Below are 67223 nucleotides of genomic sequence, written 5' to 3'. Positions count from 1 at the left end.
AGATTGAGGTTGATGACGAGAGCATGACGAGATGAGTATAACGAGAGCATGGATAGATTGTATATGGATGATTTTGATGAGAGAAGGGAGAGAAAAGTGATCTAGTTTTCCTAGAGCTAAGATCAATACATGACGACGACAAATGTCGGCGACATTCGTCACAAAACTCATGAATAGCAAGTGAGGATAGTACAAGGGATTGACAAAGCGATGTTTGAAACATTTTTGCTCAGAGGTCATTATCTGAATTATTTAGATGATGTTGATTGCAAAACATGCCTATTTATACTGATGCAATCAAGGGATAATGATAAAATGCTCCAGTTCAGAGTGTAATGCTCGATATATAATCATGAATGTGATGCACTGTTGAGATGTATGATTGCAATGATGATGCATCACGAGGATGGAGGATTCCATGCACGATCGAAATGATGCATATGATACAATGCAATTACCATAATGTTGACCAAATGATGCATACACTATGATGCAAGGATGATGATACTTGCAATGTATGCATGTATGAAATGCATGAAGTATGATGCATACCCTCATAAGTTGATGATGCACGTGACTCGCACCCTACAACCGTTCTCTCGTAGCTAACACCTGGGTAGTCCTATATCCTTAAACGAGGATCAAAAGTTAGGACGCTAGTAAGGTTGCATAAGAAGAGATTGCAGTGGGGTTACGTCACATAGACCTAGTCACCAGTGCGCTCCTAATGGCTCAATCATGTGGCTGCAGCGCACATGAGGCCTTAGGTTCCGACACGGCATCATGGTCATGTGATTAAACACCACCACAAAAGAGGAATAGCAACCCTATAGTGCCAACAGTAGCAAGGAAGACTTAGGAAACCGAAGATAACCCGAAGTTGTATCAGAGGCACATCCGTTAGTTAGTCTACGGGTTTTCGATGATGATGCAACACCATGCACTGACCAAAGATGACATATGCTATGATGCATGACTTTTGCCGGAAGATTTGTATCCAGAAGTAATTATGGTCATACATCTTTTTAATTTATCCAAAATCATCTGAGCAAAAATCGAAGGTGCAACTTTCAGATGTTGTAACCAGAATGGACAACAAGATATGGTACAACATCGAGAGAGGACAGATGATTCACTAAATAATGGATCCAAGGGTTTGCTGACAACTATCAAGATTCAACCCTTAAGGAAAAGCAAGATCAAGGGTTTGATTTGGCTGTCAAGCTAAGATCGGCGATAGGGTTCAAACATAACCCAATCCACTTGATTCACAAAAGACTTCCTTAACTCTAAGATAACCTAGCAAATTACATTGGCTCCTACAACACAAAGTCAAAACAGGCATTCAAATACAAGCAACATATTTCAGTACATCAACGTATCAAACAAAGCAATCAGGTCAATCCAAGATATCATAATGTATGCACGTTCTACACGTCCTCACAAACAAAAATAACTGCCAAGTAATCTTGGTCTTACGTGGTTAAGTACGGTGGCATCATATAAATACGTCTCTCCCTATATATATACTAGTCGTTCTTACGTTCAAGCTTACGCAACGAGGTTAGCATACCTGCAGAAAATCACAATATATATATATATGTTGAACCTTTCATGCCAGCATGTCATGAAAGCGTCCCCAAACATTACTGTTCACTATAGAAACAGCATCTGTACAATTACCGCCGTACAGACAACGTTAACATACGTTATTGAGATAACGTATTCACGGGGGTACCGCAAAATGCGGGGGTATGATCTGCGATCGCCATACCCTGCGCCGAACCATATACTCCCAATGTAGTCAATCGAAATTGGTACATTGGCAGCATCTCAAGTAGGCCACTGCTTGAGAAACAGCGTTCGGTTCGCATCACCGACGGGAAGGCCAAGCTCCCTCAGTTGGCTGAGGATCCTTATCTTCTTACCTCACCATCGAAGCTGTCGTTACAAAATATAAGGTTGGGTTGTGCAGGAATTTAAGTTTTGACAGAAAAATAATGCTGGTAGTTAGGGTTATATATATATAATACAGCCACCTCTATTTTCCCTTAAACATCACTCTAGGGCTTTACGTACTATACATAATCCTTAACGAATCCAACGTGACTTTGCCAAACATTTTGTTGGTCAAACTTTTATACTGAAAGCATTTTTAAGGTAAAATGTATCTCCAGGGTAACCTTATAGCTCTGATACCAGCTGTGGCAGAACCAACCTGAATTATACCGGCTCAAGTACGTGAGTCCACTCCCGAGGGCTCCAACGTGCTTCAAACGGTATAATCTCTTGGCCTGTCGGGTAACGTCCCGATAAACCACCGATACACAGGATCAAATAAGATTACCTCACACGAAGGTGAGTCCAGAGATACAATCACCATCACGTTGTACATCATAGAGAATTACATTACAAGAGTTTCCAAAAAGAAGTATGAAGTTTCAAATTTAGAGAAAAGATTACAAACTGTAAAGCTAGGGTTAAAAGCAGCGGAAAACATATGCGAAGAATTACAACACGTCGTCAAGGTGGATGTCATGCTAAGCCCGGACATGACATCACTCGAGATCATCAGTATTGGTCGGGGACGGATCCCATTCCTCGGACCAATCTTCTGGAAAAGCACAGGGCCATGACAAGGAAAGAGTAGGGTCTTCAAAGGCTTTACCTGAAAAACATAAAGCTAGCAAGGCTGAGTATACTAATACTCAGTAAGGCTTACCCGGAATTGGGTATACTTTAGCCCATAACTAGACTTATGAAGGCTTGTAAAAGTTCTGGGTTTAGTTTCAGCTGAAAAGCAACTAAGAGTAAATCCTTATTTTCAACTTTTAGCTTTCAAGTTCTATGTGATTATCCATTCTAGATAAGCACTTATAACTAAGCAAGCAAGGTAGAGCTCTTTATCTCATCCATCAGTATTGCTTATCATATAGTTGCTCTTCTTACTCTGTGTGATAAAGGGATTAAGTAGTCTCAATCATCGTGAGAGGCGGACGATTCTGAATCGAATTTAACCTTGCAAGGTAAACAAATTTGGTACTACTTTTGGAAACTCTTGTAATGTAATTCTCTGTGATGTAAAATACGATGGTGATTGTATCTCTGGACTCACCTTCGTGTGAGGTAACCTTATTTGATCCTGTGTATCGATGGTTTATCGGGACGTTACCCGACAGGCCAAGGGATTTTACCGTTTGAAGCACGTTGGAGCCCTCGGGAGTGGACTCGCGTACTTGAGCCGGTATAATTCAGGTTGGTTCTGCCACAGCTATCACCACGAATCACCACGGAGACTACTCCTTCGGCCATCTTCCACCCACTACAATTCCCTGGCGAGCTTCTTTGTCATCCACGGAACCTCGTCACCGTCGAACACTTCCTATCACCGATCCTGTTTGCCACGGGAGTTCACTTTCAATCTGTTCTCCTCTACAAGCAAGGTTACCCCAAGGTTTGCCCTGATTCACTAATGCCGGCAACCCCATTGCCGAAATATCGTCGTTATCTTCCTATTCTCTGTTTTCCCTTACCAAGAACTTAATTGCTTTGATTTAGAAAGTTCTAGGGTGTTCTCTGTAAAATTTCCAAAACTTTCTTTATTTCAAATCAGTGAACATTTACAAGTTTTATGTTGTGCTCTTGATTTGGGAGTCTTGATTTGTAATCTAGGTTAAATATTAGGGAATGAGTGCTTTCTTTGTACCTTATGTGATATGCATGTGTCGTAGCTGAAAAGTAATCATAGGATGTATGTCTTAAGTAGAGATGTGTGACATTTAGTTAATCCTTTCACACGAGTGCTCGTATCCCTGCCATCAAGACTTTGTCCTTGTCGTGATTACCGTCTCCTTAAGGTCCTTTTCGTATAAGAATCCTTGTTAGTTCATGTATGTTTGCTGCTTAGCTAATACATCTCTGTAGCTATGCTTCAGTGTCGGCTATCAGTTCAGCCGCTAAACATACGTTTCCCTTGAGTCTAGGATATTTCTTTGTAACAACTGTCAACCGATGCATTTCTTTTGATATGTTTCTACCATCGGTTGGTTAGTTGATACGGTTGTTATCTTTCTAATATCGGCTACCGCTGATACCACTCTTTTGTTCTGTCCTACATCGGCTGCACATAGTCGATGTATCAGAGATGCACACACGATCTTAGAGTTCTTGCTATCGGCCGATTCAAGCCGATTCTAGTTGTTTTCCATATCGGTCAAATATGGCCGATCAATCCTTAGTTTTCCATCCTTATCCACACACTTCTATCAGCCGATTTATCGACTGAAAGATCGGCTATATACCTATCGGTCACATACCCTCAACCACACTCCAATCGGCTGTACGTCACTCAATAGTTGTGCTGACGTAATCGAGTCAATACAACCACACCTAGTTACCTAGAATAACACTTAAGCACATCTCAGTTAAGACACAACTGCTTTAGGAATCACCCCTCTGCTGAAGTAAGCGATGCTTTCATCGATCATCTAGGAACCCGATACACTCATCAATCGGCTAAACCCCTGTTGTTCCAATCGGCTCTGTTGTAATCTTCAACAAGTAGCCGATCCTAATTAGATGTCCTCTTAAAGCTCTATCTGAGTTTAATTCAGATCTTTCTGGTTGTTGTGTGAGTAGTATGTTAGATGAGTGCTAGATTGTAACTTTATTGTGAAGTAAGATAGTTTTATATATACACTTTGAATGTAATGTTGCATTGCATGTAGATACGACTACTTCTGCAAACGGTACCTACAAGATCTTCCACAAGTCTGCAGAAGATGTTTCTGAAGACCAAATGAACGTGACCAAGGGATTATCCAAAGCCCCAAACCAAAGTTCGGAAGATATTGACCTTTCTAACTTCAGCCCCACCAGTAAAGGCAAGCCACGGTGCATAACCCAGTAATTAAATTACTACATTATGCAATCTTATACTTATATATTATATCCTGCATTAAGTCTAGGAGTTGAAATGGAACCCTAGATGCATTGATACTAGGAACCAATGTTTTGAAACTGAGTCCATATCGGCTAGATGCTCTGCTAAATAGGACCGGTAAAAGTCGAGTGATTTTCTGTCACTCGCGCGATATAGGAGTTGCTTGTTTACAGTTCTGCAACCACTATAAGGATGATGGACAGGGTCGTGTGTTGTATCATGACCTGAAGGTTTACCCTGTCTGTTTTGTTAAAAGTGGTTAAGGCCGAACCATGTGGTAGTGGTGGCTAAGCGTTTGAAAGTACTAACCACATACCACGAAATATGGTAAGCGGTAAGCCTAGTAAACAATCGGCCCGACAAGTGGACATACTGACCACCACATGTATTTGGTTCTTTTGGTTACTTGATTCGACGTGTGGGAATACGTGTTGCAAGGGCAACCAGGAGTACGGGTTTTGTAGTCGCGCTACAGACGTACGTCCTACACACATTGGGTGTGCGTATGGTTCTTCAGTCGCTTGTGGTGGCCCTGTCCACGATCCGGAATGAAAGGCAAACGGTTGCTTCGGAACGATCTTTGGATGTTCCAGGCGTGTGTGTTAGGTTTACCTTGTAAGGTTGAATTTCGATTCAGGAATCGTCCGCCTCTCACGATGAATGAGACTACTTATCCCTTTTACCACATAGAGTAAGAAGTGCAACTAATGATGGAATAATCTTGATGGATGATAATCTCTACCTTGCTTGCTTAGTGTAGGTGCTAACCTAGAATGGATAATCAACTAGAATGTGAAAGCTAAAATTTGAAAATAGTTCATACTCTTTGTTGCTTTTCAGCTGAAAATAAACCCAGAACCCTTGAAATGCCTTCATGAGTCTAGTTATGGGCTAAAGTATACCCAATCCCGGGTAAACCTTGCTGAGTATTAGCATACTCAGCCTTGCTAGCTTTATATTTTTCAGGTAATATCTTTGAAGACCCTACTCTTCCCTTGCCTTGGCCCTGTGCTTTTCCAGAAGGTTGGTCCGTGGAATGGGATCCGTCCCCGACCAACATTGATGATACCGAGTGATGTCGTGCTTGGGCTTAGCATGACATCCGTCTTGACGACGTGCTGTAATCATCGCGTATGTTTTTCCGCTGCCAAAAACCATAACTTTAATAATTTGTAGTAATTTCTCTAAGTTTGGAACTTCTTACTACTTTTGGGAAACTCTTGTATTGTAATTTCCTGTGGTGTAAAATATGATGGTGGCTGTATCTCTGGACTCACTTTCGTGTGAGGTAACCTTATTTGATCCTGTATCGGTGGTTTATCGGGACGTTACCCGACAGGCCAAGGGATTATACCGTTTGAAGTACGTTGGAGTCCTCGGGAGTGGACTCGCGTACTTGAGCCAATATAATTCAGGTTGGTTCTGCCACAGGAACCTTGTCGCCTTTCCCCTGGCAGCCGAGGCAGCGCAGCACCCCAATCCCACAACCTTTGCTCACTTTGCATCATCAGTGTTGCCCATTGTCAGTGCGCAACACAACATACCCTCGTTCCTGCTCATCTACCGTAGCTGGGGACGTCAACCACCTCCCCACTGTGCTACTGCCGGGGTTGCCATATGAACCTCCTCAGCCATCACTTACGCTAAGACCACATGTCATTGATTGGATCACATCTCAGAAGCAACAGTTCAAGGACACAGGAAAGCAAGTGCTTGATGTTGTGAACATGGCATCGCAACACTATGCATTACAAACAGGCGAGCAGCTCATTCTTCATTCTGTATGTGGCGTAAGTCTATTAAACGACCAAGGACTGGATAATTGTTATTACCACATCAATTTCCTGGCAAATCGCAAGGACTCTGGTTCTGCAGTAGGCGCCCCCTGTGCTCTTATTCACTGAGGCAATTGTTCTTGCTCACGATGAGATTGATGTCCACCTGTGCGTGCTAGTTTATCCGCTCACTGATATTGGTATGTAACCCTCTCTCCTCACTCTGTCTTTTATGGTACTTTTTGTACAGCAAGCGAACGAAATCACCTTACAAGTATGCAACATGCCATCTCAAGTTTAATTAAGGTTACTTCCAATAGGAGTTTCATTTTCATTAATAGGGTGATACATCAGCAATTTGGATGACATTGCAAAATGTTAAAGAAGGGAGAGATGGTAGGAGTTTGATCTAGATGAAACCTCTTCTACACTATTTCCATGTAACAATGTGTCTTATAAGTAAATGCAATGAGCACATGCGTAACACCAAAATTGAAACTATGCATAGTAGGGGGGTGTTTCAACCATAAATCAATTGTTATTTGTTGACATGGCATTATTGGAAATATCAAAATAAAACTTGCCATTAGGATTGGCCTTACTGTTACTGTATCAGCACCACCATCATATAATTCCGGCCAACAAGTTTAGGTGAATAGAGGGACATCCATCCATCAATTCTGTGGCATTCTTTGCTGCAATTGCTATGAATTCCTCTGCTTCTTAAATTGGTTGCTTCCTGTACAAAAAAATGATGTCTGGAAACTCGGATGCTGTCCTTTTACTTTGCTGAGCACCCAAAAACTTTCTGATCTGTGTATCCACTTACCAGTTATCATAGTTGTCCATATGTACATAAGCTCAATGGGCTTCTGCTTCTATATCACATTGTTAGTTTGTTACTATGAACCAGCTACTTCAAAATTTCAGATGTTCTGCTGGGCACCTGAAAGTTCTGTAGTCTGAGTATCCACCTACCTACCAGTCAACATATTGATGTCTTCCATAGTTCCACCAACTTCACGTCCTGTCATTTTCCGGTGACAAGTAATTCCCTAGAATCCCATACCATCCTGTACCTCATTTTGATGACACCAAATTGCAAGCTCACATAATGCATTTCCCTTTTTTTTATTGGTCCCCTACCTGAAATCCTCATCATAATTAGGTGTTTACTGAGGTTTGGATTGCTTTGATTCCATTTTAGGTTGAGCCGTATGATTTGTTTTATTAGAGTTTATATCCCCACCATAGGTGAATATGCTTCTTTTACCCCGTTTGAATTCTGGATTCACTTCCTCAGTTCCACAGCACTACTATAAATCATGTGTATTGCTACAGAGAAAACTACCTAACCTTGCTTCACCATGCACATATTGAATTCCAAATTGATTTGTCTTGTTTGATCACTTGCACATATCGATGATATGCTTTGTCCTCACCGTGTGCACTGAGATTGAAGGATGCTTTGCTGCATCCTCCTGCTTTAGCCCATGTCTGAAAACTTGTAACTGACCTTGAAAATTTTGCTTTTGGTAAAACATAGGTTGCTGCTTTGCTTGTGAGAAGAACAAAAAGAAGATTGTACACCCTACATATGATGAATATTGTGGTTGCCGGGACTTTGAAGAGGATGAAGTTGACTCTAGCAGTAATTTTCCAAAGCCCCTGGAAGTGGACTACATCTTTTCTGATGCTGACAGGGACAAAGCTGTCGCAAATTACTTGGACAATCAAATTGGCTGCGGTGGCATAGGTTATCCTGATGGTTAGGGCTTTGGGAGTCACGGGGGTCATATTCAGATGTAGGATCAGTGAGGCTGACAGTAAGATGTGAGTTTGCATAGGGGATTCCATTTGTATGAAATCAAGCCACAGGAAGTTTGGATTGTCTTGTGTAACTAAGCGAATCTGCTGGCAGTCTTGAAACTATGAACATTATTCCAATCATGGTTCTGCTTGAGTCTGCACTTTGATACAAATGGTGCAAGTGCTTGCTTGGAATAGCATATGCTGCACTTTGCAAGTTCAACCACCAAACTGGGATACACTATGAGCTTCATACCATATATGGTGAAAGCCTTTTGGATGATGAGGACTACAATGAATATTTCCACATCAATTTCATTGCGCAGCCAAAGGAGGATCATAGTTCTAGTTCTGGTGTAGGATCAGGACATCGTTTGTTTTTCTTTGCTGAAGCACCTCGTCCTCCACGCAAGGACTTTAGGGAAGAGGATGTCTCCATCTGCTGCCCGGTTGAACCTTCACCAGGGGATATAGGTACTGTAAATCGCCATACTCTTTTCACTTTATATTTTCTTGTAAACTTAAGGACCATATATAGTTGCCTGTTTGATCTGTAGCCTTCTTAGAAACTGCTCAAAATAGGCACTGCCCAAGACATTTATCATGTCAAAACATTTCCAGTTTTTATTTATGATGAAGCATGTATGTATTTCGTTGTCTGTATGCCTGTTCAATAAGTTATCATAAGTAAGTACTCTTTGTGGCTAATCCTTCTTGTGCCCGCACAATGCAGATAACTGCCACGCTTGCCTCATGGATCAAGAGAAAAATCAATCACCCTGCAGTGGAGCCTGTATATCACACCCATGTTCTTCGCTTTGGTGAGCTGTGCTACGAGATTGGTGCAGTTGATCATGAATGGGATTTCCGGCCAGCTCTGGGTGTCGACTTTTTATGTTTTGATTCTGACAGGGACTATGGTCTCCTGGAATATGTGCACAATCTTTTTGCTCGCATCGATGCCTACTCATCCAGTCTGAATGACGCTGAAAAATGATGCAGATAACTTGTTTGATAGTCGTGACCTGCCTGGGGTAACTCCTATCCTATCTGGCAGAATGTTTTTCACCAATGGCGAACTCCCTGGTGCAGTTCTTTCAAGTGTGGCTTTTTTCCAGTTTGGCCCTTTGAGAAAATATTTCCACAAATACACCCCTAGGGATAGGGAAACTTATTCTTCGTTTTGGTGATCTCGACTTGGATTGCCGGCCAAACCTACTTTTTTGATCCTGACAGGGACAATGGCCTTGTGGAACGCCTGCAAAATCTGTTTGCTCGCATAGACGCCTACTATACTGTTGTATAATTTCAAAAGGTATATATGCATGCCTATAAAAGCGGAGCAGGACATATAAGAAGGTCTATTCCGGGATACGTGTTGGCCAAGAAGTACATTGCATTGTTCAATGCATTCTGTTTTCTGAAAATTTTAAGTTAAATTCGGCGACAGCCAGCCAGTGTAGAAGAGAAATTTTGCGTTCTTTCGGAGCCATCAGGGCTTATCATATCGCTTAGCCTACTTCTATGTTCAGGGGAAACTTGGAAAGAAAAGTAAGCTGAACCCGCGTGGCACAGTCAGTTCAGTTAATCGATTCCCTTGCAGAATTATGTTTATGCATAATCCACTTGCTAGCGCCACCAGGTGCAAACAGAACATACAAGGAAACATATATGTTCAAAATATTACCCATGTCACATTGTACAACCAAGCACAGCTAACATCAAACTTTATTCTCTCAAGTTCTGCTCACAATGTAGTGTATCCTCTAGAAAGAAGCTCCCACTCTGTCGCGGGGGATGAGACGCAACTCCGAACCATGTTTCAGAAACACATTGCCTGAGCGGAAAAAACAACGGTTCATGTCAGAAATTGGGACTAGTAAACAAAACTGTGAAGACACATAAATGCATTTGACAGAGAGCAGAAATTCAAAATGTAGAACGTTCAGCCAAATAACAGAGGGGCCCATCCATAGAAACAGTGCAGCATAGCAGTACATTTGTGCTAAGCATGTCCCATTTTGTGTGCAGAGCAAGTCATGGCATTTTTCAAAGGCATGTTCAAGTGCTTATATATTATCTAAGAATTGCACTAGATGAAAAGCGACAATCTACCCCTTCCTAAGCACAACTCAACCTGATGAAAGTAGAGGCTAGAGCCTACACAGGGGGAGGTAGTAACACTCCCAAACACCCCATTGGAAACTTCAGTTGCCAACTTTTGCGTCAGCGCAATTTAAATGGTGCACCATACAACTAAATGTTTGTACTGATGTTATCTAATTCAGAATGTTAAACCAATCAGCTGATGCAAATTCTTCTATGCAGCATATTTATGCCTAAAAGGTATTGCACCGATGACTTTCTTCAAGGTATTATGCCAGAAAAAAACATAGCATAAGTAAAGGTATGCAAGCATCTGGAAAGGTACCTGCACTTTGCTGGGGATTGATGCCAACTCCATCTGCAAAGGAGAAAATGCAACATTATTTCAACATAAGGTAAGAATGTTATGTATGACAAGCAAGAAAAATCATTTGCGGATCATCACATGTTATATGCAAATAAGCAGAGAACTTAAAGATCATCACATGTCACAAGCTTGATGATTAATAAATAACAAAAGCTGCATTAAGAAGCATTACGTTACAAGGCCACTGATCACCAAAAGGTAACAACACATACAGAAAACTGAAAGCTATCCACACCATTCTATAGATAAACAACCTAGGAAAGAGAAGTACATTCTTTTCTGGTATTACCAGAATAAAATCAACACATCAAGATGGGGGAACCCCAAGAATTACCATTCTGTGTTTTCAATTATACTCTCAAGTAAGATTTCAACGGCACTACGACAGCACTGAAAATCTTATAATAATGACCTTAACAGGAACCAGATGGTGTCTAGACGCAACAGCTTGAAAGGTACAAATTACCTTTCCTAATGAGGAACTCATTGGAAGAATCCGAATACAGACTGCCATTGCTTAGGACTAAACCCAAAATGTCAAAACAAAAAAAAAATTTAAAACCACTTCAGTAGCATCATCCATCCGTAGCGCAGTAACGAATTTTGTTTCTGAGCAACATGGAATTGGACATCTCCCAAGCATGTCATCCACTGAAAGCATCAAATCTCGGTATACTAAATTTTGCTTGCCACAGCTCCCAAATAAATGAGTCATCTACCTAAAGTCTGGACCTAGCCAAACATCTAACCCTAGGCATTCAAATTCTTTTTTAGCGAACATGCCTGAGCACGTATTTCATTAAGAGGCTAGGCATCCAAATTCAATGGTTCATGCTGCATGTTCAATTCATACAGACCCTGAAATGAAAATCCCATGGTCGCACGAACCTAAAATTTCATATCTACATACTACATGGCAGTTTCCAATGTCAAGGTCACATGGTGATCGAAACTGCTGCTACGCAATGATCCCGACTGAACAAAACGCCTACTCGATCCCTTCAAATTACCATCATGGTCGAGTAGATCCTCTCTAGGCAATCTAAGTCGTGTAAGAGCAGCGAAATCAGATCACGACCCAAGAGAATTGCCATGAGGTGCGATGGCCTACCGTTGGTGATGATGGCGCTGGTCTGGGGCGGGACCTTGAACTCCTCTGCAGCGAACTTGAGCACCGCGGTGAAGGGCGCCGCCTCGGGCACGCTGAACCTGCGGGAATTCAGAACGGGCGGGTCGGATCGCCCCGGATCAGGACCAGGACCAGCAGGGGAGGGATCGAGGTCGAGGGAGAGATCGGATCCGTGGGAGCGAGAGCTGGTTACTCACACTTTGAAGGGGAGCTTGGGGTCGGAGGTGAGGATGATCTTGAAGGACACCTTCCCTCCTCCGCCCGCCGCGCCGCCGCCCGCCGCCGCCATGGGTTGCCGAGAAGAGAAGCCTCGCGGCCCGCGTGAGAGGACTAGGAGATGGGTTCTGCTCGGTAGGCAGGCCTGCGCTCCGAGTAGCGACGCGAGCCCTTCTCCCTCCTTTAATTTGCAAGACCAGAGACAGAGAGCAGCGGATTCGCGTGCGTCAGCAGGCAAGCAGAGGGGGGGTTGCGTTTTTCTCAGGCGAGCACGTTTGCCGCGCGTTCCGTTCCTGCACATCTCTTTTCTTTTTCCTTTCTCCCCCTTCCACAATGAATCTCTTTTCTTCTTTTTCCTACTGATGAATATCATCATCTGTGTAACTGTGTTCTATCCAAGTCCCAGGGAATCTGATTATGCAATGCATTTTCACGAATAATGTTCAGCATGTGGTAGGTTCTCAATCAGAAGCCTCTGATCCCGACAAAATACAGCATACTACATATACAATGCCCAAAGTTGGATTCAACACAGAATTGCTCAGTAATTAACAAGGATTACAAAGTTACAACCCCAAAATTTCTGCAGCAAGGAGCAACAGGCTACCTTGCTCCCCAAGGGCACCCGACACTATATGCTAGTCTGGCAACGGCAGGTGCACAAAAAAAGGGGAAAGAAAGAAAGAAACTGAACCAAAAAAAAATCTTATAAAGAATAACAGAAGCTGCATAACTCTCTTTGGTGTAGATGCAGGAACATGCGAGTGCTCTACCATTACGTTACAGAGCGTCCCAGGAAAAGCACATTGCAGACTCGTTTGCTCGAACTAGCAAAAATTCTCTGAAGCATCATGTTTTCTTCCTTCACATTGTTGGAATCTCCCCTTCCTCCAAGTCATCCCACAGTAACCCAGACATTGCTTCCACCGATTTGTCTCCGGTCATCATTTCAAAATCACAGCTTAAGAAATCGTCAACATCCATATCCCCAAACAGTTCTGGGTAGTTATCCATCATTTCTTGCTCAAAGGCCAAGTCGGGTACCTCCGGGAACAGCCCTCCAATGTTGTCATCAAAGTCCAGTGGATAAACTTTCATGCAAGATTTCCTTTTCAGAGCTTCAGGAGTTGAGCTTGGTGTCCTCCTGCTCTGTTGACTATGCTCATGCTGAGGACCAATCGCACCATCAGGGGCAAGGATGTTGATGGAAGATGTCACTAAAGTATCTGTCTTGATGTCAATCTTAGATAGAGTTGCACCTTCTGCCTCCATAAGGCTGCCAGGATATGAAGTTCCATGCTCCTTGAGATCAATAATGTTCCCCTTTGACGACAACTCAATTTCCCTTGCCTTCTCCATGCCTAGAGGACAGACTTCCATTAGGGATTTAGTTTCTGTACCCCCAGAGCTTCCATTTGATGGCATCTTCCTATATTGATTCAGTTCTTTCTGCTGACCATGTAATGCTTGACTGCTGGGATATGAGAGCACCGAAGAATCAACATTGATATCCCTCCTTGATTCACCTGTAACCTCTGCTGCAGCAAGTTTACTGGCACTCGAAGGTCCGCAGTCCTTGAGATCTATAATCTCCGTCTCAGGTGAAAACTCACCTTCCTCTATTTCCTCCTCATGAAACTTGTTGCCTTCTACAGGTGGATCATCAGTTGTGCTGCCAGTGGTTTTCCCATCTTTAACAAGCTTGTTCGCCACTTTCTCGACTTCGAAGTCACAACTGTCTGATGGAAGAAATACTTTAATAGTTGGATACTCAACAACAAGTACACCCCTCAATTGTGGTCGCAACGGTTCTTCTATATTGAGTAGACGGAATGGTGACTCTGATTCCTATAGCAAGTTAAGATAAAGCATTATTTGATGAAATAAAGTAGAGCAAAGGTCAATAGGTATTTTACACACATGATGACTTGATTTACAATACCTTGGCAGACTTTTGAATGAACAGTTTCAGATCACGAAGTTCTGTATTGCGATATTGTGTAAGCTGATCCTTCCAAGGGCCAGGACTAAGATGTTTTTCCAATAGAGAGAGTAAGGTTGTGTGCTCGTCTATTCTGAAAAATAAGGCACAAAATGAGAACCCAAAGAAAGGGGGTGATAGCATACCCAACACCACCAGGCTTCTGCAGTCACCATACATATTTCCATTTCACACACCAAAAAGAAAAAACTCTTGCGATAGTATGGATAAATAATTTTGAACCAAGTAATGACAGAATAATATGTTATCAAAAAATGATAGAAAAATAACATGTGTAACAGTAGGGAGTTTGAGAATGATAAAAAAAGAACATCTTGAAAATTTGTTAAAAAAAAGCAATGATTGAGATATTGCCATATTGAAACAGTTCAAAATTTGTAAGCAAGCAGACCAGGAAGAAGAAGACTTACTCGTGGTCAGTTAGGACAACATCTGCTGAATTGAATTTCCATTCAAGTGTCCAGTATATGCAATCCTTTCTGCAAAGGCGGGATTCAGATGTAAATCTATGAAAAGAATTGAAAAAAAATTGTACTACTGGCATTGTTGTTAACGAGGATATAAGTTGTCTGTAGAGGGCAGAATACATTTAAAGAGTTTTTTTCCTTGTAACCAGTGAACCCGATTGATTGTGAATGTGTGCGCTAGTTATGGATTGATCAAGGGCATATGCTAAGCAGTAACAGTGAAACATAGCATTTATTCTTGAGAAAACACTAATACAGATTAATTTCCAGTGGTAACTGCACAACACCATTATTCAAGGAAGTCTCGTTACATCTTTTATCTATCTGGCAAGCACCCAAATATTGGAACAATGCATAGCTGAACTGAATCAAAACCCTTATAAACCAAAAGAAAGCAAGAATCATAGCAGCAATGCATCATACTGATGACAAGGAATTTTGAACATACAGGCCAAGCAATGCAACACAACGCAAAGATGGAGCCAGTAGAGGGGGGAAATGTTTATTAGAGCAGCAGAGCCAAAGCACCTGTGGTTGTGTCGGGAACGGTTCTGCTCCCTCCTGGCCATGCCCCTGGGGAGGAAGTAGAGCCTGATACCCCTGCGCTGCGCGGCCTTGCGGAGGAAAAACAGCCAGCTGGGCAGCTGGGCGCCGCCTTGTCCCCCGAAGTTGCGGCCGAAGCCGCCGATGAGCCTGTGCGCCGACTCCCTGGCCTGCTTGGTCTCCTCCAGAAAGTTGTAATCTTTACAAGCACAGGGCAGCAATTCAATCAGCGGTCGGCATCGATTGATGATCAGAGGGGCGAAGGAAGCAAAGGAGAAGGTGAGGGATTTGGGGTCGGCTTACCGGAGATGAGCTGGTTGTCGTCGAATTGGCCGAGGGGGACGGGGTCGGTGCGGGCGCGCTTGCCGGTGCAGGCGGTGCGGCGCTTGTGCACCTGGACGCAGGGGAGGCTGCAGGTGAGGCGGGCGCAGCCGGGGCACCGGTACTTCCACGGCTGCTCCCCGCACTCCTCGCACGGGGACCCCTTCTTCCCGGGGCCGCCGCCGCTGGAGGACGCGTTCTCCGCGGGTGGCGGATCCTCCCGATTTTCCTCCATTCCGGAGATGACTCGAGGCTCGAGGGGGGCGGCGCGTGCCACTGCCAACGGTGCTGCGTGCGGCGCGGCGGGGAGGTGCTAGGGTTTAACGGACGAGAGGTTTATCAGCGACGAGACCCGCGCGGCGCCGCCTCCCGAGAGCCAGAGCTAGCTAGCCTAGGGGAAGGATTTGACCGTTTTGTTGTGACGCATACATACCACACGAGGGTCGCGGCGGCGGCGCCGGCGCCGGCGGAAACGTTTGCGATGCGACGACGGCGCGGCGAGGAAAACCACCGGTTCACGAATTGGATGTCAAATCTATCCAGTTTGACAAACTTCAGCCATGACCGTGAGCGTTCGGGTCCTCGAAGTCTGCAGAGCATGTTCGCCTTTCGATGAGACAGGTTAATTGCAATGAGCATTTTATAATAACCTTCATATAATTGTTTCAACGCGAACCAGCACATCTGGCAACAGAGATCAGGCATAACACCAACAGTAGAGCAACTACGGAGCACACTCACTGTTCAAGCTTTTGAAAATTCAGCTTCGCAGGAAATCAACACAGAATTTCAATTCCGAATCAAACGAGAGCAAGAGAGGGCGATCATACATAGATCCAACCGAAACAGGAAGCGACAGAGACAGAATGATGACAACTTGCTCATAACATTCTTGGCCTACCAACAGCCTCCTCCATTTCAAGAATTTCATCTAACAAAAACGAAAAATCACAGAACCATGTCTCACAGAACCACTGCTACAACTTGGTAAACAAAATCTCATTGTCCCCATAATTCAAAGATCAACAGAGAAGCCTCCCCTCGCACGCTGCATCTGTAAACTTTTCATCAAATCAATGTGCTGGCTAACTGAAGTATCACTCCATGGAAGAGGCCCCAGCACCAAAAGCACCGCCGCCGCCGCCACGGCCAAAGCCAGGTCTGCTACCCTGAACAAACAAAAACAAGCATGGCGTCAATTAAGCAATAAGTACTGAATATGATTGCAGTTCATAGAACACAGGCCAATCTACATGGCATGAAACTTAAACGCTGCATATAGTAAGCAACTAAAAAAACACTGCAGACTCATCGAATAAGGTCAAAGATCATTACTTCTACTTACCAAACCACACTACAGAAACTTCTGCAGGCAGTTTAAAGTTTGTAGTAAATCAGCATAAGACATGAACAACGCATGGAAATAACAGAGGGACTTAAGCAATACGATATAACCTAATGCATTCAAGTACAAGTACTACAAAATTGAGCTTATAGCTATCCTGAAATGAGATGGATAACGTAAACACAGACAGCAATGTGAACAGCTGCTTCACAATCATAGGTGCAATCCTGATCTCTATACAAGTCTTACCCTAAAAGATGGCTGGAACTCCGCAGGTGCCCCACCCTTATCACCACTAAAATCACCTGGAGCACCACGCGGACCTCCTCGGTAACCATCCCTGTCTCCAAACCTAGGCCTGTCACCCTCAAAACGTGGGGGACCCCTGCCAAATGAACAGAATATGTCAGTAACCATGGCATCACAGTGAGATTCTATTGACAATCTAGATACAAACGATGATGTACAAGAGTGCAAGGACTCAGGAACCATTCATGAATATTAACCATTGCACAAATACTCACAAAAAACAAAGTCTGTCCAAAGACATCAACCTCATCTCCAATACAATAATGAGTTCAATTTGCATTATCTAAATTCTGGATGTCAGAATGCTTAAGTAGAAACAGCTCAACTCTAGTGTCATTTAAGTAAAAAGGTTAATAGCCCCCACTCCTCAGGACAGTACAATAACTAATCATCTAAGTAAATACCTAAAGCCAGAGATACATACATGCCACATATTTCCTCGTAACGAACATAACAGATATTGTCTAGCGATCACAAATTTACCTGGGGCGGTCACCCGGTGGGCCAGAGCCGAAGGGACGAGACGGGGGCTTGGAGGACTTCTTGAGGGTATTAGGCACAACCTCTGATGGCAGGTTGAGGAAGGTGCGGAGGTGCTCAATGCCATCGTTGGTCAGGTACCAGTAGTAATACTGCCAGGAGAAGGTCTCCCTCACATACTCCTTTGACTTGAAGCTCTGCATGAGCTTAATGACCTCCAAGTTGGGGACATCAAGCTTCGGGTGCTTGGCCAGGTTGTAGTCCTTCTTGGCATACAAGACCCCCTCTGCACCACAGACAGGTTCAAAAGAGTTACATATACCCTCAGCCTAACAAGGATATTCATCCATTCTACATACACATTGACATTGTATTGATCCTGAAAATTAAAAATGTCAGAATTGCAGTACACATAACTAACAGGCACACTCTTAAAAAATCCTAGGACTGGTTGCATGTTCACTGGTTGCATTGGGAACATGCAAATACATTTTGAATCACTCGTTGGATATGAAAAAAAAAATCCATGCCCTCTGCAGGAGACCTATATAGAGTACAGAGCAAACAAACATTTCAAAGTTATGCTGCAATGACGAGATCCCTTTAGCATCTAAAGGCTGCAACAACTCTACTGACGAGTACTACATTGACACTTGGGAACCTATCGGGCTAAATATACCAACAACAGGCATCTAATCACAAATGACGATCTGTACAAAACCAATTCTTTGGCGCGCATAGGGATACAATAGAAAGGAGCTCACCGTGGAAGAGGTACTTGCAGATCTCGCGGCGGTTCTTCTTGGAGATGATCTGCGAGGGAGGGAGAAAAGCACATCATCGCGTTAGAAGACGCCAGTGGAACAAATGCATTGGCAAACCCACGGATGTAGATTCGTTAAGAGCGGCTCACCATGGTGAATGACTAGGCCGGAGACGGCAGCGGATGAGTGAGGGAGACGACGGCGGCGCCGGCTTGGGGGTGTCTAGGGGGCGGGAGAGAGGTGGCGCGCTGCGGGGAGAGAAAACCCTAGCTGTGTGGCGAGTCGATATATAGAGGGAGGCGGATCTGGGCCGCGTAGTGGGTCTGCCTTTTTCAATTTCCTCCTCGTTCTGGGCCTTGCCTTGTTTCGTTTTATTTTGTCTTCGAAGCAAAAAAAAAAAAGGGCCCATATTCTGATGTCCGGGTCCACTAAGAATTTTTTTTCATTTAAGAAAAGCGGAAGATTGGAGCCAGGAAAATAAGAAAGATGGAGAGCCTTTGTTGGTCGAAAGAGAGAGCCGCACATGCTATCGCGGAGTTGGCTCGTATGTGTCCTCGGGAGATCGAGCTCGCATGGAACGGTCTTCCCAGTTGTATTGAAAGTATTGTGGCCAGCGACGTTGCTGAGCCGGTAAGTTAAGGAGAGACCATAAACATTATTCGCCCTAGCTAGTGTGAGTGAGATTGGTATGATGGATCCTCAGATACCCGTAAACAAGCTACTCGCAGGAAAAATGAAGTTGGACTTCTACCGCCGTTCCTCTGTGATCCTACTAGGATCCTTGTAGCCGACTAGTATCCCGCCCATGAAAGTATACAAATGAGGGTAGAGGTATCTAGATCGGCAGAGGAGATAACTGGCAACTCAACGCTTAAGCGCAGGATGCAATATACAATACCTCAAACAAAGGTAGGGTATTACGCTACACTGACAGTCCGAATCTTGTCTTCGCTTTTACATTTAAATTTCAGATTCGACGATCTCTTACCAAACAATCTCGTATTTTAAGTTTAGACTGACGGTAAAAATACTACCGACAGACTTTATTTCCCCGATGCTGATGAGTTTTGGGTCTATGATATGATCACGGGATGATAGGATTCACGTACAAAAGTAAGCGATGACCATCGAGATGCATGCTGCGGAAAAGGCGATTCAACTCTGTATCTGCTTGTTTGCTTCCAACTTTGCTACGAATGAAAAAGGAGGAAAGATATGGTAGCAGGACACTTGGACAAGGCAACCAATAGACAGACTTAGATGGATCGGCATGCTTTTTAGTCATAGGGACCAAACTAATGGAGTGCTCCTACTCCACAAAGAAAGAAGCTAATTGCCACTTGCCAGCTCCATAGCAAACCTGCTCTATCTCCTAGGACTGGCTAGGGGAAGTGCTAAGAATTAAATGGAAGTATTAATCGGTAGGCGGTTACCGTCCTACTCTACCCTGTTGTTCTGAATATTAGCATGCATGATGTACAAAGTGTACGTACAATCTGTGTGCACATGTGTATCGATGAGTGCAATCAGCTCCGATGGCTTCCATCCTTGGCCTACCAACAGGCACCTTACATTTCAAGAATTTCATCTAACAAATTAAAAAGTCACATAACCATGTCTCATAGAATCACTGCTACAACTTAGTAAACAAAAAATCTCATTGTCCTCATAATTCAAAGACCGACAGAGAAGACGCCCCTTGCGCGCTGCATCTGTAAAGCTTTTCGTCAAATTAATTATTAATGTGCTGGCTAACTCAAGTATCACCCCATGGAAGATGCCCCAGCACCACCAGAAGCACCGCCGCCACGCCCAAAGCCAGGTCTGCTACCCTGAACAAACAGAAACAAGCATGGCGTCAATTAAGCAAAGAGTACTAAATATGATATGATTGCAGAGGAAGAAGAAAAGGAGGAGGAGGAAGAAAAGGAGAGGAGGGAGGAAGAAGAAAAAATAAGCTCCCCTAAGTTGAACTTTTGGATCCGCGGTGCTAGCTTGATTGGATTGGATTAGATTTGGGGGCAGCTAGCTTCCTCCTGATCTCATCATCCATCAGCTCCCTCCCATGATGATTGGCTGATTAGCAAATCATTAATATACAGTACGTATATTGGAAGCAGTAGTGTGTAGCTAGAATAATGATGATCGAGAAGTTGGATGATTCGTTCAACTGTTTGCTCGCTTTGCTTCTTCCTTCAGTTCTTGAGGATGGGCAGATAGATATATTCTTCCAGACTGCCGGAGGAAAATCCTTGCCATGCATGCATGCGTCTCGGTGTATAGCCCGTGCAGTGGTTTAGAAAAGTCACACCAAGCAGCTAGCCGCCTAGCTTGTAAAGCAGATTTTAATCCTCAGAGAAAGAAGAAGCTAGTAAGTGTATGATGGGAGGGGTCGGGCACACTAAGACGACTAGCTTTATTACTTTTTCCAGAATTAATTACTCTAGTTCATTGTGTATAGTAGTAGTATCTATGAACCTGCAGAAGCTGTGAGGAAGTCGCTGGAGTTGCCAAATGCCAACTCCCATCCCGAATTCATGCACGATGCAGAGCAGAGCTCCAAATAAAGAAATGATCTTGAGCCCGCCTTTATTTCTTCTTCCACTACTGGTTTAGATGTACTGTCTGTATTCCAGAAAGCTACTTACTACTACCTGCAGCAAACTAGATTAGATTGCATGTGGTGCCGTGAATGAACCACGGACGACGGTACCCACCTCCGACATCAGTACAGTACAGGGACCCAAAAATCAACGTGGATCAGCAGGACTCCGGTCCGTGCTGCTTCCTCGATCCATCTCGAGGAGCCTCCACTTTGACCAGCACAGCAGCCACCCACGACCACGAGCTGGAAGGAAATCACCACGCGCTCCTGTCTCGGTCACTCACCTAAACTAAACAGCTTTGCATTTGCATCGTCCAGTGGCGGCGAACACAGTCGAGTCGAGTTGCTGCTATAAATGAAGCCGGCCGGGCGCAGGGCTTCCACACGCCTCCCCCACTGCCCAGCTAGCCAAGCTCAATAAGCTAGTGATCGGCAAGTAAAGCATGGCGGGGAGCACGGCAGGCCCTGCTGCTCTGGTGGCGGCCGCGTTGCTGCTGCTGAGTGCTCCGGCTCCGGCGGCCGCCGCCGATGATGTAGCATCAGCGGCGGCCAGCAGGTACCCGCCGCTGGCGCCGGGCCTGTCGTTCGACTTCTACAAGAAGAGCTGCCCCAAGGCGGAGTCCATCGTCAGGGACTTCCTCAAGTCGGCCGTCAAGCAGAACGTCGGCCTGGCCGCCGCGCTCATCCGCCTCCACTTCCACGACTGCTTCGTCCAGGGCTGCGACGCCTCCATCCTGCTGGACAAGACGCCCACCCAGCAGAGCGAGCAGGAGGCCGGACCCAACCAGACGCTCCGCCCCGCCGCGTTCAAGGCCATCAACGACATCCGCGACCGCCTCGACAAGGCCTGCGGCCGCGTCGTCTCCTGCGCCGACATCGTTACCCTCGCCGCGCGCGACTCCGTGGCCCTGGGTGGCGGGCCGGCGTACAAGGTGCCCCTGGGCAGGCGCGACAGCCTGGCGCCGGCGTCGCAGGACGCCGTCTTCGCCGCGCTCCCGGCGCCGAGCTCCAACGTCACCACGCTCCTGAGCTTTCTGGCCAATATCAACCTGGACGCCACCGACCTCGTGGCGCTCTCCGGCGGCCACACCGTCGGCATCGCGCACTGCGGCTCCTTCGAGGACCGCCTCTTCCCGACGCAGGACCCCACCCTGAACCAGTGGTTCGCCGGCCGGCTGAAGCTCACTTGCCCCGTCAAGGGCGCGGACAACACGACGGTGAACGACATCCGGACGCCCAACACGTTCGACAACAAGTACTACGTGGACCTGCTGAACCGTGAGGGGCTCTTCACCTCCGACCAGGACCTCTTCAGCGACGGCAGGACCAAACCCCTGGTCACCAAGTTCGCCGTCGACCAGGACGCCTTCTTCGAGCAGTTCATCTACTCGTACGTGAAGATGGGGCAGATCAATGTGCTGACGGGGGCGTCGCAGGGGCAGATCCGCGCCAACTGCTCGGCGCGCAACGCCGGCCGCAGCGACGAGCTGCGGCCCTGGTCCGTCGTGGAGACCGTCATCGACGCCGCCGAGAGCCTCGTCCTCTAGATCGATCGACTACTCTACTAGCTACTTGATCAAGTGTTAGGCTTGCTACCGTGCATGTGTGTTTAGGTAGTCTGGGCTAGCATGCAGCACAGCACTAGCAGACGAACCAATAAGCTGAGTGCGTACGTATGTGGCAACAAGAAACGTGACTGACCTCCATCCAGTGCGCATGCCTGCTTTCTGAATTCTGACGGTGGCCACCGTACCGAATGAATCCAACCGGCCGGTGATCTGATCTGATCATCGCCGGCGGCACAACTCACTCAAGCGGGCGGCGTGGGCACCGCACCCACCCGAGCTCGGAAACGACGACGAGCAGCGCGCCGCACCAACGCAACTCCTTTTGCATGCCTCTCCTTCCATCTTCCTCTCCTTGCTTTGTCTGCTGCCACTGATATATCGTTCCAATGCAAGCTGCCGGCCAGCAGGAACGAACGTATCGGAGGGACTCACCGGCGCCCGGAGGCGCTTTATTTATTCCCCCCAAGCTTCAATTCGTTCCTTGTGCTTGGTGATGGACAGGAAGCTGAGCACTTCCGGTAATAGAGGTCATTAATCTTACTATTACTAACTTAACTAATTGGAGCTAGAATCCTCTCGTGGACACTCTAGAAAAATAGAAAAATTCTAGAAATTCTCGCAAAAATCAGAAGGCCATCAATCCGGCAACTCTAATCATAATAATCATTAGATGTGTTATTTTTTCTAATAAATTACCCACCTCTGTCATTATAAAAATAGACTAAAATAACCCTAAATATGTATCTCACTTCTGCCATTATAAAAAAACTAAAGTAACCCCTAATCTTCGTGTAAATTACCCACCTATGCTATTATAAAAATATTGCAATAACCCCTAAATTTACATATAAATTATCCACTTATATTATTATTAAAAGTTAAAGTAACCTTTAAATCTGAATCTAAATTATATAATTATAACAAAATATTAAGTGCACCGATATAGAATTCTAAATTATTATACGGTAGATTTTCTATACATCTTCTAATAGATTTTAGCTTCCATCTTCCAGTGTTTGAGATTCGTACGAACAATCACGGTTGTTGGATCCGCATCCAAATCCTAGCTTCCTTTCTCCCCAACCTTCCTCTCCCTCTCCCGCCCGCTGCCGCACGCCCAGCTCGCCGGAGAAGAAGCGCCCGGTTCAACATTTCGATTTTAGTATTTTCAACATTTCGTGCTTCCAATTTCAGCATTTCATCTTTACGGTTTCAACATTTTGAAAGATAAAAGTTGAACCTGTTTAAGAAAAATGTTGAGTTAATTCTATCAAAATGTTGAACATGTTTGCAACAGCTTAATTTATCTGCACAAGATTATTGGATCAAAATAGGTTTAAAGATGGATGGATTATCTATCTTCCACAAGATGGATAGGAAGCCCCATTCACTTGGTCCACGTTATTCAGGAAACCTATCTGTCTTTTGGAAGATTTTTTGCAACTTTGAGATTCTTACATGGATCAACAGCCGTTGAATCGTGTATATATCACTTCTTAACCCTAGCATCTGGTGCCTCCTCTTCCTCCCACCTGCGCCGCCGTCCTTGGCCGCGCAGCCGGTCTTCGGCTCTCTCAGGCTCCGGCCGCTGCCCTCAGTGTTTCGGACGAGAGGAGCATTGCCGCACCACGAAGTTGGTTTGGCGGTCGATGTGCCGCTGGAGAGCACGTGAATGTCCACTGCCATTTCTCTCTCTCAATCTAAAACTATTTTTCCTCCTTCCTTTCTGCTTCCCTTTTCTCCCTTCCTTTTTCTTCGGGTACATCCACGACCACAACCGTCTGGCGGGAGTGGAGGCAGGCAGGCAGCGGTGGAGCACGCGGTGCAGCTCTTGGGGGGCGGGACGGGCGGCGTCTCCGGCCAGATAGCGGGGGTTGCTCCGCGCACTTCGCCCCCGGATGGAACATTTTTGTTCATAACCTTTTCTTTGAATTTATTTGCTTTTATTTTATATTTCAGAACATTTTTGTTACAACTTTATTTCACTAGATAAAGCCCCGTGCGACACATAATTTTTGAACGAAATAAAATAATTGTAAAGAAATATGATAAGGAGACAATAGACACATTGTCTAAGCTATACATTTTAGTAGCGAAATACATTTTAAAGATGATACAAAGAAAATGTATCTAATATGCTAAATATCTTAAACTTCTGATATATTTTTCTAAAAATCATTTGGATAGATAATGCTACAAAAATTTATGCTTTTCCATTTATAATTAGGTGGGACCACGGCTGGCGCACTTGAGAGTGCAGGTGTGGACTCGAAAACTGAAATCAACTTGCTTTGCCCGTGCAGCACCAGGCTCCGGCCGAGGAAGGATCGCCAGGACGACGACGACCGAGCCTAGCTGTGGTGAATTGTCTGGGCCACCAGCCAGGGAGAGCTTTGTCGGCCCACGATCACGCCGGCGTTCACGGTGGTGGAGCTGCCGAGCTGGAGCAGGCACGACCGCACGACACGCCGCGCCGCCCGTGCAAGGTGCGGTGCGGTTGGTTCCCCACCCACGCCACCCCCGGATGGCCGGATGCACAGCCATCTGTCAGCAGTTCATGGCTATGATGGATGGATGGATGGATGGATGATGCATGACTAGACTTTTCCACCTCTCTCTGCTCCTCTGCCCCTTGGGACTTGAGAATTGTCTGTCCTCTGCTCCCGTGACCGGCCGGGGAAGCATGCAAGGCAAGGCACCAGAACCTACTACCAAACACCAACACTGCTAGCTATACAGTATGTATCATCGTCATCTCTCATCCTAGCGTGTATGGATGGCACGTAGCTAGTAGGCCTCGTCTGCTGATCGACAGCAAGCAAGTTTGGCCAAGAGCACTGCATGGGCTACATGCAGGGTCGTCAGTCAACATGCATGTGTCATGCTGCTTGTTTTCTCGTCCTTCAAATTAAACTTTAATTTGTTGCAAAAATAAGTGAAATGAAGTTGCGTACGTGTATAAATTGAAGGGGAGGCTAGACAGACTAGATGGTAGTAGTACTTCACCGTAGCTAGCCGGCCACCAACAAGCTAGAGAGCAAGCAAGCAAGCAAGCAGCAGATGTTTCAGTAGTAGTGTTGTCGATCTTGCGTTGCTCTCGAATCGATAGATGATGGCTCGTTCTGCTTCGCTCGCTGCCGCAGTACTGGCGGCTCTAGCCGCCCTCCTGATCTCCGGCTGCGTCGCCCAGCCGCCGGTGGCGCAAGGCCTGTCGTTCGACTTCTACAAGCGGAGCTGCCCCAAGGCGGAGGCCATCGTGCGGAGCTTCGTGCAGGACGCCGTGCGCAGGGACGTGGGCCTCGCCGCGGGCCTCCTCCGCCTCCACTTCCACGACTGCTTCGTCCAGGGCTGCGACGCCTCCGTCCTGCTCGACGGCTCCGCCACCGGCCCCGGCGAGAAGCAGGCGCCGCCCAACCTCACGCTCCGACCCTCCGCCTTCAAGGCCATCAACGACATCCACAACCGCCTGCAGAGGGAGTGCGGCGGCGCCGTCGTCTCCTGCTCCGACGTCCTCGCGCTCGCCGCCCGAGACTCCGTCGTCGTGGTTGGTACACGCATGCATGCTCTGTTCTACTAGGTGGCTTAGATCTGCTTTTACGAACGAACACGGAACGCAACACCTGCTGACGGCTGACCGACCGATCGATCTGTGCATGCTGTCAGTCGGGAGGTCCGAGCTACCGGGTGCCCCTGGGCCGGCGCGACAGCCCCAGCTTCGCGACGCAGCAGGACGTGCTCGGCGGCCTCCCGCCGCCCACCGCCACCGTCCCGGCTCTCCTCGCCGTGCTCTCCAAGATCAACCTCGACGCCACCGACCTGGTGGCGCTCTCCGGCGGCCACACCATCGGCCTCGGCCACTGCACCTCCTTCGAGGGCCGCCTGTTCCCGCGCCCGGACCCCACCCTGAACGCCACCTTCGCCGGCCGCCTCAGGCAGACCTGCCCGGCCAAGGGCACCGACCGGAGGACGGTGCTGGACGTCCGCACGCCCAACACGTTCGACAACAAGTACTACGTGAACCTGGTGAACCGGGAGGGGCTCTTCACCTCCGACCAGGACCTCTTCACCAACGCCGCCACCAGGAACATCGTGGCCAGGTTCGCGCAGAGCCAGAAGGCCTTCTTCGACCAGTTCACCTCCTCCATGGTGAAGATGGGGCAGATCAAGGTGCTCACGGGGCCGCAGGGACAGATACGCAGGAACTGCTCCGCGCGCAACACTGGCACCGCCGGCATGCCATGGTCCATCCTCGACGAGGCGGAAAGCCTCGTCTTCTAAACTGCCGGCCGCCTAGCTCCTGGCTGCTCGTACGTACCAGTTTGAAGGACAGCTTCTAGCTAGCTAGGATTAGCCGTGTTCAGTCAGTGTGCATGTACGTGGTTCCTGATCGATGCTGACAGGATCGGATGGGATGATGCAGCGCCCCACCAGTACGTAAAGCATCTAGCTCAGCTTGGGGAAATAAATTAAAAGTGACCATGCATGGCAGAACAAAATCAGAGTCCGGTGTGTACACCTATAACTATATATCTCCCATCTTACTACTGATCGATCCTTGAATCAGATGCCGACCAAAAGAGAGAAATCTCTAAAAAAAACTAAGGATACTACAAAACAATTCACTATTAGGGCCGGGGTGCTCCAACTCCAATCATCATCGACAACACTATCTAGCAATGTTATTGTATCAAACATGATTTAATTAAAATCACCCATTTTGCTACTATGAAAAATGAACCCAATAAGAGTGTGTGCTTTACAATAGCACATCCGCAAAGCATGGAGATGTCCGCACCGCAGTAGTAAGCCTTGCTAATTTGCAAGTTCTCTAAGCACATTCTTTTTTGGTAACTTTTTTCAAAACATTTTCAATAATTTTTAAAACTGTTTTTCTGGAAAACAAGATTTTTCTTGAAAAATCAACAAAAAGATGTTAGAACCTATTTTTATAAAAAATGTTAAAAAATCATGAATAAAAAGCCACGGTTTTAGAGGCAACACACCGCTGGTCATTATTCGGCCTCTCGAGGAGGAGAGAGGAAGGAAAGGAAGGGGGTGGTGGATGCCAGCGTTTTACCGCTACGTCCATTGAGGTATACTTTCGAGGTGGTGAGTTTGTAGGTAGGGTGTCGCCGAGATCAGAAGCTTGAAGGTGCAAAGGAACGCAAGATTTTAGATAGGTTCGGGCCGCTAAGAGCGTAATACTCTGCGTCCTATGTGGTTTGGATTGCTTTTGACGATGATTGTCCCCGAGGGGGTCCCTGTCCGTCCTTATATAGTCTAGGGGGATAGGTTTATATGGAAGTCCTAGTTGGATATAAACCCAGAAGTTCTACCCGAGTACTTCTCGGATAGCTTCCTACCGTGTCCGACTAGGCTAACTACTGTACGAGTAGTCCTACTGCATTACGAGTAGTTATAACAGATATAGGGCGTGTGCCATGTCACATCTCGTATCCTATGAGAAGTGTGCCATGTGGACAGTCCCGTGTGCCCAGGTCTGACAAGCCCCCGAGCTCTTCGTAGTCGAGTACTGCAGGCGTCCGAGTACTTCCAAGCTTCATCTTGAAGTTGTCCAAGCTTCATCTTGAAGGTGCCCTCCAGGTACTTTCCTGAGTGCGTCGAGACTATGAGGTGCTCATATCCCGAGTAGTTGTCCAGTCTTCTTTATACTGCGATTAAACTCGCACTTCATATAGAGTAGCCCCCGAGCCTTAGGTTGACTCGTAGAATCAGGCTGAGGGTCAATTTAATCTTGAGTATTCTGTCCTTATCTTCCAGCAAATTTAAAAAATAAGTCGGTGATGACACGTGTCATACAACCCCCGAGTTTTGAATCCAAATCCCTAAGATTTGGAATAAAGAATTCAAAGAATCATGACATGCAATATATGACGGTAAAGATTTGATGATGAACATAGGCGAATTGGTGTAGTAAATTTGAAAACCTCTTTTTTCGGGATGAGTTCCTTGGAAAAATGGTTAAACAAATAACATCCCCAACAAACGTCTAAAATTACCTCAAAAATCAATCTTTATGCCCTGAGCCAATGACTAAATAAGTCCTCTGGGTAATAATTTGAACAAATCCCTTATTTCAGAATAAAATCTCTAAAATAATAGTTAACAAACATCTACCCAAGATAAATCTTAAAAAGGCTCTTGGATCGGGTATTGTCGAGTAGGTGTACAACATCCAGCATGTAAATATAAGAGCTGTTCCTTGAGGCACGCTGAGTGCTTTGTTCCATCAAACTCTGGTGCCAGGAGCGAGATGAGAAGTACAAAGTAGTCGTAGCGGAACGGTGGCGCTAGCCCCCGAGCCCAGGGATTGGGCAAGTAGCCATTGGTGCTTGAGCAATCGATGAAGCCGTCTAGTCAGAATCGATCCTGACTAGGATTGTAGTCAAGACAAGTAGTCGAAGTAGTCGAACAAGTATAGAACCAGTCGTAAGCAAGCAAAGTTCAGGTCGAAAAAGTAATATGTTACTGGAACTATAGGATCGAGGCCACTACAATAAATTTGCACGTAGTACCGGTTACGAGCCGATTATTTATATTTTATACCCTAATATTCATATATATAAATTCCTAATTTGGATCGCGAGCCGAATATATACAAAATACCACCTGGTGTCGATCTCGAATTTGGTTCTCAGTTCCTCCGCTCCACCTCCAGCTCATCCACCGCCGGCCCCTCGCCACCGCCGTTCTCCCCATCTTCCGTGCTAGCAGGGAGCACGAAGCCCCATCTCCATGCGATGCACGCAAGCCTAAGGATCTCATTCCTTCACTCTCTCTCTATGTTCCTTCGGATCATGATATAGCATGTACCAGCACAGCACTGCATGGACAAATATGCACTTAGAAAGCTATGGTGTCTTTAAGATTTTACATGGTGACTTGTTCCAGAAGATATGTATAAGAAACAATTCCAATTAAGATCATGCAAGCGCCATGTAGAACAAGTTACCTAAAACTTAGCACTATACCGATGAAGTTTGCGCCATGCCGCAGAACAATAAGCTCAAAAGAGGAGATAAGAAGCAACGAAGATCTCAGCACTCTTCGCGGTGATATATATAAGGAGGACATGCTTCACACAATATACGTATCGAAAGGAGTAGCCGGAGCCTCTAAGAGTGAAATTTCTGCAAGAGTTCGTAGAACCAGTAAAATCTCTAGTACCATCACTGTGAGATAGTCACCAAGTCCGCTGTAATATACCTAGTGTAAGGTAATATTTTCTTTCCTTCTTTATTTTAAAAGTTTGGGGGTTCCCGAGAGGGAAACCATATGTAAGCATGTTTGTTTTAATAAAATAGTTTCTCTTTAATTTTTCTATATCTGTTGGTCTGGTTGTGCGTTCTAAGTCTCTGTACCAAAGACCCTGCCAAGGACCCTATAGGAGAGATCTTCGGTAGTTCTTATTTAAAGCCGTGTTTGGCGGTTTGAGTGGACGTTGTTGCCGTAGAGAAATATTCCCTTTGGGTCGAACTGCCTGGGGAGACGACAGGTTTTTAGACCGTATAGCCATGACCCTAACTGCTAATTAAATACAGACTTGCGATAAATATGGTGAGTACCGAGTAGGACTTCACAACCACATAGCACACCGGCTGTCACGTTGGTTTCGCCAACCTAAAATGATCCTGCAATACATATAAAACTAATCGGCTCCTGAGCATATAAAACACTAATCACAAAGGGTAAAAGTTAATCAACGAATACATAAGCCGTATATTCTAACCCAAATATTTTAAGCATTTAAGACAAGCATCCCAATCCGAATTTTTTAATACTAATCTTAAATTCCACGCATTTATTTATTTATCTCTCTCCCTCTCCCTCCAAGTCCCCAACATGGCTGCCCGGCCATTGGAGCCGAGCAGCTAGCCGCACGCTTCGCTTGAGCTCACGCACCCGATTATTGAAGGTTCGTCAGTACGCAAGACGAAGTCTGTGAAGACGATGGTCCTTGTCCAGAAAATAAAATAAAATCTCTCTGCTCCCACCGCCGGTGCTATTTGTATCTGACGGAGGATGATATGTACGATTGCGAATTGATCGAGAGCTAATATAATATGCTACTGCGATTTCATTCCTTCTGATGTTTATGCAGGTTACTGTGCGCAAGTAAGAATTACATTACGCCCACAGACAAATTCAGGTACCATTCATCTCAACTCTGACAAGTCTCTATATCCTTCAGATGTATCGGTGAATCAAATCACACTTTTGAATTTCTGAACATTATGAAGTTCTCTTGAAAGATGAGGCCGGAACTCTTTTCCTTAATTTAAAAATCGACCGAGGAAGGTAAACCAACACAACTGAGCATGCTACAGAGCATTAAGTTAGTAGCGTTCATATTTACATTGCACAATACATGGTTTTCAGTTAGTAATGTATACATTTACAATCCATACCAATCCGTTATTATTTTGTTGTGCAGTTTCCACTGTCTTCTTTTTTGTCACAAAGAGTTCAATCATGTCAGTCATCTTCATTCTAAGAAAGAATTCGGTCTTTTTTTTTACAGCATATTTGATATATGTACATATTTCCTGATTTTATTTATTCACTTGCAAAGGTCCTTTTTCGATCGTTTTAAGAAAGCACAAAGAGTTCAATCCATGTTTATCGTCTCTGCGCGCGCCGCGAAGCGCGTTCCTAGTTGGATTACATTCACGGACAAAACGGCACAATTGCAAGAAAAATCCTGATTCATAAAGGATGCGTAGCTCGTATATTGAGGTTTCACCACACATTACAGAAAGCAGATACCACAAATGGGAGAAACTGATGCCTCTGGTGCCCTTGTGGCTATGTCAAGAACACCAAAACGAAGAGAATAATGAATAGAACAACCAGGAACGCAATCAACATAATCTGCCCCTTGATGCCAGCCTTCTTCATCACCATGGCCACTCTTTTCTGCACCACACAGTGAGACAAAAAGGCGGTAATGCGGGATCAACCGATCAGGTGCCTTGACACGTGCGGCGTGCAAACTGGAACACAAATAAAAGTACCCACTGAAGATGGCCAAAGAACACACCTGCACGAAATCAAGTCGGTTGGAAGTGGTCTCCATCTCCAAGCTTAGGTCGTTTAAGATCCTTTCCTGTAAAACAGTCAAGCACCCCGGTTATACCATCTCCGGCTACAGTTCCTGCACAACTCTACCAACTTTGCACTTTGCCGGTAGCAGTTACCTGTCCAGACAGCTCTTCGTGTATGGTTAGCCCTACACCACCAATCCTTTGGACACTCGCACTGAGCTCATCAAGTTCTTCATCCTGCTGCCTGAAGGAAAAGCATGGGTGCAGATATCAAACCAATGCAAAACACATGAACTTCACATTGCTACCGTAGAAACGTATATAGCTATAATTATTTGGTTATCAAATTTAAGTTTAATCAGCATATGGAATTTTTATGTAACTTTTAGTAACCGAAGGAAAAACAAGTATCAGGAATAACTTGATTGCAATTTTTAGTACATGTAAATGTATAACTTCCAGAAACAAGAAAACAACAACAAAGCTAATGAATACCATATAACTACTTTGCAAAAAAAGATCAGTATAACTTCCTGCCTGAAGGAAAATGGTACAGATATAAAAGAACATAAAACATATGAACCACACACCCAGCATGGTTACCATGGCATAATGTGCAGCATAGAAACAACCTCTGCCTCACAATTCCAAGTTTAATCATTATCTGTATTTGTTTCAAATCTTTTGTTTTAAATCTCTTGACAGCTCAACGAACTGGTCATGGACTCAGGGATAACTTGATTAAAATTGATATCCTAACGAACTGGTCATGCAGTAACAAGAAAGAACAGCAAAAAAAAAAGGGATGTCTACTTAAATAAAAATAAAATATGCTGGTGGAAAGACAAGAATCAGTGAAAAAGGATAGGTTATCCAATTTAATAGTCCAGGGCGAGAAGCGAAGGCATCAACTAGAACAATTAAGTATATGTGCCACTAAGGCGAACTCAGCTTCAAGCAAGTATACTAACATTTTTGTGTGTGTCAAAAGAAAAAAAAAAGCCTTAGCACAGAAGGATAGTGTGCTTATGATGGTTAAAAGCACTGGCATTCAGCGGAGGCTTTATGCGTGTGGTGACTAGAAAAACATCAAATTTATGAATTATAAACTACGTACATATGTAACAACAGAATCCTGAGTTTAGACATAACAATGAATGGATAAAGTATTTGTAACCAACATATTTGCACAGTACGTTAAAAACAACAAATCAAACTCACCTCATGAGTAGCTGCTGTCTATCTGATTCTGAAGAAATAAAGTCATCATTGTCTTGGGCAGAATAGAGGTTAGTCCTGCTTGTGTCCTGGTATTTTGAAGTTGCTGAATTGCTATTCCCCTTCTCAACAGCTCTCCTGACTGTACCAACCTGAACATGTCTGAGTGTAAGTGGGGATCCAGAATAAACAAACAGTAACTTGGCAATTGCATAATTCAGAACATGGTAACATGATATCCCCAATTGTTGTCTTTCATTTTCCATATTACAGGATGCCATGCAGGCTGTAATTTTGTAACACATGATGCAAGTATCGAATTAAGGATGGAATATCAAATGTACACCTGATTACGGGCAGAACCAGTCCAGTTTCTTCGTCTAGAAAGCTCGACTTCATCAAGTCCATAGTATGCTGGATCTCGTGATGCAACTGTGATTGTCTTTTCCAGCTCATCTACCTTTCAAAGCATCAATACAAGTGAGCACCATTAAGACCAGAATAATTACATCAAGAAAGTAGATATCATATTCCAAATTCCACCATCAAAAGTAAACTGACATATTATATGCATAACCTGACCCCGATGCGTAAGAATAAATTGGCTGCAAAAAAATGGCCGAAGAAGGGGGAAAATAGCATATCCCCGTTTCTGGTTCAAAACCTTCTAAATGTACCAATGACAGAGTAGTGACAACAGCAAAGATTTGGTTTGTACCTGCCACTCAATGCTTTCACAACTGGTAAGAAGCTCCTTTGTCAGATGAACATATTCTCCTGTGTTGGAAGCAGTTTGCTCCCAGCGGTGGAAGGTACTTTGCAGTTTATCAATCTGGACCAAAAATAACTATTCTCAGAACTTATAACATATAAAGATGAATCTGGATAAGGCGAGCCAAGTGACAGAAATGCAAAACAGTATTCATCTTCAGGAATAACAGGAAATAGACCTTATGTAATCGCGTTACCTAATAAGAACAAAACGCACGCAAACTATTCAGCCTTGAATTACCAGATCAAGTTAAAGCCCCGAGTCCCTACTGGAAAAGCTTAGCGCTGCAGGTGTATCAAGTAGCTTACTTATCCCCAATTACATGTGTCTATAAACAAAAAAAAAATGACCTCACACAACAAAGATTAAATTTGGAGAACATCCCTAGCAGTAATTTGGAATTTTCCTAGTGTAACCAAAGCAGTTAACATCTTCCTCGCCCGATGGGCATCGGGTTTCCAATCTCCGTCGATGCAGAACGATGGCTGGACGATGGTAGAAAGAAGTTGGCATAAAGAGCGAGGAAAGTAAGGATTACCGAGTCCTGGATCTCCTCCCGGACGATGTAGAATGGATCTTGCGCCGAGCTCATGCTCATGGTGCCCCCGCGAACGGACTCTATGGATCCGTGGGCCTGGGCGCCAGGATTTCTTCTCCTCCAAACCCCAACAAAATTTCGGGGCGAGTGGATTTGGTGTGGTGCCGCGGGCGCGGAGGAGGGAGATCCCCAGATCCTACTGCTTCGTCGTCTCGGTGGCACTGCTGCGGCTGCCTTCCTGACCTGTTTGCTGCGGAGCTCCCCCCTAGACTCGGTTCACAGAGCACCGCTGGTCTACGAGGCGCATCGGGCCCACCGGACAGAGACACTGAGTCGCCCCTCTCTTTCCCCTTGTTCCTCCGGGGCATCGGGAAGTGGCGGCTGCGCTCGGAGCGAGAGGCCAAGCAGATAAGGCTCCAGAACACACCCCCCCTCCCCCCCATGGCGGCCTTCAACACCGCCACCGCGGCCGCCGCGCTGGGGTCGCCGGCTCCGTGCCGGCCCTCCGCCCTCCCCGCGCGTCTGCCGGCGGCTCGGTGGGTGCCGCTCCGCTGCTCGCCGCCGGCCCTGGGCCTCAGGCGTGGGACCGGGCATTCTCGAAGGGGTTCAGCAGCCTCTCTCCGGGTGAGGCCTTCCTGGCATTCCTTTACTAATGATTCTCGTTGCCTTCAAGACGAATTAATGTGTCTACTGTGTCTGTTAGCGAATGGAATCATTGATTTAAAATGTATCTTAGCAGAAACCTAATTCAAGTGAACTATGGGTTATCGACAAACTTCGGTCCAGTAGTAGTAGCAGCTGACTGCAGCGTTTGGTTGCTTGCATGAGGTGAATGGGATAGACCATCCTGGATGGATGAAGGATGGATGTGATAATTCTGGATGATATGGCACATGCTGCTTGTTTGGTTGGCTGTATGGGACCATACATGATTTTTGTTTGGTTGGCTGAATGGAATGGTATGAGTTGGTACATGCATCATGTTTGGTTGGGTGTACAATCCATCCAAGAAATTTTCGTTTGTACCATATATCTGCACTCATTTCTGTTACAAGAATTTGGTAAATATATGAATGCAACAATTTACAATAAGCAATTGAAATTATGCAAGTCAAGCAGTTTTTCATACATATTATATTAAGATGTCACTACTAAAGTCACAGTACATAGTATTGGCAGTGCCATACAGACCGAAACACTATACACAAGGTACCCCCCCATAGACATCCAGCAAAAGAGTACTTATCTATAGGTCCCATACAGACAAGAGCCACACTATCAGACTACCAAACCATAATAGGACACATAAGTTTTGTCCACCTGTAGTGATCAGACCAAAATACCACTTCATCAGAAAGTACCTACATCAGTTCAGACAAGTGATTCTTGATGTACCTAGCCACCCATATCGTTTCGCTAGAAAGGTTAGGCGATGCGTAAAACACCCTTTTTTTTAGTGGGGGGTTGTCACACAGATAAGCAAAGTAGTGATCAAGATGTGCCTCATTGAACCCCGGAATGCTCTTTAGCTCTGCGTAGAGTCCCTTTGGAACAGCAAGATCAGGTTCAGCCACCTTTTTTATAGACGAACAAAGCTCTCCAAGGATCTGACTGATCATCACAATCAAGTCATCATCAGTAGTTATCCTTTGCTTCTTTGACGGTGGTGGTTTTGTACCTGAGGACTCTGCACCGTTATTGCCTGAGTTTGTTCCATCATCAGCACCTAATTGTTCACTTGGATCAGTAGATGTGCCTTTTGGTGCATCATCTATTTGAGTCACTTCAGTGCCAAGTGGGTCGCTTGATCCTTTAGCATATGCACCGGTTGCCAAACTATTGCCAAATATGGTGGCCATCTCATGATAGTGCTCAATCGGAATGTTTAAGTAGTTGGCATCTTCACGGTGGGCCTGCAAGTCAAAACCTTAATATGCTACACCACCATAATATATGCTGCATCTAAATTGCAATAATCAAATTGTAAAAAACATGATTACTACTTACCTGAATATGATTATTGTAGTGCTCTGCATCAAGACTAATTATGCAATTTTGTTCATCCCAAATAGCTCCACTCAAATTCTTCAGTTTCTCAATCTTTGCATAAACTTTTTTCCACTTCCTAAGATGATTACCAACCTGTGCGCCGGTGCGCTGGACCCCCAGGTTCTCATACAAAGCTCTAGCGCAGCTATTAAGATGAACTTGCTTGAAGCCTGTGGAGGTTTTAGTGCCACTAGCAACTAGGTCAGCTAAGAATTTGAGTACAAAGCTAGAGATTGCGTTGGACCAATGCACTTGTCCAGCTCCACCATGGCCTGCCATGTTGTCCCAATGTTGCTCCAGGTCCATCTGCTATCAAGTTGTAAAATATGATAGAGAGCAGCAGGATAAATTATTACAACACTAAATAGGAAACATACGTAGAAGGATGTAATAAATAGGAGAAAAGCACAAGAATTTAACTAATAAACAGCTCAGGTTTGATGGTTTCAAGTGCTTGTACAGAAGATTTGTTCACAGCATTAGTAGTACATCAGATAGGCAAACCAAGCAGCACAACATTATTGTTATTACCAGTTCACTATTACAAAGAAAACACTACATATTAGTTATCGTGGTGGTTTTGACGATCTGCCCACATTCTCTCGGCAATCATCTTTCTCTTTTCTACCATTAACCTATGATCATTTGCTTGTTCTTGTGCTGTCCTCCGTGGGTTTGGTGTCCAATTGTTCCTGGTAGTATGAAACGATCGGTCCCTTGAGTAAGAACCCAATTGTGAAGGATGCAGCAAGCAAGCACAATATCGACTTGGGTTGGAATTCGGAAAAGGGAAGAACGGGGTCGCATCATCAAGAATTTTGAACCTTCTCTTCAATGATCCAAAGGCACGCTCAACTGTAACACGCAGAGAAGAATGTCTAAGATTGAACAATTCTTTCTCATTTTGCACAGGATTGCTACCCCACTCATTTAAGTGGTACCGAACGCCACAAAACGGAGGCATGAACCCGGGCTTTGCTCCATATCTGGCTCAACTAGATAGAATTTTCCTAAGATAATACCAAAACATGATTAAATTATTTTTGATGTATTATTACTGAGGGTATTAACAATTAAAATAGTTTTGTTACCTTCTGGTACTTGTAGACCATTCACTCTCTCTAATGCATCTGATAATACCACAGCATCATGTGCGGTCCCTTCCCACCCGGCTAGAACATATGTGAATTTCAAATCAAAATCTACAGCTGCCATCACATTTTGTGTTGCAAACGACTTCCTACCATGAAAGGCTGCCTCCATAGACTTACTAACAGATGCTCTTATATGTGTTCCATCAATAGCTCCAATACAATCCTATATGGTCATTATATTTAAATAATTAGTAATCTGAAAATTTTGACACCATATGTCTCACAAACAATTTGGATTTTCATACCTTAAAGTACGGATCCCATCTTGGGTTGCCTGCAATTTTGGCCAGTGTATCCAAAGAAGGTGGCTGGATAAGCTCATTTCTTAGCTCACCTATTGCTTGTAGGACTAGGTTGAAATATCTGCTAACGGTTTCACCTGACCTTATGAAATTAGTCCCAACTAGCTTATTTCTTAGGTTGTGTCCAATTGTGTTTAAGAACATGGCACCTTGTTCCTCAACACATACATGTATAGTGTCCTGGAGCAAAGAGTGTTCCCTCAAAACTCGACGCAACCGAAAGAAGGGACCTCTCTTAAGCCTTATCATTTTTGTGCAAGTTGTATCATCCTTGTAAATTCTTGTGTTTAGATAGTCAATCCTGTTCTTATCCCTTTCCTCCATTGGAGCATATGTAACTCGTTGTTTTCTTCTCAATCTAGACTGGATAAACAAAACCACCATACAAGCAGATAGATATGTAGCAGTACTGATTAGTATAATTTATTTCCATTTAAGCTCCATGTCCTCCATCTACATTGCCCAGGGGAAAGCAAACATTATACTCCCTCCATTCTCTTTTGATAGTCCTATTTCAAAAACTCAAATGTTCACAAATGATAGTCCTATTTGCTATTGGCATGGGCTATGGTAATAATTAGCACTAGTAACGAGGAGTTCCTGGTTAAAACATTGGAGGACCAACTAAAAAGTCTGTGTTGCATTTATTATATGATAAGTAAGGTTGTTTTTCTTGGTCATTGTGTCAAGATGAAATAGGACTATCAAAAGAGAATGGAGGGAGTATAAGATTTGAATTGAAAAGAAGAATTTAATCCCATGAAGCAGCACACATGCTAGCATGTGAAGATTGCATCGGGTACAGCATATCAATTCGCAATAAAAAATTCACCAGGACCGAATCGCATCTGTACTAATCAAACATATAAGAAATCAAGGATTGAAGAACCTAGAATCTGTAATGCAACGAATCAACTCACGTACTACAGAATCCCGTAGCAAAAGTTCTTATTAGACTGCACAAACTCATCATGGCCTTGATTTCAATCCAATCAAGCACCACCATGTACCCCTAGCACTGAGATTGAGGGAGAATGAGGACTCGACGAGTACCTGCTAGTTCGGGGGCGCCGCTGATGGAGAATGTGCAGAACCCAGCTGCTGCAATCCGTCCAGCTCTGGTGGATCTTGCGCTCCGGGGGGAAGGACAGTCGCCGAGAGAGGGGAAGGGGATGGAAGACAAGCGAGCTGCGAGCGAGACGCCGTCCTGGATGGTGTCGTTCGAGGTTTTTTCCGCACGGGGGCATACAGCATCTATAGAGAATATTCGATGCATCTGGATGGTTCGAGCATGGACGGGGCCGTTCAGTCTGGCAACCAAACGCTGGGATGGGTGGGTCCCACGTCGCCATCCAGGATGCACCGATCCATGTATACCTTGGTGCAGGCAACCAAACGCTGCCTAAATGCCTGAACTCCATCCTCACGCTTTTGGCTTTTGCCTGTTAGCATATTTTTTGGGGTGTGTGCTTATAGTTTTAGAACCTTTTGTTCTTTTCTGATACTCAATATTTGGATTTTGGATAGGTGGAAGCTAAGAAGCAAACATTCTCTTCATTTGATGAGTTGCTGGAGAAGTCTGAGAAGCCTTTACTAGTTGACTTCTATGCAACTTGGTAAGCTACTGGAAGTAGTGAAACTACTAGATATAAGTTCTCTCCATTATCAGTTTGTTTCTAGGAAGTTTATTGTATGCCATGTTCCTGCCATTCTGCCAAAATGACACTAACCATGTGGGAAATGAAAACTGCACTTGGGATTGTCATGTGTTCATCTTCTATTTACATTGCATTCATCATATCCATCTCCTTTGCAGTTTCTTTTTTTTATACAAAACTTCTGATGATAACTGAATTAGTTTTTACCAGGTCCTTATTGCTTGAGTGGGGAAGGGCACGTGAGGTTGGGTCCGCTTTCCACTTTAGTCATTATTGTTCAACTGTGTGGCCTAACAAGTTCAATTGTGCCAATTTTCCTTTCACAACTGGCATTTGAAGTGCCCCAAATATAACTTACTGATTTCAATATGTTTGCTTTGTGTGGTCAGTTTGTTCAAGTACTGTCAATGATGATGTGGATTACGTCCTTCTAAATTCTTACAAACCAGACATCGGTGGACCATGCTTAATTGGTCATCCACTGTTTATGATGCTATGCATCTTTTCCTTCCGAGTTCTATCAGAACCGGGTAGGGAGAACCTAGTCTCGCAGTATACTTGTCAAACATTGTCCTAACTCCAAACAGACACCAAGCATCTTCTGATTTGTCAGCTTCATTACACCATTTAAATGAACTATGACTAATTCTTATACTTGGCATTGCTCTCCGCCTTTATGTAGCTTGATTTAGGAAGGTTGATCGATACTTTAAGGCATATATTTGTATCTATCTATCTATTTATTTATTTATTTTGGTCAGGTGTGGTCCATGCCAATACATGGTTCCCATACTTCAAGAAGTGAGTGAAAAGTTAAGCGACAAGATTCAAGTTGTGAAAATTGATACTGAGAAGTACACAAGCATTGCAAGTCGTTACAGAATTGAAGCACTGCCAACTTTTATCATCTTCAAGGACGGGAAACCTTGCTATCGTTTTGTAAGTATTCAATAAACCATTTTTTGTTTTTTTAAATAGTTGTGCTAAACTGGTAATGATGCTATGTTTTATGTTTGGGCATTCAGGAGGGAGCGTTGCCTGCTAACCAGATGATTGAACAGATTGAGGGTGCTTTGGCTGTCACAGAGTAGCACACATGGTGAGCAGAGCAGAAAAGTTTTCCGAAAAATATGTGCTGCTACCTCGTAACATGTGCCTCTGCATGTTAATTCTTTATTATTGTTTCAAAGATTCTCATTTTTTCTATATCATTACAGTCTGAAACTATGATGTTGAAAATCTTGTAATGATTTGCTACTTGATCTTTCACTGTATGGGGCCAACAGAAATAGCAAAGCATTCCGAGTCCAAGCAAGTTGGGTAGTCTAGAAATAAAACCCAACAAGAGCTACCAACAGTAGGACTAAGTTATATTTTGTAGAGAACTGTTTTCAGATCTAATGCAATGAACATTATTGGACACATATTAGAATTGATGCAAAAGGAATGTATGCCTGTTTTTCCGTCTGCTTTTGAAATTAGTGAAGTTGTGTGAAAGTAAAGAAAAAAAAGGAAGGCCATGCTAATTACAAAGCCATCTCATAATTATATTTTATCATGATCTCTTTTAGTGTTCACCATGATTTTTCCTGAACTAGCTGAATCTAGATCCATTCGCCTTTCTCCTTCTATGCTCTCCTATAAAATAAATTCTTCTTTTGCCAAATATCCCTTCTGTTACCACCTACTCTCATCAGCTTTTCTTTTTTATTCTTTTTTTAATTTCTACCAAGTTTAAGGAGCAGAAAGGTCAAAATGGGACCTCTTTGGCAGTGAGATGGTTGGTTCAGATTCAGGGGCTCTTTCCCTGGGAATTCTGGATCAAACCAATCAAGCAGCTAAGCCAATACAATTTTATTGGACAACTCGTTTTCTTTTAAGATTGGAAGGCATGTGGCCATGTTTCTTTTGTTCTTTCTACACCAGCTAGTATATAAGGTTCCTATCAGGGTAAAGAGGGAAAAAAACAGAATTGGTTAGATTGCTGCCAGTCAGGGTAATTCCTGCTATTTATTTGAAATGTTGTGAATCTCTCAGAATCACTTTGAATTGCTGGTGGTCAGTCAAAACTAAGATTAGATTGAACCTAATGGGACGTTTAGTATTGTCTCGGTTAGATGCTGCGGGGACAAAAGTGCTGTCGTTTCATATCCTACTCCAGTCTGTTTCAGTCACCTGCAATTTTTCAGAAATCTGCTCCCTGGTTCAATTTGTTTCATTGCCATCTGCACTCCACAATGATACTCACTTTTGCTGGACTGAGGGATCGATTGGACGGCATATATTTGCCAAAAAATCACAGTGTTAAGATGGTGAGTACATACAAAATGCTCTTTCTTTTTCTGGAGGATTGTATTGAAAATTAAATATGATGCAATTCAAGTTCCAAAGTCCAAACCTCTTCAACAGTAGATATCCAAAGCTTGAATCTGACTCCTCCACCCTAGCCCAGCTGCTTAAAGAAACTGATACTGGACCCCGAGTTTCTGCATGTTTGAAGAAACGTATTTCTGTATTATGGTGAAAGTAAAATATTGACCAAATTGTTCTGTAGTAGTAAATATTTGGTGAAAGAAAATCATGTTGTGCTGCTTTTATCTGCAATCAATTGTTTCTTTGTTGACTTTGATGATGCCGCTGTTCGTACCAGCTGCGTCTATCTTTTCTTTTGGCGGACTAACCATGAATTGATCACCTAGCAAAGATAATTGCCCGCAAGCGATGGTATATCAAGGTTATGGAGGTTACATCCAAGATCCATGCGTTGTTAAACCTGTTGGTGTGCTTTGTTGTGTAAAATTTTCTGCTAGACTTTCATATCTTACACATCGTGCGTTTGGGTTCCACCTGCCATATTTGTGAATGACAAGAAAAAATAACGTCTTCATATTCCATTCTTACATGAGTTTCGTTTTATTGACACAGCATGTGTGCAGCCCTTTTCATTTTTCTTTCATAAAGTCTGCTTTCCCATTTGTAATTTGACAACTTGAGCCGTACTATGTGAAAGCATAGGGAGGATGAATTATTCTTTTGTCCCTGCTGTATCGCTCCCTCGCAGTACGAGTGATTGTGGATTCCAGCATCTATATCAGCTTGTGTAGCGAATAAGCAGGTGCTGCAAATGTCCGTTCAAGATTATCTTCTCCATTCATGGAACCTTAAAAAATGTCTGGTCTTTTCTGGACCAAGTATTAGTAGTGGTGCTCTGTTTAGCCTTGGAGGTTCTTTTTGATGGATGAGACTTGGTAAATCCAAACTTGTAGTATAACTATTTGCATGATATTGTGATTTTTAGCGTATGTTCTTGGTCTGTGTATGCATGGTCTCGCTCTCTCATCAGTCATCACCCGAAGGCGTCAGCTGAGTACTGTGAACGATCGGTGTGTTTATTACGAGTGCCCCCACTAGTTGTGCAGTACTGTGACTCGTTACCTGTGGTAATGGTAATGGTAATGGTAATGGTAATGAAGGGTGTTTATTAACTTTTGAGAGCCACTCGTCTCGTCCTGGTGGAAAGAAATTGTCGTCCTGATTAGCAAGAATCTGAAATGAGGGTGAGAGTTACGTCGCACATTTTCTTTTCAGTTTTCACACACAAGATGCACATTTTTTATGTTTAAAGAAACAAATGGGATGCACGTACATTATTCTTTGACAGTGAAAGAAGAAGAAATGGAATTGATGTCGTCATTTCTTGGTAGCAAGCTAGGCTTGTCTGAAAGAAGAATAACTTTACAGAGTGCTGGAAAAATAAATGCTCCCAGTTGTCAAACGATCGCTTGCTCTTTTCAGAAAGAGAGAAAACAACGCGCATTGGAATCTTCATACCTTCACTTATGATCACCTCTATAAAATCTTTCTTACACCACTAGAAAAACACGTGGTTAGTACAGAAATGTAGTTACTAACACCAACTTTTTTTATGTGAATATTCCTTTGAAAAAATTATGTGAACATGGAAATCGGTCACAATTCCATTAGAGTTTAATTAAACTCCACCGAACAGCACCCATGTTTTGTATGACCTGCTGAGTTGTCAGAAATTGCTATCTTCTAATTTCAGGTTTACCTGGTTTTAGAGCTCGCTTCTGTACACAAGGACGAAAATAACTGGAGCGTTGCTGGAAGCATCAGGTTCGGGTGTAGTTGTCACGAATACGCAAACCAAGGCTTTATTTCATCTCAAACGAACAATGCAAGTTCATCATCAAATAATTTCACAAACAGAGGCCATCATGAAAATCGTTCTTGTCCGTCCATCGTCGTGGCATGTCAAGTAGTGTGCCTCATCTATCGCCCTATAAATAGGGACGCTCCGGCCAGGCATTTGCTGCAACAACCAAGCTGAGCATCATCTATCACTCCTGCAACCCCTTAGCTTGTGAGGCAACCCAACAACCAATTAAGGCCGATCGGTCGACATGGCTGAGTACTACGGCGGCAGGACCATGTACTCCAAGACCGACGACTGCTACGACGCCGGCAGGCACGGCAGCCGGAGGGTGTACTCCCACACCGACGATTGCTACGACGACGTGGACCGCAGGAGGCCGGGGGCCTACGCCGACGACTGCTACAACGGCGCCGGCTACGGCGGCGCCAGGCAGGCCGCCGTCTACTCCGACGAGTACTCCCGCGGCGGCTACGGCTACGGCGGCTACGGCGGCGAGCAGGAGCACTTGAAGAGGGAGGAGAGGGAGCACAAGCACAAGGAGCGCATCGGCGAGATAGGCGCCCTCGCCGGCGGCGCCTTCGCACTGGTACGGTAGATAGTATTATATATACAAATAATTTGCGAATCGACAATATATCTATATGCATGGTATGGTTGGTTGCAGTACGAGGGGCACCGTGCGAAGAAGGACCCGGAGCACGCGCAGAGGCACAAGATCGAGGCGGGCGTGGCGACGGCGGCGGCGCTGGGTGCCGGCGGCTACGCGTACCACGAGCACCGCGATCAGAAGGAGGCCCACTACGAGGGCAAGGAGCACAGCAGGGTGCCGCACAGCTACTACTGCAACTAACTGATCAGCGATCGATCGAGATGACGAGCGCGCGTGCAAGTAGTAAATAAGAGCAGATGTTGTGTGTTGCTCACTACATATTGATGATACTGGAGTACTACTGTTACTAGTAGATTGCAATAATGATGTAAATCACTCTGCATGCTTCGGCAGGCAGGTACCATCACTCTTAATGCATTCAAGTTATGTATAGTGCTGTGTGTCATTATGGAAGCCATCTCGATCAGCTCTTGCTCTTTGCTTCGGCAGGCAGCAAGAAAAGGTAAGCGAAACGATCATATATATACTGTATCATCTGCTGATTTGAATTTGCCCTTTGATCATATAAATACTGCGTTTTTTTCTTGATTTTTAATTCAATAAGATCCTAGTTGTCGAGGCTCCAGCACATATGATTTTGAGGGTTCCATCAGCTAGCTGCTGCTTAAAGTGTCAGTGTCTGTGCCTGTATATACTGAGGGACGTGTATTCAACATATATACTGAATTGTTAAAGAGATCCCGAAATAATAAGGACAAAAAAAAAACAGCAACATGAACAAATAAATCAGTTAATGTACTCAATATGAATAGGCAGTACGCATACAGCAGTAGTAGGACGATCTACGTCCCATGCATTTATTGTACTATATACTAGTATATATATGCTATATATATATATATATATATATATATATATATAGGTGCGGTATACTCATACTGTACTCGTTAATGGTGGTGGCCGTGGCGGCGGTGCTTCTTGGCGTCCTTCTTCTCGTGGTGCTCGTGGAAGGCGAAGCCGGCGCTGCCGATGGCGACGGCGGCGGCGACGCCTTCCTTGATCTTGTGTGAGTGCGCGTGGTCGGGGTCCTTCTTGGCCTTGTGCTTCTCGTGCACGGCGTAGGCTCCCGCTGCGACGGCGCCGAGCTGGGCGAGCTGCTCCATGTGCTTGTGGTGCTTCTCCTCCTTGCGCCAGTCGGTGACCTTGGGCGCCTCGCCGGCGGCGGCCGCCTTGCCCAGGAAGTGGTGCGCCATTCTGGTGATCTCGATCGATCTGTGGATGGCTGGCTGGCGAAGAAGCTACCCTACCTGGCTAGCTGCCTAGAACAGAGCTGCTGCTTGCTTACTTGTTGATTCAGTACTAGTGATGATGATCAGAGACGACGACACAGCAGCAATCTAATTAATCAAGCTTGCGTGCGTTCCTGTGCTGCTTTCGTCGAGGTGAATGATGAATGCGAATTGTGATGAGTTGCCGATCCTATATATATATATAGGATGATGGATCTCGATCGAGGTTGACGAACGAAGCAAGGCGCGTAGCTGGATTATCTAAACAACGCGTGAACGTAGACGGATTAACGCGTTATATATGGTTTGTTCGTACACGAGTGATCGATCGAAATTGGTTTAGTTGGTTGCTTCGGAACCAATCCTAGCTAGCTAGCAACTCAGACGGATAGATATAGGAAGGTTAGAGGAAGCTGCTAGCTAGCTACAGACGTACGTACTGTTCATCATGTCCCTGCTGCGCCTTCACATTTCTAGAAGCCTAAGCGCCTGTTTGGATCCACCCCCAAATGGCAAAAGGGCTAATGCTAAAATTTTTGCTCCTATCACATCAGATGTTTGGACGCTAATTAGAAGTATTAAATATAGTTTAATTAAAAAACTAATTACATAGATGAGGACTAAATGACGAGACGAATCTATTAAGCCTAATTAATCCATAATTAGCAAAATTACGGTAGCATTTGACCTTTTGCACTTTGGGGTGTTTGGATCCAAAAGTGCAAAAGAGCAAAAGTTTTGCACTTTCTCTTTCTTTTTCCGTTGATCCAAACAGACCCTAATTCGGCCGTTATGAATGGAACGCCTAAAGCAAAGGCCCATCCATACCTACGGCTACGCCTCCGCCTTCTGGGCGAGATGGGCCCCCATTTGTTTCATGCCTAGGCCTGGCTGCTTCTCAGTCCTCTCCACCTGCTGACTGCTGTGTGGTTAAAGAAAAGGACGCCTAGACTTTTTCCCTAGAAGACGAAATGAAAAGAGGAGAGAGAGAGAAGATGGCACAGAAGTGCGCTTCATAAAACTCAGACACCGAATGAGGCTGGTGCCAATAGGGGGGCGATATCGCCCCCTGCCCCCCCCCCCCCGCCCCGTCGCCCCAGCCCAGGCGAGAGCGAGGCGAGAGGCAGGCGAGAGGGAGAGAGAAGGCGGTAGTACTACCGCCGGGCGAGAGCGGGCGCTATCGCCCCGCTCTCGCCCGCTTTGGCAGGCGGTAGGCGGGCGATAGGTAAGCGGTAGTGAGGCGGTGCGCTGGCGTCGGGCGAGAGTGGTGGGGCAGGTGTGACGTGGCACGTTTCTATTGGTCTATGTGGAGGTTGAATAATTAAATTTGAAAAAGAAAAACTGACGTGGAGGAGAAGAGAGAAGTGAGAACTGGCATTATAGTCTGCGCATTGGAGGGGTGGGGTGAGAGTGGGGGTGAGAGCTGATGTGGCGGGGCGATATCTCCCCCGCCACTGGACTCAGCCTGAGAGGACAAGATATGCTTTGCAGTCGCGGTTCATTACTAAAATTGCACCTTACGACTCGATCAGCAGGAATGGAGGACAGACAGGTGCAGAGGCAGGAGCCACCTCCATTAATCCAAACAAAGATAGAAGAAAAAAAAAATCATGGCGTACGTAACGGTAACAGCACGCCGCTCCCGCTGAACGACAACAGCACGAAAGGGGAGGGTGGCGTTGTAATTAGCATCTCATTGCCCTGCGATTAGCACGTCTTTATAAGCGTAATTTTTTAATGTAAGCACGCTTTGCTTTGCTTTCATCACAAATAAATATACTAGTACAGTAGTACGGGAAGGACATCAGCATGTCGAAGAGGCAGAAGAAAGCAGCAGATTCTTCTTTCAGGAAAGATTAGAAACTGTCTGTATAATATTCACTGCTGCTTCCTTGAAGGTATTTGGTTTTGTTAGATTTTGAATGGAATATCTGTAGCGACAGGCAGACAATTCGGGATGTGACCTGTGGCATCCTCTGCAGTTTTAGCCGGTCATGCAAATAAACATCAAAGAGAATCTTGTCATTTAGAAGTATTAAATAAAGTCTAATTATAAAACTAATTGCAGAACCCCAGTGCTAATTTGCGAGACGAATCTAATGAGGTATATTAGTCCATGATTAGCGGATGATTACTGTAGCATCACTATGACAAATTATGGATTAATTAGGCTCATTCAAATTAATCTCGTGAATTAGTACCCAGCTGTGCAAAAAGTTTTATAAACATATTTTATTTAATACTTCTCCCATGGTACTACGGTACTACCCCCAAAGCAATTGAGCAAAGCATGAAAGCAAGCAGGAGGAGGAAGAGACATGCATGCACAGCGATTCCAACGCCTCGTTGCTGCCGCAGCCTCCACAGAAAACAGTGAGCTTTTGCTTTAGGGCATTGTCCCTGCTCCCTCTGGGTCTGGGCTAGCCACTGTAGAGTCATCATCGCCGCTGGTCCGCTGCTGCCGCCTGCAAGGGAAAGATAGAAACACGCCCTGCCATGCCTGCGCTTTATTAATGTGCAGCACACTCCACAGCTCCTGCTGCCATTGTTGTGCAAAGAGCAGAGCAGAGCAGAGCAGGAGTTAAAAGGAGTTCACGCAGAGCAACAGCTCCACTGTCAGTTTAGCTCCTACATTTGCAGCTCGCGGCTCCAAGAAAAATCGGGTCTCCGTCGGCAGCCAGTTTGAAGATGGAGAAGCGGCGCCGCGGCGGTTTGGGTGCGCTCTGCCTCCTCTGCGCCGGCGTCTTGGCGTGTTTGCAGCCGCAGCCCGCCGGAGCGGCAGATGCCAAGGTAATTAAATTTCTCTTCTTGGCCTGGCCGCTTGATCGATGCTTGAGCTGCATTGCATGCTCCCTGCTCTGCTGAAATCCCTGCATGGCTTGGCGGTGCTCTCAAGCGAGCACATGAACTTCTTGCATTGCACATGGGTTTTCTTGAGCTTCACTTTTTTTATGATTCCAACTCCGCAAAAACTGCGTCGCAGTGGCATGCCAATCCCGGGCGGCACGACGGCACCGGCGCCGTCCCCCCTGCCGCGCACCACACTGGCCTCCCGCCGCTCTCGGCGCCGCCTCCCACCGCGGGGGCCGACCTGCCGCCGTCCCTCCCGCCGACCCAGCCCGCCCCGCACTTCGGCTTCCCGCTGCAGCCCACGCTCGGCTCCGCGCCGCCCCCCAGCGCCGCCGCCAGCGAGGGGTACCCGTTCATCGGCAGCAACCCGACGGTGCCGCTGCCCACCGGAATGACGGACACCGCCACCGTGCTCCCGCTGCCCGACAACGGGGACGCAACCGGCACCAAGGTGGGTCGCGTCGGATTCCCTTTGCTGATTCATCAGGTCGCGTGATCTATCTATCTTTACCGTGCAATGCAATCCCTCGTGCTCATGATTGTATTTACTCTGCTCCGGCGCAGGTGGTGGGGCTGGCAGCGACCGCTCGTGTTCACGTCTCCATGATTGGGCTTGGGGTTATCTTCGCCATCGCCTTCTTGATCACGAGCTGCTAATTGTTCTTAGATCTAGTACCGTCAACTGTTGAAATGACATGAATCAATCTAGAGATTTTTAGCCTCCACCTTCCTGTAAATTTGATCGCATTATGTTTTACTTTGTCGTTGCTAATGGTCACAGTATCCCTTCTGAATTTTTCATTCGAATTGCATCCCTGGTAAGGAAAAAAAAAGGGCAAAAAACACATGGCTCCATCTCTTGCATTCTACATCAATTGGCAATAGCTTACGCCTCTTCACCATGTCACCATGTACTGAATCAGTGGGCTGAACTTAGCACAAATTCATTGTCCACCATGAGGCCCAGAAGAAACCATCAATAGCTCTGAAACAAAAGGCAAACACAGCTAGCTCCCATCACAATAACAACCTGGCCACGTTTATGTTACTTACAAAGAATCACAAATGTGTGCAAACTTGTGGAATAAGTTAGCTTAACTTGTTTTAACAATTGGCAAGAACGAGCATGCTTATGCCAGTGTCAGATACGAAAGCAAATCAAATGGCATAATATCTCGTCTTGGCACCACTAAACACAACACCACTGCCTTCCGATGCACATCTTCCTTACAGGATGGCACAACAAGAGTTGGTTTTCTTGGCCTGCTTGTAGAACATCTGCATACAAGTGAGGCAAATGTCAGCACAACATATCATAAACAAGCCGCTGATTGGTTCGCCAGCATAGACAGCCATAGGCCTAATGGTGCTGGAGACACTAAGGTACCTTGTTCAGATGTTCTCAAAACAAAGCACCGATTGTTACTACAAATGCCCTAGGAAGTATCAATATTGTCATATAAATTTTCAGTCCCTTGATGACACTTAGAATGGCGAAGATTCATACGTAATTCAAGATTATATAAATATGCTGTGATTAAACAAGATACTGCACTTCGAGAGAAATGTCTTGCAAGCAGTATTTAACTCAAATGGGACGTAACTAGATGAAGGGCTCATGTTGGCCAATTGCCCATAGGCAATAACATATGTATTTGGACAGCATAAAGCACTATAAGAACATCTGTACCTGTGAGGCAGCACTTAGATCTGAACTCTTCTCCACTAGGCTATCCAACCTTTCACCTCTGGCAAGCACACTATCAATGGTTTTATGCTGCAATATCAAAATCATGAGCACACATTAAAAGTTTGGAAAAAGCAGCAAATAGCCATGACTAGCCTCAATAGTCATTCATAACATCCTCATCAGTTACATGAATAGCAATGAAATATAACTGAAAAGGAGTCTGACAAGCACCAGGTGCTGAAAAGTCCAGCAAACAAGAAATAATACAGAGATTGCATTATTTAAGTGCCACATGAATTTCTCATACAACTATGGGGCATACCGTTGATGTGGCAAAGTGAATCAACACCTTCTATTAGGTGGTTTCAAACAGCAAGCAGGATCACAGTATAGTAACAAACTCTATAAGACTATGACTCTCCTTTAATACCCATTCCTACATGCAATATGTTTCTTATAGATGATAGTGAATCATAAAGCAAGAGACTAAGAAGATGGGCATAGCATTCAAAACATATTGTAGCGCCAGTTCAACAGTGTTCTCTAACATCCCTGCCCCTTCATTATCTGAACCTTAGCAGTGTAGAACTTTCCCTTGATGTCCTTTTTGCCTAGCCCAACATATATGGACTCATACATGAAAATAATTCCATTGAGGTTTCGACGAGCTTTATATTTATGTTTCTGAGGGTCAGAAAACATACAATTACTTACCAGAATAATCTTTGTTTCATCCAAGTCCCTCTGAATTTTCAACAACTTGTCAGCCTCTGCTGGATCCTGCAAAGAACAGAATTGGAAGACAAAAAATTCATTGACAAAACAAGATTCAGTAGTCAGTGAAACAATGCTGTATTGACAAAAATAGTAAATGCAGAGATGTGTAACTAATAAGTACAGCAACCATTTCATTACATACAAGAATATGATTTTTGGAATAAGCATAGTCCATGCCATGATACAAGTTTAGAAGCACATAAGCATGACTGCATAAGCATGGCAAGTGATATGTATGAGCTGGAAGTAGAGCCTGTGCATATAGCAGCACAATTTGCTGTTGAACAAATCATGAGCGAAACCAGTGTTGTCCTAAACGCTAAACAGTAAACAGATGGTCACCTATAATTTAGCCAATTATTGGGCTAAATTGCCGATTAAACAGGCTAAACAGGCAATTAAACGGAAACTCCCAGCTAGTGTGTAGCGTTAAAATGCTGTTTAAACAGCTAAATGACAGCATAAGTACTTGTTTATTTCTTCCAAATGTTTAGCCACTGTAGATAACTACTTACTCAAGTACTTATGTAAAAACATCATATATGAGTGCAACTGAAGCAAACCTGGTATTTTGTTAGGGCATCATTCAAAAATTGCCAAGGTTGGGTTGCATCCTCTTTGGTTGTCCTCCATGACTCTCCAAAGGTCTTTTGGTACTCTTCAAGCACCTGCAAAAATCAGAACCCACTTGAGACAGACGCACCATCTTAGTTCACATCACAAGGACACGCCTTTTAGAACAAATCAGCCATTGTTCCAAGCATCTAGTCCCAGCAAAATCCACTGATCAGAATGGAACGGTACATCGTATGACCACATACAGCAAAACATGAGAAAAGTAGTGGCAACTTGGCGAGCGAGCATATTTACAGAGGAAAGCAAAATGGTTAATCTAGGATATAAGCGATTAAGGGTGTAAGTCGGTGCAAACATGGCAATTCAGGATAAGTAAATTCAGAGAAATAGTAGGACGGGAGAAGAGTAGATAAGTGGTACCGCACCATGTTGAGGAGGGAGAAGGCGCTTCTGACGGGGTAATGGTCGTCGGTGAAGGCGATGGCGCAGAGGCCATTCTGGTTGTAGCAATGCACCTTGTACTCTGCAGGGTCAGGAATCGAGGCCGGATTAGCGACCGATAGGGTTTGGAGAGGGAAAGGGGCAAAGGAAGAGAGGTCGACGTGCCTTCGTGCTGGACGGACTGGCGGCGGCCGGCGGGGGTGCGGAGGGCGACGGTGCGGGCGACGAAGACGATGAACTCGCGGGCGGCGGGGCGCTGGAAGTAGCCGAAGTGGCTGACGTCGGAGGCGTTGGCCAGCACGACGGCCTGCTGCTCCCCACCTCCGGAGGACGAAGAGGAATCGCCGGGGGATTTGAGCACCAGCAGCGCCGTGATCTTCATGGCGGGATCCTGCCGGGAGGAGGGGACGGGAGGGGAGGCAGGAAGGGATCGGGATGGGGGTGGGGATTGGATGCCGGCGAGGCGACGGGCGGTGGCGTGCGGGGAGTTGAGAATTGGCAACAAGGGGGGACACCAACACGGTGGTGGTGGTGGAGGTGGGACGGGAACACGATGCGTTTTGGCCTTGTGGCAAGCCAACGGAAGGAGAGGAGAGAGGAGGCGGCAGTCGGCGCACGCGGACGCCGCCGAGGTGTACCCGTTTCTAGAGATTCGATTTGACCTTCTTTTTCTTTTTCCTTTTCAATTTCTGTTTAGAGGATTTGTTTTCTAACATTTTCCTTTCCTGTTGATTGTCCGGGGATCGTATAGTTGCTAAGATTAGAAACTTGATAACTGTACTGAAGGAGTGACGACATTTCTCTTTCATTTCGTGATATTTCCCTCCTCTCTTCTCCTAAACGACTCTGCCATGTCAGCAAATTTGCCGATATAATCTAATATCTAATATTTAATACTTATGATACTTCAGTAACACTCTTATTAAGATTAGCCTTACTTAAAAAAATATTAATCACCTTGCGCAATGGGTAATACTCATCAGACCTCTAGATTTACTATTACTAGCCATGCTGCGATGTGTAGCTAGCCGCACTGGTCCTCGAAACAAAGAAGACTGCAGACATGGTCCACGATAGAATCAAGGGAAAAACAAGTATCAATTCTGTCAAATTGATGCCGTCGTTGGCCTAAAAAAGGATCACATTCGCGCTGTGAAAGAGCTTATGACCGAAAACGTTGGCCAACTTAAAATCTGGAGGAATCCAACGACAAGCGTGAACAATGCTGGCAGCTGCACCTGCACATTTGTCTACATAACCAGGCCAACTGGCAACGCAGCAAGCATCACGTATGCAACTGGTGATCATCACCACAGTTTTTCTGGGAGAACAGAGCTACCGTTTTGCCCCCATAGATTTCAACTGAGGGCCTGTTTAGTTCCCAGCGCATAAACGCAAAAAAACCGTAAACGCAAAATTTTCGAAGGAATCTTGCTAATTTAAAGTACTAAATAAAGTCTATTTACAAAACTTTTTGCATGGATGGGCTGTAAATCGCGAGACGAATCTAATAAGCCTACTTAATCCATATTAGCACAGTAACCATCCGCTGATTATTGCTTAATCATGGATTAATTAGTATCATTAGATTCGTCTCGCGATTTACAACCCATCTGTGCAAAAAATTTTGTAAATAAACTTCATTTAGTACTTCAAATTGATAAGATTCTTTTGCAAAAAAAATTTTTGCGTTTACACGCAACGATTTAAACAGGCCCTGATAGACAAAAAAAAAAGACATCACAGGCGCAGGCACACAAAATAACTTTTTTTAAAAAAAAATCCGCATAATTCTCTACCCACAAAACAACTTATAGAACTATCAGCTATAACAGTTACAACCGATCAAGCCAACCACAAGTTCCACAAAGTGACCTCTCAGTCACAGAGCAACGAAATAGTACAGAACAAAGGTAACTGGGGCAACCACAGATACAAGTGGCCAGAATAAGGACCGTCTGCAGAACACAAACATAACCTTGCAATCTCTCTCCCCCCCATGAAAAAACCCACACATAGGAGACTACACGAAAAGGGCAGCAGAACTCAGAAGCACTTCCTGTGGACGATTGCTGGGCCGGATTCGTCGTACTCGTCCTTTGATATCCACATCTGTTTTACCAATTCACAAGTAAGACAATCAGATGACAAGAACTGGCGTAATAACAAGCCATTACACTTGATGCCTGATCAGTATTAAACTAAATTCAACAAATGTGAAACCAACTGCAACAAAGAAAGCGGTACCTGTTGGAAGGTGCTGAGAGAAGCTAGGATAGACCCTCCAATCCAGACACTGTACTTGCGCTCAGGTGGAGCAACCACCTTGATCTTCATGCTGCTCGGAGCAAGGGCGGTGATCTCCTTGCTCATACGGTCAGCAATGCCCGGGAACATTGTTGAGCCTCCACTGAGCACGATGTTGCCGTACAGGTCCTTCCTGATATCCACATCACACTTCATGATGGAGTTGTAGGTAGTCTCGTGGATTCCAGGGGATTCCATGCCAATCATGGATGGCTGGAAGAGGACCTCAGGGCACCTAAACCTCTCCGCGCCGATGGTAATCACCTGGCCATCAGGCAGCTCATAGCTCTTCTCAACCGAGGAGCTGTTCTTGGCAGTCTCCAGCTCCTGCTCGTAATCAAGTGCCACGTATGCAAGCTTCTCCTTGATGTCCCTCACAATTTCCCGCTCAGCAGAGGTGGTGAAAGAGTAACCTCTCTCAGTGAGGATCTTCATGAGAGAATCCGTGAGATCACGGCCAGCAAGATCCAGACGGAGGATAGCGTGAGGAAGCGCATATCCCTCGTAAATGGGCACAGTGTGGCTCACACCATCACCAGAGTCAAGAACGATACCTGGCAGTTATGAACAGTATTAGCCAGATACTAGTAGAATCAGTAGTTGCTTCATTAGATGCGCAATCACATTTTCATCTACTGAATACTACTTGGTACCAAGACATAGAGCAACCCAAATTATACAAATGTAGAAAAATAAATTGGATAAAAGCAAGTACTTCATAATTAATCATACTATTTTAAATGTTCATGCAAGTTTGGTGAGGTGCACAACTGAATTTCTAAGAATGTATTAGTAAGCAAATTCATGATGAACTGGGAAGAAGAATGATAAGCAAAATAGTGTGTTTCATACCTGTTGTACGGCCACTAGCATAGAGTGAAAGCACGGCTTGAATGGCAACATACATGGCAGGTACGTTGAAGGTCTCAAACATAATCTGTGTCATCTTCTCCCTGTTAGCTTTGGGGTTCAAAGGAGCTTCAGTGAGCAACACTGGGTGCTCCTCAGGTGCAACACGGAGCTCATTGTAGAAAGTGTGATGCCAGATCTTCTCCATGTCATCCCAGTTGCTCACAATACCATGCTCGATTGGGTACTTCAACGTGAGAATACCTCTCTTGGACTGTGCCTCATCCCCAACGTATGCATCCTTCTGCCCCATCCCTACCATCACACCAGTGTGGCGAGGACGACCAACAATGCTAGGGAAAACAGCCCTGGGTGCATCATCACCGGCAAACCCAGCCTTCAAAATTAAACACAACTTCAAATTGGTATAGTTGCATTGGGGGATGAAAGATGTAACCCTGGTAAAGGGATGCAGTTCCTGACCTTGACCATTCCAGTTCCATTGTCACAGACAAGAGGCTGGATATCCTCGCCGTCAGCCATTTCCTACAGGTACTCTGCAAAAGGTAGCACAAAAACAGTATCAGTTAACAGCAAGTGTATCCCGCTAGATAGTTACCCAGCTGTGCTGTGGGAATAAGTAGACATTGTAAGCATAGGCTTTGAAGGCATATCAACTGAACATTTGGATTGATGCCATGCATCTAGAATTTTCTGATTAGGAACAAACATGTACAGAGTTTAGTGTCAGGATAAAGGGAGATTCATTTCACCAACTAGGCTAACAGTATAAAGAAAAATAAATATGTTAACATATTTATAGATTTTTTTTGCAACATTCATAAAATATCTAATGTGTCGTAACCGAATGCTGGTATGACCAATGTGATAGGAAAAAACTTGCATTGCTTAGAAAAAGTAGTGTACATGTACTGGTTAGTAACCTATTGTACAAGAAAATGAGTGTACCCAATCTAACATGCTTTTTTTCCCTAAGGTGTCCTACAGAGCAATAAAAAAAAATCACATGCTGAATTTTTCTGCCTAACATTATGTGCCAAATAGCCAATTCTCAAGATGTGACAATGTCATGCCTCAAAATGTTGACCACAGTCAGTAACTAAATTTGGGAGGTATGTACTCCATAGCTATTTATGGCAACGAAACATCTTAACAAGCAGATATGCTCTGCGGACAGCTCTTATAACACTCCCAATGAACCACACACGAAGTTTACACTCTGGTATTTTAATCAGACCAGATTAACTGGCCACTACTTTGATCCAACCATGTTACCGCAGCTACCTGGACTTGCTAGTTTAGAACAGCATGAAGGCGTAACCTCTCCCATTAACACCAATCGTAGCATAGCAGACATTCCTGGCAACTTTGCACCTTAGTGCTGGGAAGTAGTCACACGAACTCAATCATCAGACATCATAGCCACCACCCTAGGTACCTAGCCCCCACGAGCTCCCATGGCGGTCCCGCAAAAACACAACAAATATGCACGCATCAGATGCATCGAGACGCAGAAATACCACAGATCAGGAACGGACAAGCTTGCATTAGCCCGCGACAAGTTCATCAAGCACGGGTAGGCATGAGACGAATATCAACTACAACGAAGCGCGCTAGGCGCGATCCGGTCGCGGATCCCGCGGTATCCGCCCCGGATCTGGCAGAGCAGCGGGAGGAAGCGAGCAGAGCGCATGCAGATCTCGAGCCAGGTCGCTCAGATCTGAGCGCCAGAACGCTCGAATGCTGGAGAAGGAACTAGGCGTGGAGAGATCGCGAGTAGGGTGGCTGGGGAGAGGGGAGGGGGGCGGAGGAGATTACCGGGGACGGAGCCGAATCGAGGAGGAGGAGCGACGGGGCGAGGGGCTTGAAGCTTCGGAGGGGGGGAGGAGTAGTGGTGAAGCTTGGAGGGTGGCTCGCTGAAGCGGAGGGCCTATATTTGTGGCTCCGGTCCGGTGAGTCACAGCGACAGCCAGCCAGGACCAGTTGGCTTCCTGCATTTCTTTTCCACTCAAATTCCCCCCCTTTCCAGCCTTCTCGAGGCTTCCAAATTATTGAGCACTTTGTGTTTTTTCCTCCAACTGCTCTCTGAGAAAATAAACCTTTTTCAGAAAGGGAAATATAGTTAGAATTGAGATTTATTTTTCCCTGGTGATCGATAAGAGAACAAACATTTAAAAAAATTATTGTTAGCATTACGTTTTATAAACACAATCACGCACGATCGTTTCGCTAAATGCGTCCATTGTTCCTATTTTATGGATTGATATAGGTCGGCCGTTCTAATTTTATTTTATTTTTATTTATTTGTCGATAACACTAATGGCTATATAACATGTATCATTATTGCTTACAAGTTTTTAGGAATGGACAATGAAGCGTAACTATATATATCCCAACTAATAAAAAGCCGCGTGGTATGATCACTCAGCCATCCATCTGCTAAATGCACGGAACAGCAACGCTCTCGTCTTGTTAGCAAGGTCCTCGACAAAGCTGGTGATCTTCTCAGCAGTGACATTAGGCATCACCGCGACATGAGCAATATTTCCCTCGCACGAACGAACGCCTCATCTCTTGGCCTCTCGAACACTACCAACGGGTTGAGATGGTGTACCCTTCTTGTTTAGGGCGTACCACAAGAAGATTGGAGGAGCGTGTCCGTTGCGGCTCCCCATGATGGTCGCATGCTCTCGCCTGGTGATCACAACGCCGCATGGTGCAGGGCATCGGGTTTCACTTACTCATCCTCGCTGAACGGTGGACCTCCGATGAGTGTGGCCCCACAGGCAGGGACAACGACCATGTATAACTAAGAAAAAAAGGATGGGAGAGGATGGTCGATAGGCTCGCGGAGCTCTCCGGCCGTAGGCAATCGATCCATCCGACCAGGGCGCACGGCGCGTGGCGCCGCTCCACTGCAGTCTGCAGGAGGGGCGTGCGCTCCCTCCTCTCTCTTCTGTGCGGCGACGCACTGCTCCCATACACGCGTGCGCCCCCTCCCTCTCCGTGCTGATGCCGAGGCTGTCTCATCGGAGCGGTTGGCGGAGGTCGTGCCATCCCGTCGGCGCCTACCGGCCCTCGCCCCTGTCTTGCGACGGTCGCCGAGATATAAGTACCTCCCCTCCCTCCGGTGCCTCGTCCATCTCGCCTCAACCCCAAATCCTAGCAACAGCTTTGATTTGCTCTCTTCTTCCCTCTGGTTCCTCCGCCTTCCCAGACCTCCTTATCTTTTTTGTGCTTTCATCCCTCTCTCCTACCATGTGGTGTTTTTGTTTCCAATTTTATCTTGGTCTAAACCGCAACTTTCGGTTTTTGCTTTGGCCTAATCTGCAACTTTTTGATGTGCCTGAGCTACCCAGGCAATGGCGTCAGGTGACCTAAGAGAGTGAGGGTTAAATTGCAGCAGCAGGATTTAAGCCTTTTAAGGTGGGTTCATCTCATCTTTCTTGATCCTGTTTTTTTTTTCACGACCAAATGCTGCAGTCCTTTACTGAGCGTGGTTATGATTTATTTCCCTTTGTTTGCAGGTTCAGCTGAGCAGCGTAGAAAAAGATGATCCCTTACTGAATCAGGTTCTTTTTTTTTCCTTCAACGAGTTTGCAATTTCTGCCTTCATCTTTCTTTTTTGTTACCCTTGCAGATGCTCTATTATCTTTATAGGCTTGCTCATACTGCTGCTATGATAGTTTTTTGAGATTGTTTTTACTGAATTATAGCTTACCATGAAAATTTCTTTATTGAGATTTGTAAAGTGACGATTTAAGTTTAGAGCTTAGCACGTGGTTTCAGTTTAGCTTCACACATATATTATTATGAAGTGACAGTAGCCTTAGCTTCACACATCTGTCAAAAATTTTCCTTCATTTTGTAAATAGAGAATCAACACTTGTCTAACTACTTATCAGCACCTGTCTAACTACTATCTACAATTGCAGATCACTCCAACCAAGGAAACATAGATTGCTTTAGTACCAATAGTGCAAAGTACAAGGTCCGTCAATGCTCCAGATATCCTTACTCAAACTGCAGTTGCAACGCCAACAGGTACACCGCATAAGAATGATGATACCATTTTTGGCTAAGGTAAACTATAATCACTTAATCCCCTTCCTTTTATCCACTTATCACACTCCAAAGAGTATTGACCTGATGAAATAACAGTACTTACCTTTTTCAACTAAGGAATTTAACAGTATCCAACTATAATCCATCTATGTGATATTTTGTTTCGTCTTCCCGCTCTATCCTGCAGTCTACTGCTAATCCTAAAGAATCTAAGGATGGAGCTGCTGATTCTGCAACTAAGATAGGAAAGACTATCACTAGGAAAAGATCTGTATTGCCAACACAGATTTATTTTTTCATAACATGTCAAATAATAATCTCCTATCTAACATGTAAAATTTTTAGGTCCCGCCCCTCACCTAACAAGAAAACCGTCAGAAAACTGCTGCTTGATCAGGACACTGAAAATAAAGATGATGGCTGTGTCTGTGTACATGACACTCCCAAGCCTAGGTATACCCTTGATGCAAACTTCAGATGAAACAAGCCTTGCAAAAAATATTTTTAGTTTAGGTACTCCTACCATGATGTTTAGATGCCCTCCTGCTTATACAATAGATATCATCCTAGATATTTTCTTCATATATGCTCTTTGGATATCATCGTAGCTATTTTTTTCACATATGATCTTTGCTATTTTCTATGTGCCTTATACAAATTGTCATTAAATCTATTTGAGGTAGCCACTGGTCACATACACATGCTTCTGATCACTAGATTTTTTTTGTCGACATCAGATTCTCATCCAAACATGCCTACCTCATGAAAAATACTATCTTCACTGTAAAAACACCTTGATTGTTGCCTCATGGTATCTTCAGATATTTTGTAACTAACATCTGTTCTCGATAACTACATTTACAGTTCCAGTACCGATGCTTAGAAGGAAGAAGCGGATCAGCTCATTTTGTGTTTACACAATTGCAGCCATGCATAGACCTATATGTGATGACTTGCTACTCCATGCAATATATTCAACTGTTTTATTATCAATTAACTATCTTTTGGATACTCTTATGGCTGCAAACTGTGTTACTTCCAACTTAATATATTACTACTCCCTTTTATTTGGATCAGTATTCCGAGCTACCTGCTAAAATGTTCGGTAGCTACTAATGCTGATCCTCGAATGTAATATATGGTTTGACAGAACCTATGGGCTGCAGATGCCATTCAATCAGCGGTACTGCTACCGCTGCTGTTAAGATATTTGCATGAGACAATTGCCATGAGTTTGCCTATTGTTCAAAGCATTGTTGTACTGGTTCCTAATTTCTGCATAGCTAGGTTTTATTGTCTACTTAAAACATATATGCAATTTCTGTTGCTGCTATGTTCGGTTCCCATATTTCTATGTTTCTATTTGCTATCTTATGCTATATTTACTCATATATGTATATAGATATATTTTGTTTTGAATCAAGAAAGTGATGATAGGGCGCGCAACGCGCGCATTACGTTCTAGTCCTATGAATTTGTGGCCGGAAACACTGACGCTCCCGATAGGTTTTTGGAATGTCACTTTCGGTGCCTAGTATATATATCGAAGCAAAGTAAAGAGTGAACTTCGGTTAGTTCATCTGTCCACATTCGCAGTTTTTTTTTGGTCAAAACTTGGGTAGAGAATGAGAAATGTAGCAGTTAAACTAGGAAAAGCTCGCATACAATACAAGATGAAAAGCAGAACAAGAATATGAGCACCGACTTGTTTGATGAACGGCATCATGAGGCCAGCCGGTGCACCATCGCAGTAGATGTAAAATCGACCAGCAAATCCACATTATATTTCTGGAGTGTTGTTATGATCCCGTCAAGATCATCGATTGCTCCCTTCACGGTTGTTCCTGCGAGGCAATGCAAAGCACCGACAGGCTATTATATTATAGAGAATATTTATTCTACACGCACTTGTAACTATTTCCATATATATATATATATATATATATATATATATATATCATAACGTAAAACGTATCTGATCTAACGAAGAGCATGCACATGAAGTATGATGTGATCATACTAGAACATCTATGGTGGTATGTACATTAGATATGTGACCATATATACATATACTAATTTTTATATACTAGTACTAAGGTATAACTATAACATATTTAAAAAATAGGGTGCTTTTGAAATTTTTTATATGGTATTTTTTTAAGTATCTTAGAATTAGTATATGAACATACTCAAAACAATAAATAAATATGTGATCATACGCATAATAGTATATTAAAGGTGAAAATAGATATACGTGAGTTTAGATAAAACTCGTCCAATGTCCAGTGCTTAGATTGACGGTGGCAGGGCTCCCAGGCCGTGCAGGTTGCCTTCCGTCCCGCAGCTGGTGCCGCAGCCCCAGTACTGGTCCTTGCTGCGGTCCCAGAGGCGAGCGACTCTCGATGAAGGGAACTGCTCCTGCAGCGCGCTCAAGTCCAGATTAAGATTATTATTCAGTTAGCTGCACGTCTCGTCAGCTGCATGCGGCTCGATCGCCGTGGTTGGCAGTCCTGTCGTGGAGGTGTTGCCTGAAGCCGGCAAGGAGGCGGGCCACGTCGGCCTGCCGCTCCGCCGCAGCAATGGCGTCTTTCTTCTCTCCTCCCGCCGCCATCGCTCCACCTGCGATCGCAGCAGCGTTGCTCCCAACCATCGACGGATCGATCGGTGGTCGAGCCGATGGGCCGGGAGAGCGAGGAGATACCAGAGTATGTATGTATAGGCGGTAGCAGGTTAGCAAGGATCGGAGGATGAATTATTGATCGAAGAAACAAGCTAAGGGAATTCAAAAATACTCGTGAGGATGGAGAGAGACGTGAAGGCAGCTGATAGCTCGCCTTGGCTATTTATTATGTAAAGTGGATTAATTAACCTAGTTGTACTTAAGCTTAAGCTAGGAACGAACTACATCCATCTCACGACCATATCTACCTATATAATATACACGCACGCACGCACACCAGGTTCGTGCCCGTTGCTACGGGCAAAACAAATAATATATTTCATCATATCATGTCAAAGGATCTAAGTCAAACAATGTTTAAAGAAAAAATATATTACAAAAAATGTGTTTTGTACTTGTTTTAGATCATTTAAAATGCAATAGTTAATGGTCCGTGCGTTGCAATGGGCAAAAAAAATTGCACGAGATATTAGTTCATCCAAACAAATGGCATGCAAGATCAACACTTGTACAAGATTTTGGTAGAGATGTCTACGAGCCAAAATAAGATTTTTGAGCACCTTTTGGAGCAAACAATGATTGTCAGCATGCCTTGAATTGATTGGGCAGTAACTTGTTCAAGAGCTATGGTATGCTTTTCTTTGGATGTTCAAGTAAAATATAAGTTGAGGCTCAAACCATTTGCCACTGAATTCAGACACGAGCTAGCAGTACAGCACTCTGTATGTAAAATCTGTAATCAATACAAGCAAGCTCATGGACATAGAGCCTATTCAGAAATGATTGCTCCATTACGTCCAATTCGTTCACACCAAAGCAGCAGATGCTTTGAGAAAGTTCAGTAACAGCTGCAGTTAAGTTCAGTTCCTTGTCAGAAATTAAGCCAGTAACCTGAAACTGAACTGTATATATAATCAAAGGTTAGAGTTATATATGAATATGGTTATATTTAAAACTATCCGCACAAACGCACGATCAGTTTGGTAGATAGTACAAAAATTAACTGAACTTTACATGTAGAGAAAAATCATAGTCAGCCCCCAAAATTTACAAAATGTATAGCAGACCCTCTTACTTTTCATTCCTCACTATGCCAACTCTTGTTATTTTCTGCACATAGGCAAACCAACTTGTTTCAGTTCTGGCACATACTGTTATCCGACAGAACATGTACCAGCTAAAACTTCTTGTGCGATGATGAAGTATCTTAGACTGCAACAACTTGGTCCAGTGTTAGATGACAACAAATCAGTCAGCTACTCTCCACATTGAACAATTTTAGCCACATAACTTATAGCAACAACTTTGGTCCAGTGTTTATTGTTATATAGTTCATATTCGGTCCTTGTATGGTTAATAAACCTAAAGGTTTCAGTAACCAAAGGTGAAGAACAAAACAGCGGTTTATGAGATTAATCTGGATGCTTGTCTGATTGCTGATTTGATGCAATAGGATGCTTTGGCAAAGCTACAAGTTCGAGCCAAAGATCCTGAGCTTGAAGTTGCCATTATGTAAAAGTAAAGTAAAAACCAAGCAAAACAAAAATTTTGGATGTGATTTGTAAAATTCGCACCAACATGATAGAACAATCTGCCATTTTCTGCAAAAGTTGAAGTCATAGGAGAGCAAAAAATAATAATCAACCTGCACATGGCATGGATATAATCTAGCCTCTAATATAGGAAATCTTGCGATAGTATCATTGGGGGCGCAAAAGCCTACAAATGCCATAATCGGTATCTGCTACAGACGGCGCATCCCTTCATGCTTTGTTCCATTGTCTTTCCAATAATCACCAAGGACTTTTTCCCTCCTAACACCAATGAACAAATACACACTTGAAAAATCTGAAATCACATTATTTATCCATGTGCATATCACTCCTCAACATGTTGCCTCTTTCTAACAGTAGAAATAGAGAAGCGAGGAATCAGGAAACCATTTTGGTGATAAATAATCATTTATCAGTCTGCAGTCGGGTCCTAACGTCCATAGGCAACCTCAATGATGATTACAAAATCATTTCCTATCCATAATTTCTAGGAAGCCTTTAATGGAACCACAGGGACTTTAACCAAAACCTTACTTATTTGAATGGTCGCTAAGAGTCGTTCCATTGTTAAACTATGAGCATTAGTTCAGGGTATTTACACTTGATTGTTCATATATAACAGAGCAAATAAAGGATACAAATACAACCACAACCAGGAATTGGCCCAAAATATAATTGAGGAAGTTCGTATGCGCACAAAGAGCTAAAATTAGATTCCAACAGAAATAAAAAAAAATCAACCTATGTAAACTGAGTTGACATATAACTTCAGTAACTGAGCTGTGATGCCCTTTCCCCATCCTAGCATTCCTATAGTTTTGGGTGCAGCCGTTTTTTTCAGAGCAATTGTACATTAAAATATTTTTTCAGAAAAAATAGAGTGTTCTTTCTTAAGCAAATGGATTATAATAGAGTAGATGCAGAGCTCGATGATGCACTGGGCGAACCGTGACAAGAGGGAATATTCTAATTGAGTACTGAATTATTTAAGTCCTTCAGGTCCAGTCTATGCATCACCTCTGAAGATGAAGCTGAGACTGCGCGAGGGTGTTGAACGTGTATATATATATGTACTGATGCATGTGGTCTGTAACGTTCTCCTCTTTGTTTGCTATAGATCCTAGAATGTAGCTAAGACCGAGTCTAGTCATTTGGGCTTCTCAGCACTGTATGCATGTGTATATAACACTAACAGATCATCAATACAAACCGTTCTACACATATTTTATCTTGTGTTCAAACTACATAAAAGTAAGACAACGAGACAAGCTCTAGAATCTCCATATCGAATTATCAATAATCGTGATTCGACAGCAAAGCAAATTGCACAGTAATTGATGAAAGGGGTATCTAAATGAACGGATCGTTACCATGGGAAACATAGTATCAAGATGCAAATTAAAACAACATTTCACATTATAGGATTTTGTACTTACGTTGAGTAGGATAAGCAGACCAAGATGCAAAATGAATATAGTGCTTCAGGTTATAGTTTTTTTTCCTCTCTCTGAAGGAACCATTTATGGGATAATGGCCTGCCCTTTCCAGCTATCCAAGGATGGGATTGAGATGCAATTCACAATAAATCACATCATTGAGCAGGATGCCGCTTATTCACCCGAATAGACGTTTCATATTTCACCTTCTCTGTTCCATATAGTTTCAGGGATTTGCTACGCTAAAATGGACCTAAAATGCTGCAATTATTCAGAAACAATTCTACTTAATATTTATATGGGGCCTCGATGGGAGTCATCTAATGTGACTGAGAAAATTCCCTCTACAAAATCAAGGACAGTTCCTTCTATGGTTCTATTTGTTTTTGCTACATAAAGGTAGCTATGTGAGATCAGGATGAAAGGAAGAACAACATCGGAAGGCATATTCAAGTTGCCCAAATAACTGACCCCGGAGGTCAAAGAGGAATACTAAGAACCATCCATGATTGGATAGAAAACTTTACCTTATTGTCTAATTGTAAATTGTAACGGCACATCTGAAAAGTAGTATTGGCCTCCATATAGATTGATAACATACATAGATTCCTATGGTTCACCACATTGCATGACGCCAATGGCCCTATCCACATAGATTTCTGAAAAATATGTTACTGAACCTCGTAGCATTATCACCATGCTCATGTCGCCAATGGCCCTATCCAGCGTGACCTCTTGGATTGATGAGCGGTTCCAGTTTCACTTGTCAAATTGAAGATCCACACATAAGATTGGAGAAATAACTAAGAGGACACACTAGCATATTATACAGGAAATTGATAAGATCAATGGAGAAAAGAATGCATTCTACCTGGAGTTTCTTGGCATTGACGAGCTGCTCCCTCTGCACAGCGAAGACCTTAGTAGAGCAGATGCTAATTTTGAAGAGTGTGGGCGTGAGATGGCCACTATCTGCTATGACAAACCTGATGCCGCAAAATAAAGAGGTAAACATTTCTGAGTTAGTATGATATACATCAAGCATGGTATGAAACCATGACTAAATCAGCTAGGAAATGGTAACAGATATACCAAAAAGGTATATACCTGCAGTGCTTCTTTAAATTTGTGATTAATCTAATCCCTTCGAGCTCAACTGAATAGTTCGTAGCACTAAGGGATCAGGGAAAAATTAAGCAGGAGCTAGTAGGATGTAAGTTGGAACTACACGCTGGTTTAGCAAAAATAAATATAGTTATAAGTTGCAGTAAACAATCTAGCAGTATAGAGGTTCACCTAGGAAGTACAGGTACCAATCTAGCAATATAATTATCGTATCCATGTTCCCAATAGATGAACTTTTGACATTGCAATTTGATTAATATCTCTCATTTGCAACATTTGGCATGGATCAGATGTAAAAGAAAGAAAAGGTAATTGGTAGGTCGAGATTTCACTAAATTCAGTGTTATATCTAAAGACTAATCTTCATATCTGATCCAGAAAAGCACATAGCAATCAATTGGATCAGCAATGGAGCAATGTCAGAATAGCCATAGCAAGGCGTATAATTCATACTAACAGTAATCTTGTCTTCTCCAAACAAATTACACCAAATTTTTAGTTAACAGAAACAAGTGACAAGAAGCATTCACGAATTGGGTTGTCAAAAAACAAACTCTGACTCCAAAGCAAACTACATATACTAAACTTTCAGTTAACACAAATGTCTGACAAGAAGCAATTATAAACTGGCTTGAACAACCATGTGTACCATTAACTATTGGAGAGTAAAATATGCATGTAGGATGGCAAGACACTCGTAGAGCATGCAAATAAGAAATAATCTAGCACCTGACGAGGCTGCACCAGTAGAGAATCTGCCCTGAGCCGGCAAGCTCTAAAACCATGTTGTGATCCGTTTTTCTCGCAGGGATGTGGGAGGGCGACGGCTTGCAGAGGGGTGCATCCTTTGGCTGGTTGAGAGCGACGTGCAGAGTGACGGTAGGGTAGAACTGCCAGGGTGATTCAAAGGGTTTGTATGCGTCGAACGGTGAGCGGTAAATCTGACGGCAATACGCCCGCGGTAGGACGAGGCATGAGCTCGGAGGGCGACGCACCACGGAAAAAATCGTTCCACTTACGGGCTTTTTTATAGTAGAGATAGAGATTAAGAAAATCGTCGGCCGTACCCCTTCGCTCGCACGCAGGTGCCCCGGCGGCTGTGCCCTCTTCATCCCTACGCTACTAGGAGGAACGGCTGCCGGTGGTGGATTCCAGCGCCGCTCGACGCCCATGGCGGAGCTCGCGTGGGGAAACCGCGCTCCTCGTCCCGTCCGGTTATGACGCTCCCCCCCCCTCCCCCCTGACTCCGTCCGCCTCGCCTCGTCCATATCCA

The 67223-nt window shown here is 44.4% G+C and overlaps 13 protein-coding genes and 1 long non-coding RNA gene across 17 annotated transcripts; 6 read left to right on the top strand and 8 right to left on the bottom strand.

Moving 5' to 3' along the window:
* Positions 1-10105: 10105 nt before the first annotated feature.
* LOC112891725 (ubiquitin-fold modifier 1) lies at positions 10106-12635 on the bottom strand. Its single transcript, XM_025958666.1, has 4 exons — positions 12326-12635; positions 12111-12208; positions 10958-10990; positions 10106-10363 (listed from the first exon to the last, which is right to left on the bottom strand). Exons 1-4 carry the CDS (start codon positions 12415-12417, stop codon positions 10293-10295), a joined length of 294 nt encoding a protein of 97 aa, XP_025814451.1. The 5' UTR covers positions 12418-12635; the 3' UTR covers positions 10106-10292.
* Positions 12636-12850: 215 nt separating this feature from the next.
* On the bottom strand, positions 12851-16305 carry LOC112894584 (putative box C/D snoRNA protein SPCC613.07). Its single transcript, XM_025962342.1, has 5 exons — positions 15660-16305; positions 15342-15555; positions 14757-14825; positions 14287-14419; positions 12851-14192 (listed from the first exon to the last, which is right to left on the bottom strand). Exons 1-5 carry the CDS (start codon positions 15910-15912, stop codon positions 13209-13211), a joined length of 1653 nt encoding a protein of 550 aa, XP_025818127.1. The 5' UTR covers positions 15913-16305; the 3' UTR covers positions 12851-13208.
* A 137-nt stretch (positions 16306-16442) lies between these two features.
* LOC112894585 (40S ribosomal protein S10-1-like) lies at positions 16443-18863 on the bottom strand. Its single transcript, XM_025962343.1, has 5 exons — positions 18725-18863; positions 18576-18624; positions 17815-18097; positions 17272-17407; positions 16443-16846 (listed from the first exon to the last, which is right to left on the bottom strand). The coding sequence occupies exons 1-5, from the start codon at positions 18725-18727 to the stop codon at positions 16775-16777; spliced, it is 543 nt and encodes a 180-aa protein (XP_025818128.1). The 5' UTR covers positions 18728-18863; the 3' UTR covers positions 16443-16774.
* A 2715-nt stretch (positions 18864-21578) lies between these two features.
* Positions 21579-22886, top strand: LOC112892088 (cationic peroxidase SPC4-like). The gene has a single exon (XM_025959165.1). It carries the CDS (start codon positions 21624-21626, stop codon positions 22725-22727), a length of 1104 nt encoding a protein of 367 aa, XP_025814950.1. The 5' UTR covers positions 21579-21623; the 3' UTR covers positions 22728-22886.
* A 2849-nt stretch (positions 22887-25735) lies between these two features.
* Positions 25736-27275, top strand: LOC112892089 (cationic peroxidase SPC4-like). The gene is made up of 2 exons (XM_025959166.1): positions 25736-26292; positions 26412-27275. Exons 1-2 carry the CDS (start codon positions 25858-25860, stop codon positions 27024-27026), a joined length of 1050 nt encoding a protein of 349 aa, XP_025814951.1. The 5' UTR covers positions 25736-25857; the 3' UTR covers positions 27027-27275.
* Positions 27276-31456: 4181 nt separating this feature from the next.
* On the bottom strand, positions 31457-34571 carry LOC112892090 (syntaxin-61). The gene is made up of 7 exons (XM_025959167.1): positions 34342-34571; positions 33750-33863; positions 33378-33491; positions 33035-33183; positions 31967-32057; positions 31810-31875; positions 31457-31685 (listed from the first exon to the last, which is right to left on the bottom strand). Exons 1-7 carry the CDS (start codon positions 34399-34401, stop codon positions 31575-31577), a joined length of 705 nt encoding a protein of 234 aa, XP_025814952.1. The 5' UTR covers positions 34402-34571; the 3' UTR covers positions 31457-31574.
* A 149-nt stretch (positions 34572-34720) lies between these two features.
* Positions 34721-40967, top strand: LOC112892091 (thioredoxin Y, chloroplastic-like). The gene is made up of 4 exons (XM_025959168.1): positions 34721-34965; positions 39374-39462; positions 40266-40443; positions 40530-40967. Exons 1-4 carry the CDS (start codon positions 34783-34785, stop codon positions 40593-40595), a joined length of 516 nt encoding a protein of 171 aa, XP_025814953.1. The 5' UTR covers positions 34721-34782; the 3' UTR covers positions 40596-40967.
* LOC112892092 lies at positions 35607-36940 on the bottom strand. Its single transcript, XM_025959169.1, has 2 exons — positions 36349-36940; positions 35607-36254 (listed from the first exon to the last, which is right to left on the bottom strand). Exons 1-2 carry the CDS (start codon positions 36694-36696, stop codon positions 35703-35705), a joined length of 900 nt encoding a protein of 299 aa, XP_025814954.1. The 5' UTR covers positions 36697-36940; the 3' UTR covers positions 35607-35702.
* Positions 40968-43834: 2867 nt separating the features above from the next.
* On the top strand, positions 43835-44709 carry LOC112893125 (abscisic stress-ripening protein 5-like). Its single transcript, XM_025960295.1, has 2 exons — positions 43835-44267; positions 44346-44709. Exons 1-2 carry the CDS (start codon positions 43929-43931, stop codon positions 44529-44531), a joined length of 525 nt encoding a protein of 174 aa, XP_025816080.1. The 5' UTR covers positions 43835-43928; the 3' UTR covers positions 44532-44709.
* A 356-nt stretch (positions 44710-45065) lies between these two features.
* Positions 45066-45752, bottom strand: LOC112893127 (abscisic stress-ripening protein 1-like). The gene has a single exon (XM_025960297.1). The coding sequence runs from the start codon at positions 45542-45544 to the stop codon at positions 45239-45241; it is 306 nt and encodes a 101-aa protein (XP_025816082.1). The 5' UTR covers positions 45545-45752; the 3' UTR covers positions 45066-45238.
* Positions 45753-48357: 2605 nt separating this feature from the next.
* Positions 48358-49271, top strand: LOC112893126 (ribonucleoprotein RB97D-like). The gene is made up of 2 exons (XM_025960296.1): positions 48358-48881; positions 48995-49271. The coding sequence occupies exons 1-2, from the start codon at positions 48504-48506 to the stop codon at positions 49085-49087; spliced, it is 471 nt and encodes a 156-aa protein (XP_025816081.1). The 5' UTR covers positions 48358-48503; the 3' UTR covers positions 49088-49271.
* A 152-nt stretch (positions 49272-49423) lies between these two features.
* Positions 49424-52518, bottom strand: LOC112893124 (VAMP-like protein YKT61). Its single transcript, XM_025960294.1, has 6 exons — positions 52080-52518; positions 51899-51996; positions 51461-51565; positions 50835-50900; positions 50121-50207; positions 49424-49708 (listed from the first exon to the last, which is right to left on the bottom strand). Exons 1-6 carry the CDS (start codon positions 52294-52296, stop codon positions 49658-49660), a joined length of 624 nt encoding a protein of 207 aa, XP_025816079.1. The 5' UTR covers positions 52297-52518; the 3' UTR covers positions 49424-49657.
* Positions 52519-53665: 1147 nt separating this feature from the next.
* Positions 53666-57053, bottom strand: LOC112892252 (actin-7-like). Its single transcript, XM_025959392.1, has 5 exons — positions 56910-57053; positions 55554-55627; positions 55074-55467; positions 54162-54775; positions 53666-54026 (listed from the first exon to the last, which is right to left on the bottom strand). Exons 2-5 carry the CDS (start codon positions 55611-55613, stop codon positions 53961-53963), a joined length of 1134 nt encoding a protein of 377 aa, XP_025815177.1. The 5' UTR covers positions 55614-55627; positions 56910-57053; the 3' UTR covers positions 53666-53960.
* An 896-nt stretch (positions 57054-57949) lies between these two features.
* On the top strand, positions 57950-60406 carry LOC112891347. Of its 4 annotated transcripts, XR_003228532.1 has the most exons (6): positions 57950-58517; positions 58619-58663; positions 59027-59174; positions 59344-59427; positions 59502-59609; positions 60021-60406. It is a non-coding gene; the product is annotated as an uncharacterized LOC112891347 (long non-coding RNA). The 4 variants fall into 4 exon arrangements; XR_003228530.1 differs by having other exon boundaries at positions 59344-59609; XR_003228531.1 differs by lacking the exon at positions 59344-59427 and having other exon boundaries at positions 57951-58517.
* Positions 60407-67223: the final 6817 nt, after the last annotated feature.

This window comes from Panicum hallii, chromosome 5, assembly GCF_002211085.1.
Source record: "Panicum hallii strain FIL2 chromosome 5, PHallii_v3.1, whole genome shotgun sequence".
In the NCBI taxonomy this organism is placed as follows: domain Eukaryota; kingdom Viridiplantae; phylum Streptophyta; class Magnoliopsida; order Poales; family Poaceae; genus Panicum; species Panicum hallii.
This window is presented reverse-complemented; position numbering and strand designations above follow the sequence as displayed.

Coding starts and splice junctions, on each gene's coding strand:
- LOC112891725 (XM_025958666.1), bottom strand. CDS start 12,417: ATGGCGGCGGCGGGCGGCGGCGCGGCGGGCGGAGGAGGGAAGGTGTCC. Junction 10,991..12,110: donor CAGCGCCATCATCACCAACG/GTAGGCCATCGC, acceptor TCTCCTTTGCAG/ATGGAGTTGGCATCAATCCC. Junction 10,364..10,957: donor CAATCCCCAGCAAAGTGCAG/GTACCTTTCCAG, acceptor TTTTCCGCTCAG/GCAATGTGTTTCTGAAACAT.
- LOC112894584 (XM_025962342.1), bottom strand. CDS start 15,912: ATGGAGGAAAATCGGGAGGATCCGCCACCCGCGGAGAACGCGTCCTCC. Junction 14,826..15,341: donor CGTTCCCGACACAACCACAG/GTGCTTTGGCTC, acceptor CCGCCTTTGCAG/AAAGGATTGCATATACTGGA. Junction 14,193..14,286: donor TCATTCAAAAGTCTGCCAAG/GTATTGTAAATC, acceptor AACTTGCTATAG/GAATCAGAGTCACCATTCCG.
- LOC112894585 (XM_025962343.1), bottom strand. Junction 17,408..17,814: donor CCACCGGGTGACCGCCCCAG/GTAAATTTGTGA, acceptor TTCATTTGGCAG/GGGTCCCCCACGTTTTGAGG. Junction 16,847..17,271: donor AGTTCCAGCCATCTTTTAGG/GTAAGACTTGTA, acceptor TTGTTTGTTCAG/GGTAGCAGACCTGGCTTTGG.
- LOC112892088 (XM_025959165.1), top strand. CDS start 21,624: ATGGCGGGGAGCACGGCAGGCCCTGCTGCTCTGGTGGCGGCCGCGTTG.
- LOC112892089 (XM_025959166.1), top strand. CDS start 25,858: ATGATGGCTCGTTCTGCTTCGCTCGCTGCCGCAGTACTGGCGGCTCTA. Junction 26,293..26,411: donor CCCGAGACTCCGTCGTCGTG/GTTGGTACACGC, acceptor GCATGCTGTCAG/TCGGGAGGTCCGAGCTACCG.
- LOC112892090 (XM_025959167.1), bottom strand. CDS start 34,401: ATGAGCATGAGCTCGGCGCAAGATCCATTCTACATCGTCCGGGAGGAG. Junction 32,058..33,034: donor AGACAGCAGCTACTCATGAG/GTGAGTTTGATT, acceptor CTTTTCCTTCAG/GCAGCAGGATGAAGAACTTG. Junction 31,686..31,809: donor ACCGACTTGATTTCGTGCAG/GTGTGTTCTTTG, acceptor TGTGTGGTGCAG/AAAAGAGTGGCCATGGTGAT.
- LOC112892091 (XM_025959168.1), top strand. CDS start 34,783: ATGGCGGCCTTCAACACCGCCACCGCGGCCGCCGCGCTGGGGTCGCCG. Junction 34,966..39,373: donor GTTCAGCAGCCTCTCTCCGG/GTGAGGCCTTCC, acceptor GATTTTGGATAG/GTGGAAGCTAAGAAGCAAAC. Junction 40,444..40,529: donor GGAAACCTTGCTATCGTTTT/GTAAGTATTCAA, acceptor TTGGGCATTCAG/GAGGGAGCGTTGCCTGCTAA.
- LOC112892092 (XM_025959169.1), bottom strand. CDS start 36,696: ATGGACCTGGAGCAACATTGGGACAACATGGCAGGCCATGGTGGAGCT. Junction 36,255..36,348: donor ACTACAATAATCATATTCAG/GTAAGTAGTAAT, acceptor TTTGACTTGCAG/GCCCACCGTGAAGATGCCAA.
- LOC112893125 (XM_025960295.1), top strand. CDS start 43,929: ATGGCTGAGTACTACGGCGGCAGGACCATGTACTCCAAGACCGACGAC. Junction 44,268..44,345: donor CCGGCGGCGCCTTCGCACTG/GTACGGTAGATA, acceptor GGTTGGTTGCAG/TACGAGGGGCACCGTGCGAA.
- LOC112893127 (XM_025960297.1), bottom strand. CDS start 45,544: ATGGCGCACCACTTCCTGGGCAAGGCGGCCGCCGCCGGCGAGGCGCCC.
- LOC112893126 (XM_025960296.1), top strand. CDS start 48,504: ATGGGTTTTCTTGAGCTTCACTTTTTTTATGATTCCAACTCCGCAAAA. Junction 48,882..48,994: donor GGGACGCAACCGGCACCAAG/GTGGGTCGCGTC, acceptor GCTCCGGCGCAG/GTGGTGGGGCTGGCAGCGAC.
- LOC112893124 (XM_025960294.1), bottom strand. CDS start 52,296: ATGAAGATCACGGCGCTGCTGGTGCTCAAATCCCCCGGCGATTCCTCT. Junction 51,997..52,079: donor CCAGTCCGTCCAGCACGAAG/GCACGTCGACCT, acceptor CTGACCCTGCAG/AGTACAAGGTGCATTGCTAC. Junction 50,901..51,460: donor ATGCCCTAACAAAATACCAG/GTTTGCTTCAGT, acceptor TGTTCTTTGCAG/GATCCAGCAGAGGCTGACAA.
- LOC112892252 (XM_025959392.1), bottom strand. CDS start 55,613: ATGGCTGACGGCGAGGATATCCAGCCTCTTGTCTGTGACAATGGAACT. Junction 54,776..55,073: donor TGCTAGTGGCCGTACAACAG/GTATGAAACACA, acceptor CATAACTGCCAG/GTATCGTTCTTGACTCTGGT. Junction 54,027..54,161: donor CTCTCAGCACCTTCCAACAG/GTACCGCTTTCT, acceptor TTGGTAAAACAG/ATGTGGATATCAAAGGACGA.